Source organism: Thamnophis sirtalis, unplaced genomic scaffold, assembly GCF_051295495.1.
Source record: "Thamnophis sirtalis isolate CommonGarterSnake01/CBP01778 unplaced genomic scaffold, rThaSir2_p1.2 scaffold_13, whole genome shotgun sequence".
Classification (NCBI taxonomy): domain Eukaryota; kingdom Metazoa; phylum Chordata; class Lepidosauria; order Squamata; family Natricidae; genus Thamnophis; species Thamnophis sirtalis.
In genome coordinates this window covers 588,376-654,527 of record NW_028261393.1, presented here as the reverse complement: position 1 = coordinate 654,527, position 66,152 = coordinate 588,376, and the positions used below count along the sequence as shown (strand labels likewise).

The 66,152-nt window shown below is 58.7% G+C and overlaps 4 protein-coding genes across 6 annotated transcripts; 3 read left to right on the top strand and 1 right to left on the bottom strand.

The window, feature by feature from the left end:
- The first annotated feature begins 12,923 nt into the window (after positions 1-12,923).
- Positions 12,924-27,611, top strand: PPP1R13L (protein phosphatase 1 regulatory subunit 13 like). Of its 3 annotated transcripts, XM_087727583.1 has the most exons (14): positions 12,924-13,024; positions 16,411-16,453; positions 19,063-19,178; positions 19,979-20,109; positions 20,600-21,122; positions 22,025-22,123; positions 22,509-22,603; positions 22,705-23,104; positions 23,589-24,103; positions 24,630-24,767; positions 25,208-25,341; positions 25,456-25,622; positions 25,837-26,036; positions 26,163-26,306. In XM_087727583.1, exons 3-14 carry the CDS (start codon positions 19,121-19,123, stop codon positions 26,199-26,201), a joined length of 2,499 nt encoding a protein of 832 aa, XP_087583709.1. In that variant the 5' UTR covers positions 12,924-13,024; positions 16,411-16,453; positions 19,063-19,120; the 3' UTR covers positions 26,202-26,306. The 3 variants fall into 3 exon arrangements, with proteins under 3 accessions (XP_087583709.1, XP_087583710.1, XP_087583711.1); XM_087727584.1 differs by lacking the exon at positions 12,924-13,024 and having other exon boundaries at positions 15,564-16,453; XM_087727585.1 differs by lacking the exons at positions 12,924-13,024; positions 16,411-16,453; positions 26,163-26,306 and adding an exon at positions 26,659-27,611 and having other exon boundaries at positions 18,836-19,178.
- Positions 27,612-29,807: 2,196 nt separating this feature from the next.
- ERCC2 (ERCC excision repair 2, TFIIH core complex helicase subunit) lies at positions 29,808-40,148 on the top strand. The gene is made up of 23 exons (XM_087727591.1): positions 29,808-29,963; positions 30,068-30,167; positions 30,277-30,354; positions 30,509-30,571; positions 30,709-30,822; positions 31,138-31,254; positions 31,359-31,475; positions 32,647-32,770; positions 33,577-33,673; positions 34,671-34,804; positions 35,011-35,179; positions 35,379-35,497; positions 36,364-36,433; positions 36,633-36,702; positions 36,817-36,918; positions 37,042-37,105; positions 37,348-37,469; positions 38,432-38,524; positions 38,719-38,791; positions 38,988-39,058; positions 39,355-39,498; positions 39,589-39,732; positions 39,974-40,148. Exons 1-23 carry the CDS (start codon positions 29,959-29,961, stop codon positions 40,064-40,066), a joined length of 2,283 nt encoding a protein of 760 aa, XP_087583717.1. The 5' UTR covers positions 29,808-29,958; the 3' UTR covers positions 40,067-40,148.
- Positions 40,149-40,445: 297 nt separating this feature from the next.
- KLC3 (kinesin light chain 3) lies at positions 40,446-48,624 on the bottom strand. The gene is made up of 13 exons (XM_087727616.1): positions 48,350-48,624; positions 45,982-46,311; positions 45,071-45,298; positions 44,734-44,785; positions 44,256-44,481; positions 43,946-44,033; positions 43,698-43,799; positions 42,678-42,851; positions 42,105-42,204; positions 41,974-42,014; positions 41,593-41,717; positions 41,436-41,502; positions 40,446-40,804 (listed from the first exon to the last, which is right to left on the bottom strand). Exons 2-13 carry the CDS (start codon positions 46,246-46,248, stop codon positions 40,748-40,750), a joined length of 1,527 nt encoding a protein of 508 aa, XP_087583742.1. The 5' UTR covers positions 46,249-46,311; positions 48,350-48,624; the 3' UTR covers positions 40,446-40,747.
- A 10,508-nt stretch (positions 48,625-59,132) lies between these two features.
- On the top strand, positions 59,133-65,361 carry LOC148042863 (creatine kinase M-type-like). The gene is made up of 8 exons (XM_087727614.1): positions 59,133-59,278; positions 60,871-61,084; positions 62,589-62,743; positions 63,000-63,132; positions 63,558-63,729; positions 63,965-64,088; positions 64,314-64,503; positions 64,961-65,361. Exons 2-8 carry the CDS (start codon positions 60,892-60,894, stop codon positions 65,137-65,139), a joined length of 1,146 nt encoding a protein of 381 aa, XP_087583740.1. The 5' UTR covers positions 59,133-59,278; positions 60,871-60,891; the 3' UTR covers positions 65,140-65,361.
- Positions 65,362-66,152: the final 791 nt, after the last annotated feature.

The following is a 66,152-nucleotide window of genomic DNA, read 5'->3' as shown; positions in this document are numbered from 1 at the left end:
TGGTATTGGGTCTCCTGCTTGAGCAGGGGTTGGACTAGAAGACCTCCAAGGTCCCTTCCAGCCCTATTGCTCTATTCTAAATATTAGTGATGCCTTGTGGGCACTTTTGACTTACATTAGCCCAGTGTTTCTCAACCTTGGCAACTTGAAGATGTCCAGACTTCAACTCCTAGAATTCCCCAGCCAGCAAATGCTGGCTGGGGAATTCTGGGAGTTGAAGTCCGGACATCTTCAAGTTGCCTAGGTTGAGAAACACTGCATTAGCCTGACGACCTTTTAGGAATCTAAACAGGAGTTCCCATCCCGCCCCCCCAACCCGCTCACTGGTCAGACTGGTGCCTTCTCTCCCTCCCTCCTCTCTCGCGGCCTGTGCTTGGGCTGCACAGGACCTTCCCGTGCTGTGAGAGATGTGCAAGCATTCAGCCACTCCGTTTTTGGCTGCACATTGTGTCTCAGAATCCCCTTCCTTCCTTTCCAGCTGAAATAAAAACACACATGTTTCTCCGGCTTCTGCCTGTCACATGAGCTGGAAGGGGAACTTTGGCAGCAGGGAGCAACATGTGTGTACGTGTGAGTGTGTGGGGGGGTGGTAATGTGGTAGTGGGACAGGGCGGGATTGGCTCGGCCCTTGGAAACAACCCTCACATCAGCAATAACTGCCTCCCCCCCCCATTCCAGTTTAACCTGGCTGTGATGGGAGGGAGGGGGCTCTGGGATGGCTGGATGCAATAGGATGGTCTTTAGAGTAATAGATTAGGCCTCCTCCGAATTCCATCAGCCGGCCAGTGTAGACTGGCAACTACTTGGAGGAGAGCCTTCTCGGTGGCTGCTCCGACCCTCTGGAACGAACTCCCCGTGGAGATCCGGACCCTCACCACCCTCCAGACCTTCCGCGTAGCCCTTAAAAACTGGCTGTCCCGGCTGGCCTGGGGTTAAAGACTCTGACCCCTACTCGAATTGTGTGACTGTTGAGTTCTTAAATGATGTAGTGTCTTTATGTTGTAAATTGTTTGTCCTTCCCCCCCCCTTTTGAACTGTGAGCCGCCCTGAGTCCCCCCAGGGAAAAGGGCGGCATACAAATAAAGTGAACTGAACTGAACTGAAAGGGGGGGCTTCAGAGAAACCCACTGGGACCCCCATCCCTGCTGACACCATTGGAAAACGCCCACCATACATGGGTGGGGGTGGGGGTAGAAGTAAGCTTTCCGAATAATAAATTTTACTTGTACATCAGCCTCAGGTCCTCCATGGGCTGTTTTAAAAATTAGAGAGGGAGGGAGAGATCCTGGGGGTCCTCAGCCCACCCAGAGACTCCAGTGACGCTGGGGGGTCCTGGCCGGTGGGCTTGGCAGCCACGGAAGAGAGACCGAAGAGAGACGGGGTTGGGGGCGTCCCAGCCAGAGAGGCCGGGGCAGGTTACGGGGCGTCTGTGGGCGGACCGGGTGCCGCGCAGTGGGAGGGGGAGTCGCGCCTGGGCTCCAGTCTCCGCCGCCCGTGGATGCTCTCCCGAGATCCTCCTCCCGTCCTTAAACGAGGCTCGTCTTTCCTGCGACTCCGTCGTTCGGCAGCCCAGCCCTCCGGGAAGGAGCAGGGGAAAACGGCCACGGGGTCGCGGGAGGCCCGCCAGCCGGATCGAGCCTCTGCCGGGGGAGGGGGGGTGTGGAAATCCCAGGAGGGGCAGAGAGCGTGCCATGGGCTTTGTAGTCCAAGGCGTGGGGCGCACGAGGGGCCTCGTGGTCCGCGGAAGGGTCTCCGGCGCGTCTCCGCCGACCACGCGGCCGGCCGAAGAGAACAAACAACCCGCCGTTGCCCGGCAACAACGTTCCATTCTCGCTGACGTCACTCTCCGTTTGTTGACGTTTCCAGGCAACGGCGCCGCTGCCCCGACAACCGCCTGAAGGGGCCGGCCTCCTGAGGGGCGGAGCCAGCGGGCAGGCGGGGCTTGCGGCGGTTGCTCCATTTCACCCCGTTCCCGGTCGTGAGAACCGATGCGGGGGGGGGGGAGGGGCTCGCCGGTGCCACGAAGGGAGGACGGCGCCCACCCGCGTGGGAAAGGCCCCGCCGGCCCCCTCGGCCTGCCTTCCGCGGAGACGCGGGGAGCCTTCCAGGCACCGCTGCCGCTCCGGCTCTGCCCCGCCAAAGGGCTCTGGGTCGCCACGCGGAGCCCCCGCTGCGCTCGCTTTGGGGCAACTGGGAGGGGGGAGGTCCGGCATCGGCTGGCGCTGGCCGGACTCGCGGCCCCCGCGGTCCTGTCCGGGCTCCGGCTGCCGTGGCGACTACAAGGCCCATGGTGCCCTCCGTGGGGAAACGGCGTTTCTGCACCCCCACCTTTCGACCCTGGGACCGCACCGAAGGGCAGCCTTATGCGGGAGCCCCCTCGGGGGCTTCGGAGGGCGAGAAGCGGCTGCCTGCGGGAGGTCGCATCGCTGCGCGTTTCCTTCCGCGGTTGTGCCTTGCGCTGATCCGGCCCGTGAAACTGTGGTTGCCGAGGAGACTGTGAGCAGTTGGCTCCACGCCACGCAGCCCCGGACTCCAGCCCAGACGCCCCACCACCACCACCACCGCTGCTCTGGGGGCTCCGTGGCCTCTGCCAGCTGCTCTGGGCCCCTCCTGTGGAATCGGGGCTGCGGCTGAGCATCCTGGGAATTGTAGTCTGCACAGCTGGAAGACCGCAGCACCTGGGGACACAGAACAGAGCAATACTGGAGAAAGTAACTGGTCCACTTAGGAAATGTTCTATGCCCAAGGCTTCCCTTTTCTTCGCTCTGTCATCACTTTATTTAAGCAGAGATTAGGTCAGTGTTTCTCAACCTTGGTGACTTTAAGTCCTGTGGACTTCAACTCCCAGAATTCCCCAGCCAGCTATGCTTTGCTGGCCAGGGAATTCTGGGAGTTGAAGTCCACTCTTGAAGCTGCCAAAGTCGAGAGAAACACTGCCCTAGAGGTGAAGCAGACCTTCTGGCCAGTAGTTTCAGAGTAACTGTGCTGGACTAAGACCAAGGAGATGCTGCCAGCCCAGATTGTGCCTCCCCTGGTTTAGGGTTTGGCATTTGATCTGGCCGTGGGGATCTCTAAACTAAAAAGTTGCCCTTTTTTCAGCAAGACCAAAATTGCCCCATGAATTGAATTGGTTCTTCACACAACCTTCCCATCCCAGCACATGATGCTCGGCCCACCACACAAAGTCTTCCAGTTGTGTCATCCTTGGCACATGTATGACTGCACCGGTGTAAACAAATCTCATTGCAACAGCTGGTGCGTAAACAATGCGTGCAGGGTTTCTGGAAACACTCAGCATCCAGGAATGGGGCTCGGATTGGGGGGGGGGAAGCAAGCTGCATCTCCTGCGTGTGCGAGAGAGAAGAGGGGGGAGAGATTTGCAGCCTAGGGGCAGGAACCGGACTCCTTATCTGGGTAAGTGTGTCAGAGAGCTTTTTGTGTGTGAAAGGTGACTGCATGCGCTGCGCATTCCAACATTCCCCGCCTGCCTTGCGTGCCAGGAACTGCTGGCAGCAGCATCCCAGCTTTTCCCCACTGGGCTGTGGGCTCTGGCCCCCGTCCAGAAGAATTTGGCCTCTGGCCTCTGTAAACAACAACAGCCAGAATTGGAAGCCAAAATGTGTTGCTAAGAGATGTTTTGCTCTGGGCTGAGAATGGGGGGTGGGGGGACAGAGGGAGAAACAAAGGGGCAAGTAGGTCTCAGGAGGAGGGCAGAGTAAAATGGGGGGGGGCTGCTGGAATCCCTTCCCCAAAGAGACTCCTTTAGTGCCCAAATGGCATCATTTTGGCACCAGGGAAAATGTTTAAGTTGCATTCTAGTGCAGTGTTTCTCAACCTTGGCGACTTTAAGTCCTGTGGATTTCAACTCCCAGAATTCCCCAGCCAGCTATGCTGGCTGGGGGATTCTGGGAGTTGAAGTCCACAGGACTTAAAGTCGCCAAGGTTGAGAAACACTGTTCTAGTGGTATTGCCTTATTTATTTTTATTAGTTCATAATATAAAATACAAAAATACAAAAGAAAATAATAGGAAAAATGGGAGGGAGAATGGAAAAAAATAAAGAAAAGGCTTTCAACTCCGTTTGGTGCAGTAGAATAAGATAATAAACATCAAACCTCAAGTTTTTACTTTTACATAACAACAACAAACGTAACCCAAAAAGCAAAGTTTCATTTTTTCCCACCTCAAGCACAAAGTCCAGAAGTGCTTTCCAAGTAGAAGAAAAGTAGTTATGGTGTTTTTTTTTTAAATCAAAGCCCTCGGTTTTGCCATCTCTTCTAACTCCATCAACTTTTGCAGCCGTTCCTCCATTGTGGGAATCAAAGTGATCTTCCATTTTTGCGCATAAAGTGGTTTTGCTGCCATCAACATATATAACATCAAAGCTCAAATTTCCCCCCAAATCTTTTTCCATCTATTCTAGTGGTATTGCTTTAGATTGTGGTTATCCAACATTTTGACTTGCCTAAGCCGCACCGAGTGAAGAGGAATTGTGTTGGGCTGCAGATAAAAGGATGTAGACCAGTGTTTCTCAACCTTGGCCACTTGAAGATGTCCGGACTTCAACTCCCAGAGTTCCCCAGCCAGCATTCGCTGGCTGGGGAACTCTGGGAGTTGAAGTCCGGACATCTTCAAGTGGCCAAGGTTGAGAAACACTGATATAGAGTGTATAAAACTAACAAACTTTTATTTTCTAATATTTTTTTATTTTTATCTTGCGGGGCCACATTACTAATGGTCCAGGGGCCACGTGCCGGTTGCTGGACAGGCCTACTTTAGAGTTTGACATCTGTCTGGCCGTGGTCAATGTTGTACTTGATTTTGCCTTTTATTTGATGATGTTAGTATATTTCAGCTGAAGTTGTCTTGTTTCTTCTTCGGTGCGTTTAGAGTAAGCCACCCAGACAGCTTCTGCTATTGGGCAATTTAAAAATTGTGTTAAATAAAAAAATAAATAAATTAGAATAATAAATTGTTGCACAGCAGACAACCCCCCCCCCCTCTGTTCTGCCTTTCCTGCCTCAGTGTGCCTTACAGCTGTTTTTTCCTCCCTGACCCTGGTTCTTTTCCTGCCCAGGGTCAAAATGCTGCTTAGTACACACCCTCCCCCTTGGGGTAATCCTGCCACCCCCCCCCCCCATTTCCATGCCCGTCCTGCAGCTTCCTCTCCCTGCCTTTCTGCCTCCTGTACCCTCTGGGATTCCTGCATGGTGCCAAGGCCATTCATGTAACACCAGGCCTGCATCTTTCTTGGGGGGGGGGGTGTTTGTGTCATGCCTCAGTGGTTAAAGACTTGTCAGCTGGAGAGCTGACAGCCCAGGTTTGAGACGTGAGTGCCATGTGATGAGCTCCTATGCCTTGCTCCAGCTCCTGCCCACCTAGCAGTTCAAGTGGATCGTGGCACCACAAAACCGCGCTCGACTAAGCCGTGCCCGATTAAACCGCGTCGCTGACGTCATCAACAGGGCGACAACAGCCAGCGCGGAGAAAGAAGGGCGCTTTAAATAGCGCTTTGAAAGCAAGCCGATTCAACTTAAAGTAAGGGTTAGCTTTAGGGTTAGGTTAAGGTTTAGGGTTAGGTTAAGGGTTAGGATTAGGTTTAGCGGGGTTAGGTTTAGGTTTAGGGGTTAATTTTAGGTTTAGCGTTTACAGCGTGCTTCTGTCTCCACGCTGTTGTCGCCCTGTTGTTGACGTCAGCTACGCGGTTTCGTCGAGCGCGCTTTAGTCGAACGTGGTTTTGTGGTGGAACCCAAGTGGATAAGTTGGTGCCACGTGCCTCAGCATACAGCCATGCTGGCCACGTGACCATGGAAAGTGTCTTCGGACAATGCTGGCTCCCTCGGTCAGGAAGCCACGTCCCCCCAGTGTTAGGCATGGCTAGAAAGGAGAAACCTTTCCCTGCATGTTATGATTGCAAAGCTCCGGCCCAGGGAAGGACCCTCCGTGGAGAGCCACCTGGGCCCCCAGAAATAGATTCCTGGCCTCAACCTGGCACTGCCACGTTTGAGAATGCTGGGTGCACGATGAGGACTAGGATCTTGATCTGATGGAGAATGGTGGTGAGCAAAATGCCTGATTTGCACGAGGCGGGGGTGGGTGGGGAGTTTGAGGTTCCCAGAGCTAACCCCCAGCTTTCCCTAATTTCCCCCCCCCTCATAACATCTCATTTTAATTCATTTTCATTCCTCTCTCGTTTGGGGAATCGACGTGCTGTCCATCTCTCGACAGCTGCAAAATCATTAGGACCAGCGAGAGGAAGTGTGTCTCTGGCTGCAGGGATGGGGGGATTTTACAAGCAATTGCAAATCGGCATCCCTTTGTCTCAAAGTGTCCAGCTGTCCTGCGGTGTCTCTGTAAGGAAGGGGGGAGATACTGCGCAGCCAAAAAGTTGCAGAAAAAGAGCCAATAGGCAGCTGAAGCCCCTTTTCAGAAAAGGCAAAAAACAGGGGAAAGGAACAACAGAACCACCTTCTCTCCAGTCCAAGGTCACATGGTCAGGATTCCAGTCAACTGAGCTAAAGCTGTGAGGAAGCAAAATCCCAGCCACACCCCATACCCAGGTATTGTTTTGAAAAGAAGATTTCGGAGCCAGGCTGCCCCTGCCCCCGAAATGTAGCCTGGTCCTTGCAAGGAGGCCCCTCCAGACACCCCGGTTAGCAAGAGCTGAGCCTTCCGGACATTCAGAAGACCACCCAGTGCACCCACCCACCTGCTCTCTCTCCCTTTTCCCTTTCCAGGACCTGCAATGTGCAGCACGTGGGAGAATGGCTTTCATCCCTCCCCAACCAGGCATCGGTGGTTCCATTTTCTACAGCTGTGGCTGGATTTCTTCCTGAGTCCCCAAAGGAAGCACATCTGCTGGGAAAGAGGGAGCAAAAGAGGGAATTTATCTTCAGGCAGAGTGGGCCTTCTACTCCCAGGAGGAGGGGGGGGACTGGGCCCGAGGGTTGCAGTGCTGCTCAGAGGTGCAGGCAGGGTCAGGGAAGCAGCCAACACGTCCTGTGTGTGGTGTGTGTGTGTGTCTGTGTGTGTGAGCAGCTTTGTCCTGAGCCAGACCTGCAAAGGCATTGGTGGGGCCAGTAGGAGACCCAGGTCACCCAGGATAGTGATTGGAAGGCGGAAGAGGCTTGGCTGGAGGGATTAGCTGGCAGCAAACTGCAATTTGGGGGCAGGGGGTGTGCTGCCTGCAAAGGGGCCCCCTGGCTGTGTCTCTCTGGGTATCAGAACTTCCCTCAACACCCCTCCCCCCCAAACCCTTTCTATTCAGGTCCCAAAGGTGCTTTTTCCGGAGGCAACTGGACTTTGTTTTTCTTTGAAGATGTTTTGCTTCTCTTCCAAGAAGCTTCTTCAGCTCTGACAGGATGGTGGGGAATTGGAAGGATGGATGTTCCTTGTGGCTTCCTGTTGAGGCAGCTTCGAGCAGGCAGTGAGGTTTGGACCACACCGTGTGTCCTGTGTGTGCTTCAAAAGCTGCCATTCCTAAGTGTTGTGCTCTTCCCTCTGCAGGCCCCCTCCATCAGCCCACTTTTGCAACACTTCCTGGGGGGAGGGGGGTGTCCTGAGGCCGAGTCCTGTGGACTGTAGGGAGAGTCAGTCCTTGGTCTGGCCGCTCCTTCGGGATGGTCAGTAGGCAAAGCTCAACAGGCCGTGGGATGCCCGAAGGGGCCGAGCTAAGGGCAGGGAACGGGGAGGGGGCTGAGGGGCTCGGAGACCCCGCAGGAGCCTTCTCGGAGGAGCTGCTCAATAGTCCCACCGAGCAGTCAGCAGCGACATATGTGGCTGACCCTCGCCGCGCATTCCTTCGGGCGTTCAGCTGGGTCGGAGGAGCGCGGGCCTGGGGCGTCCTCTGGCGGAGACGTCGGCTCCGGTCGGAGCGGCTGCAGAAGGGCGACGGAGCCCTCGGACCAAGCGCGCAAGCCTCTCTTCCCTCCGGCCGCGCGGTTGCCGAGGGCTCGGCGGGGAAGGAGCGAGTCCTCCTCGCGGAAGGCGGCGGGGGAAGGACGCGGATCTTCGGGTCGAGGGTCCCGGGGCTCTGCTCCGGCTGTGGCGTCCTCGCTAACCCCGACCCGCGGGGGGCAGAGGCTGCCGGGCCATTCCGGGCCGCCTGAGCCCCGCCGGCCTCTGATTCAGCCGCTGCGCCGGCGCCCGCGTCATCCAGGCCGGGCCGCGGCTCCCGAGGATGCTATTTCTGGCGCGGCGGCTCTAAAAATAGGGCGCTGCTCCCTCTTGCGCGCCGCGCGTCAGCCGCGCTATTCATAGCCCTGCGCCTGGCGCGCGCGCTCGCCCGAGAAGCCCGCCGGATCGAGCCCGCCGCCGCCGCGGCTGACGGCATTGCGCCGCCCCTCCTGCCTTGCGCCGCCCGGCCGCGCTCCGGCTTCACGCGCATCTCAGCGTGGAGGCGCGCACGTCTCTCCGCCCGCCTCCCCCGCCCCGTCGGGTACATTCACAAGTGACGCGGAGAACACGCCTCCCGGTCTCGGATGAGTCACCGGTGAGGTAAAAGCCGACCTCGGCCGAGGAGGGGCTGGTGGCGTCGGTGCTCGTCGCCCAGCTGGTCCGGGGAGCTAAAAAAAGCAGCGCCAGGAACGTCAGCCGCGTCATGCCGCACAGAGCCTCCTTGGGTAGGGGCAGTCTACCCGGAGGCCGGCCGACGGGCAGGGCCCGGCCTCGCTTCGCACCCTTTCCCGTCAGGTGGCGGGAGAGCGAGGCAAACTCGGGTCTCCTCCCTCCAGTTCGCGTCGTGTGAATTACTGTCCGCCCGGCTCCCCGGAGGCCTGGCCTTCTGAGCCTGGGAATGCACGGCTGGCTGTGGGCGATGCGGTCCGAGCCTTTTGGAGAAATCGGGGGAGGGAAGGCGCTTCGCAAAGCGGCCCTTTGGAGGCCGGAATGGACAGCTGTGCCCTCGGGCAGCCCAGGCGCTCCAGCATGAAGGAAGCAATGGAGGGGAGCCGGAGGGTACGGGCCGCTTCCAAGACGGGAAGGGGGCTGTGGAGAAGCGGGCAGCGCTGGGGAAATCTGGATGCCCGCCAAGCAGAATGCCCAGGACAAGGACACTTCCTCTCATGTGTGTGTGTGTGTCTTTGTGTTTGTGTTTGTGTGTGTGTGAGAGAGAGAAACCATGGACCCTGAAAATCATCTTTATAGTATAGTACAGTATAGTCCTCAACTTACAACCACAACCCTATGGAACGAGCTCCCCATGGAGATCCGCACCCTCACCACTATCCAGACCTTCCGCGCAGCCCTCAAGATCTGGCTCTCCCAGCAGGCCTGGGGATAGGAATTTAATTACCCGCCCGAGTGTTTGATTGCTGAATGAAAGTTGTGTTTTACTATTTTTCTTTTGTTCACATATTGTTTTGTTTTGACCTTGCACCTCCCCTCCCCTGTGGTTGTAAGCCGCCCTGAGTCCCCTCAGGGAAAAGGGCGGCATATAAATCCCAATAAATTCAATTCAATTCAATTAGGCCAAAATTTGTTAAGTAAATCACTGCAGTTGTTAAATAACACGGTTGTTAAGTGAATCGGTCTTCCCCATTGACTTTGCTTGGCAGAAAGTTGCAACCTCTCCCTCCCTCCCTCTCCTGTCTACATCTATCTATCTTTCTCTATATCTATCCATCTCTAAAGCAAAACACAATTTTGTAGACAAAGACTTTGTGTTACGGCCATGTCGTAAAAAAAGAGGCAGACCAAGAATAAATAGATGTCAAAAAGTGATTTTTTTATTTAGTTTCATTTATATTTCATTAAACAAGGGTGTTTTTAATAAGTGTCTCCTTTTGTCACACAACCAAAGACCAAAACATTTTAATTCCCTCTCTCTCCCTCTCCCTCCCCCCCCTCTCCCCATAATGTTTGAAGAAGACCCCGTCATAAATGGGAGTCAGTTGCTAACCATCCAAATGCAAATCGCGTGACCACGGAGATGCTGCAATGGTCATAAGTGTGAAAATGACCATTGGTCACTTTTTGGATTTTTTAGAAAGAAGGTAGAAGGACCAGGGCTGGGAAATCAAGACCAGCAAATGGGGGACCCCCATCTCAAATGGGGGAGACACACATGTCCTCCCGCAGCCCTGGGAAACCCCAACAGCTGATGGAGCTTTGGGGGTTTCCCAGGGCTGGTGCAAAGGCCACCCTACTGCCCAGTCAGCGTGAGAAGCACCTGGCTGAGTCTGGTCTTCCATCTTCCCAGGCGTGGTCAGGTGGTCAGCTGCCTTTGCCACCTCTGCCCATCTCGCCCTCCCTCCCCTTCGACTTCTGCAGAGTTACATTTCATCTGTAGACTCTGGATGTCCAACCTGGGAACTTTTAAGACTTGTGGCCTTTGACTCCCAGAATTCCCCAGCCAGCTCCTGGGAGTTGAAGTCTAGAAGTCCTAGAGTAGCAAGGTTGGACACCCCTGGTCTAGGGTCTCCTGCTTGAGCAGAGGGTTGGACCAGAAGCCCCTCCAACTCTCTTACTCTGTTCCTCTTCCTGCACTTCATCACGCGGCCTCAGACTTCCCCTTCCTCGGCCCTGTGCAGAACGGCCTGTGAAGCCTCTTCTCTCCCATCATTTTCCCCAGCTCCAGCTGCTGTTTCCTGGGAAAGGCTGAGCCTACCCTCGTAAACAACCTTTGCACAGGCTTAAAGGACAGATGGAGGAGGGTGGGATACCTGGAGCTTCAGCCTTCCCATCCACATCAAGATCACTCATCCTCAAACGCTCTGGATGATGGGTTACCAAGTCAGAGCCGATGTTTAGTGACCACACAGATTTCTTCCAACCACACCGCCCCCCCCACAAAAAATCCCCCAGTCATCGCTTTTTTTTATTGAAAATTTTAAGAAAGAAAAAAACTTTTGCAAATATTTACCTCCCCGCTTCCCTCCCCACCCAAACCCCCCAACCTCCCCCCACCCCACTTCCCAGAACAAATACAGGGTATAAATCTTTAACAAAGATATTCTAAAACAAACTTAAAGAAAGTTAGTATCCTCTTTCATTTGAGCTTTAACTCCTCTTTGCTAGGCTAGCTCTAAATAGATTATATCATTTCTTGTTTCTTCAGTCATAAACTATCTGGAATTTCTTAGTCCCGTATTTATTTTGAGTATAGTCAATCCATCTTCTCCACTCCAGTTTATATCTCTCATTTGAGTGGTCCTTGAGATATGCTGATATTTTAGCCATCTCTGCAGGTTTGTTACTTTTAATGTCCATTCTTGAATAGTAGGCAAATCTTTCTTCTTCCAGTATTGCGCCACCAACAGTCTTTCTGCCGTTATTAAATACAAAATCAAGTTAGTCTCTATAATAGTACTTCTCCTGGCGCCCCATCAGGGGATCTGGGGGTGGGGGAACATTTAGTTTCTTTTAAAGAATGCAGAATTGTGTCTTTTAGCCCCGTCTGGATCTGCGTGATTTTTACAGAGCCTTGGAATAAACGGAGTAAAACGCATGCGGCTTCCTTGCTTTCCTCTCAATGTACAACAGGTGGCGCTGTTCTATAAGGATTGTTAAGCGTGTTCTTAACCTACAAGGCTTGAACCCAGAGCCCAGTTTATGTACTTAGGACAGAGTTTCTCAACCTTGGCCACTTGAAGATGTCCGGACTTCAACTCCCAGAATCCCCCAGCCAGCATTCGCTGGCTGGGGAATTCTGGGGAGTTGAGGTCCAGACATCTTCAAGTGGCCAAGGTTGAGAAACACTGGCTTAAGAGGGTTTCAAATGGCTCCACCGAGGGGCATTATGTGCTTCAAAGCTTTCACGTGAGAATGTGTGTGCACGTTTGAACATTGTACAGGTAGTGCTCGACTTCCGACTGCAATTGAGCCCAAATTTCTGTTAAGTGAGACAGTTGTTGAATGAGTCTGTCCCCATGTTATGACCTTTCTTGCAAGGGCTGTTCAGTGAATCACTGCAGTCGATAAGTTAGTAACACCGCTGTTAAATGAATCTCCCCGTTGACTTTGCTCATCAGGTGGTTGCAAAAGGGGGTCACGTGACCTTGGGACCCAGCAACCGTCGTAAGTGTGAGCCAGTTGCCAAGGCTCTGAATTTTGATCGTGTGATCAAGAGGCTGCTGCAAAGGCCGTAACTCTGAAAAGCCACTTTCTCCAATGCCGCTGTAACTATGAACGGTCTCCAAATGAACCGTTGTAAGTCGAGGACTCCCTGTACTCTTGCAGCCGGGCCGCCGCCCTTCAGAGGAACGGCTGGATGTCCTCGTGGGTAGCAAGCAGAGCCGCCCGAAATCCTCGGACTTGAAGGGCGGGAATTAGCGGATCGGACGTATCTCGGTTTACTTGGCATCCCAGCGACAAAGGCGAAACCCATTCATTCCCCCCCACCCCCACCCCCGCTCCACCATCCAGCGTTCCCCCCTCCCCCGGCGGATCCCCGAGTGCTGCCCCCTAGTGGCGCCTTCAGTCCCGTTCCCCCCCCTACAGACGCAGCCCAGCCTTCGGGGCCGGCTCGGAAAAAGGGCGGGGGGGTGGCACCCGGGGAGGGGGGGAAGGAGGCGTGGCGGAGTCGCTCGGTCACTGCACTCTGCAGCGGCTCAGAGGCCGCCACTCCGCTCTGGGGCAAGGCGAGGCAGGGGCGGCGGGCAAAGGAGGGGCGGGGCGGGGGGGCCATTCCAGAGAGGTGCGTCACGCGGGGAGCGCGGGGGCCGCCGGGAGTTGTAGTACGGCGCCATCCCCGCTCCAGGTGCGCGCCCCGCTTTCCCCCGCGCGCCCCTTCCGAGCCGGCTCCGCTTCGCGTCCCTTCCGAGGCCACGGCGGTCCCCGACCGATCGCCCAGGCGGAAGCCGCGACGGCCCTGGCGGAGCAGCTTTCCAGCGCCGCCCGCACCAGGCGCAGGCTCACCTGGCTGGGGGGCGGGCTCTGGCGCGGAGGCGGCGCGGACTGCAGCTCCCAGGGGGCAGCGCGGCTACCTGCGGGCGGGGCGGGGCTCGGCGGCGGCGGCAAGTCTAGCGGAGGCAGAGCAGCGGCGGAGCGGAGGGTCCCGGCAGGCGCGGCCGCAGCTCAGCTCCCCGCAGGTGGGTGCCGGGCAGGCGGGGCGGTCGGAGGAGGGGCGGGGAGGTCCTGGGTCCCGGCTGGGGGCACGAGGGGCTTCGTCGAGGAGCCCGCGGAGGCCGAGCGGCTGCCTGGGGAGCAGCCACGCTCCGGCGAGGGGAGCCGGGTGTGAGGGCGGCGTTCGAGGTCGGCGCCCGCCCGCCTGCCCTCCGCTGCGAGCGAAGAGCTGGGCTCGGCTCCGCTCCCTTCCCGGCGGCAGAAGCGGCGAGCGAAGCCCCTGAGCAGGTCCGCGTGGGCGCCCCTCCCCTCGCGCAGCTGGGTCTTCCCCGGGGGGGTCGCCAGAGGGGGGGTCGTGGCCTTTCCGGGGAAGCCAGGATTGCGGCCCCTCGAAGAGCCCCCCCCCTCCAGAGAAGCCCGAGGGCAGTGCCAGCCCCCCCATCTGGCGGAGCATTATGGGAGCTGCCCTCCTTCCCAGCGGAGGCCGGTGTGGGAGTCAGAGCAGGGGAGGGGTCTGGAGGCCTTGCGCTGCGGGCCAGAATGTCAGCCTCAGCCGGCAGCGCCCGCGGTGGCCCTTGTCTGCCTCCCCTTGCAGACCCCACGGGCATCTCCTCCTGGAAGGAGCGAGGCGGGAGGGCAGGGAGGGCCTCCCCCCCCCATCTCTAGGGCAGTGTTTCTCAACCTTGGCAACTTGAAGATGACTGGACTTTAACTCCCAGAATTCCCCAGCCAGCAAATGCTGGCTGGGGAATTCTGGGAGTTGAAGTCCAGACATCTTCAAGTTGCCAAGGTTGAGAAACACTGCTCTAGGGAGCGGGATCCCCCGCAGGCCCTTGCCTGGAGCAGCTGCCTCCAACTCTGCCGCTGATTCTAGCAGGACACCCACTCAAAGGCCTTCTTCCCCTTCTTCCTGATCCCCAGTATCCAGAGATACGCTGCTCCTGTTCAGGGAGGCTCCACTGCTCTCCTGGCCAGGGGCTGCTGCTGGATGGCCCCTCCACAGCTGGCTCAGCCTCTCCAGCTCTCTGGGAGCCTTTGGGGTGTGTGTGTCTGTGGGGGGGGGGAACAGCTTGAAAGGGGATGAGTGAGCCAGCGAGAGAGAATGCACTTCTGCTAAACCTGCCCTGCTTTATCAGGCGACCTTTTCAGCCCAACCATCAACACGTCAGCCTGCAGCTATTCCAGGCTCTTTGCCACGGCTGTTTGTCTGCCTGCCTGCCTGTCCCTGGGTGGGAAGACTTTGGGGTGGAGCAGGTTCCTCCCCTTAGGCTCACGGCCACACAAGGTCCCTGGCTGCTTCCTGCATCGGCTGAGACCATTGGCATTCTGGGCCAGCTGCTAGTTGGCCTCTGGAGCAGCCAGAGTGGGGAAAAGTCCCTGAGCCAGGCCCCGAGGGCCCCTGCTGAAGCCCTGGGCCAGTCCGCTCTTGGTCTCCCAAAATCTCTCAAGCGCCAGTGGTCGCCTTTTGCTCTTTCAGCCAGAACCGCCTGAGATCAGGTGTATGTGACCCGTAGCTCTCTGGATACTCCTGAACTGCGGATCCCAGGATCCCATTGGTCCCGGGTGTTGGGGCTGCAACCTCTGGAAGGCTGCACATCCTGGCACTGTTGGGCTCCTGCAACGATCTTCTGTGCCAGCCACTGAGCCAAAGAGCTGCCCAGAGAGAATGAAATGAAGCCTGTTAATCTTTTGGGTTTTGCTCTCTTCCCGTGCAATTATAATGTGGAGAAAACCAAGTGCAGAGATGTGGCTATTTATTTATGGCTTTTTACCTCCTAATAGACGTGTCATCAGTGGCTTACAGGGTGATTAATGCTGACCAGCTAAGAGAGGAATCCAGATTCTGCTTCAAACCATAAGGGGCAGCCCTGAAGGAGCAGAACTGTTTGCCCCTTGGGAATAAATAAAGTCTCCATCTGAGACTTTTAAGACGAACTTTGGAAATTGCCAAAGATCCATTTAACATTTGAAAAATGGGTTTAAGTCTAACCACTCTCTATGGCGGCTCCTAAGTGCAGGGGAGTTTGAACCGACGTCCTTGTGCTGTTTCTTGGTCCGGGAGCAAAAAGAAAAGAAGTTATTGTATTAATCATGTCAATAATGGATTAGGGAAAAATGTGGTTGGGTAGCTTAATAGGTGGCTTTCGGCTTCCTTGCAAAATAGGATGAGAAGTTGCCGTGACAATGTTACACAATGCTTCCCACTCGGAGTAAACTGGGTTGTTTTGTGAAACTGTTGCCTTCCAGATGTGCTGCCGTTTCCTCACAACTGGAGCCTGTTTGGCCTGGTGGGGGATTTTAAGCTAACTCCACCTCAGCCACTTTAAGATTCGGGGGGGGGGCCCTTCAACTCCCAGAATTCCTCATTCGGCAGGCCAGGGAATTCTGGGAGTTGAAGTCCATCTGTCTTAAAGTGACGGATGTTGAGAAACACCCAGTCTAACCAGTTGTGCTGGGCCTGGTTGGGAAAAACTGGGTTGGGCCCTGCAACCATCCCGTACAGATGCAGAGGCAACATGTGGCATGGGAGGAAAAGTCTTTTTTTTTCCTTGCTCAGTTTGAGAAGTTGGGATTGAGAGGAAATCATTTTAGCTTCCAGGCTGGAGCAACTTAAGATCATTTAAGATCGCTTGACAACTGGCATGTATTTACGACGGCTGCCGTGTCTGGGGATCCGTGATCCTCTTTTGTGACCTTCTGTCAATGGAAGAGCCAGAGTCACTTAGCCATGGGACTCACTTAATGGCAGTTATTCACTTACCAACTGTGGTAGGAAAGGTTATAAAGTGGGGCAAAGCCCATTTAACAACTGTCTTGCTTAGCAGCAGAAATTCTGGGCCGTAAGTTGAGGATTTCCTGCGTGGGGCTTCCTGCTCACAGCCTTTTCTGCACCCTTCTGAGGAAGACGAGGCAGAAGTGCGTAGACTGGCCTTCCCCAGCCTAGTGCCATCCAGATGTGCTGGACTCCAACTCCCATCATCAGCCCAATGGAAGTGGACTGGGAGGAGGGTCCCGTGGCCCCACCCTGCTGCGGGGCTCTGGCAGGGATCCACGGCGTTTGAATCGAAGGCTCAGAGGTTTTGGTTTTGATCTGCATCCTTCCTTTATGAGTTTTAAAAATAGTTCAAGGCAGCAAACATAGCCAGGGGACCTTCCTCCTCCTCCTCCTCCTCCTCCCTTCCCCACAACAACAACCCTGAAAGGTGGGTTAGGCTGAGAGAGAGTAACTGGCCCAAAGTCACCCGTCTGGCTTTCATGTCTAAGGCAGGACTTGAACTCATGGCCTTCCGCTTCCTGGCCTGGTGCCCTAACCGCTAGGCTGAAGTGGCTGCAGATGCTGAGAGAGGTGCTCCTTATTGGTTCCACAAACTCTGCTCATGCTCAGAAACTCCTTCTTGTTTACTCTTCCGCAGGGCAAGGACTCCAGACTTGCAAGATTCTTACAATAAAGGTAGAGTTAATCGCCACGGTTTTGGTTTCCTGCCTGGACTAGCTCAACATCTGACGTCAGCCTTTTTGCAAGCCTGGGAGCCTTCCCTCCTCCCCGCCTCTGCTTCCCAGAGAATATGGGGAGGGGGGGAGCTCCCTTCTGAATCCTCTCCCTCCTTTGGATCCCGATTTCTCTTCATCTTTCCTTGGCCGTCTTCTCCCCAAGACTATTCTCGCAGCCCATGACGGGGCTGGAAAAATGCCTGCTGAGCCACTGGCTGTTTAAAATGCATTGGTGTGTGTGTGTGTGATTTACATTGCAGCCCTTTATTTAAAACTTTGAGCAGGCCAACTTTAAGACCTGCGGACTTCCAGCTCCCAGAATTCCCAGGCAGGAAAGCTGGCTAAGGAATTGGGGGGGGAATGAAGTCCACAAGTCTTAAAAGTTGACCCAGACTCTCCTGGCTTAGAAATCCCTTGCTTTGTCTTCAGTTGTTGAGAGTAAAAAGTGGGAAAGAGACTTCTGGCTTACAGCTGAATATGGCACCTTAAGGTGATCTGAACTCAACGCTTTGGGGGGTCCCAGCCGCAGCCCCCCCCCCTTCAAAATGAGGGAGGAGTGCCTCTGAGCATGAGCAGAGAGCTTTTGCCTTCTTGCTTGGTGATGCCGAGGCAGAGGGCACACGGGGGGCCTCGTGCCCTGCATCCTTGCTGGGGACCCTTTGGAGGGAGTGTATTTTTGGCACGGGCAAAGGGTTGGCGCCCGCCCCGCAGGGCTGGGTTGAGGCTGGCATGTCTGGGTTGGCAGGGTGACAGCAGGGCACCCTCTGTGCCTCCCAAGGGCGGATTGCATCCTGCATGTAAATGAGGGTAAATATTTTTAGTCTTTGCTCTTGTTTCCAAGGGGGTAATTGGCAGCTTGACCAGTGAGTGGCCTGGCCTTGAATGCTCTTACCTGGTCATTTCGCTTGTGAAATGGGCAGGAATTCCGTGGGGTGAAGTCATGCCTGGTGACTTACAACCTGTGTTATTTCCTTAACAATGCAGGGTTGGTTTGCTTCCCTGTGTCTGGTTTCGCTTCCCAGCCTTGCCGGGAGACTTGGGATCCTGGGTGGCCTCCCATCCAATGCCTAAACCAGTGTTTTTCAACCTTGGCAACTTGAAGATGTCCAGACTTCAACTCCCAGAATCCCCCAGCCAGCATTCGCTGGCTGGGGAATTCTGGGAGTTGAAGTCCAGACATCTTCAAGTTGCCAAGGTTGAAAAACACTGGCCTAAACAACTGATCTCAGCCCAGGCCACTCCAAGCAGCTCAAGGGAGCTTCCGGGGGCACTTTACCGTGGTTTATTGGCAGCCCAACCCAGGATATTTCTGGCTAGAAGGAAGCGGCTTCCTTCCTTCCGGCATTTCCTGAAAAGGGGCTCTCTCTACGGAGGTTCACAGGGGTCTTTGGGGCAGAGTTAAGGAGACCGAAGCCCCTCGTGAGCCCGGAGAGGGGGGGAAGGGGAGGGGAGGATGCCGTCCTGCTGCGCTCTTTCCCTGAGCTGGAAGGAAACTGGAGCTGGGAAAGAAAGTCGTGGGAAGCTGGCTTAAGGCTGGCAGGAGGTGAACTCCCTTGCAAGAGTTCGGCAGTTCGGCGGTTCTAATCTCACCGGCTCAAGGTTGACTCAGCCTTCCATCCTTCCGAGGTGGGTAAAATGAGGACCCAGACTGTGGGGGCAATATGCTGACTCTGTAAACTTCTTACAGAGGGCTGAAAGCCCTAGGAAGCGGTATATAAGTCTAACTGCTATTGCTATTGCTATAATAGGGACTCAGTCTTCTTGGGAATGCAGAGGCATTGAGGAAGGATGGAAACCACCTTTTCGAGGAACAGGACGTCCTTGCAGGCTCGGGGCTGGGAGGAGGCAGGGCTGAGGATAAATACCCCCCCCCCCCGGAAGTCTCCAGCTGTGGGTCAAGCAGGCCTAGAGGGCAGTGGGTGGCGAAAGGGCCTCTGCTGGGCTCCCTGGATGGAGGAAGGGAAGTCAGACGCATTTTTCTCCTTGCTTAATTGGATTCCTGGTGTCGTTTTTTTCAAAGTTGGCTCTAAAAAGGCTGCTTTGACCACTGAGCGAAGGAGCAAGGGAGTCCATCCGATCTCCTGCCTCTTTGCTTGACATGACTTTGGCCCCTTCATGAGGACTAGAACCCTGTGCAAGCCTGAAGCTAAGGCCCCAGAACGATCCTGCAAGCCAGCAAGAGGCTTGTTTTGGGGAGCTGTTTACTTCCCAGCTGGCCTGGCCCCTGGCCCGGAAGAGGCCACATTGTGGGGGAATCCTGGGGCTTCTCCGCTTTCGGCCCCACCTGCCCTCTGACGCTGGGCTCTGTGATGGCGCAGCCTTCCAGGTCCTGCCAGCCTTGCCCGAGAGCCTGGATCAAGAGCTCTGCTTGGTTCTTGGCCCCTCCCTGGAAAAACTGCTCCGGTGCCAACTTGCTAGCAGGAGACGGGGAGGGCTGATTCCTTGGCATCTGCAGAGCTGTCCTGGGCAGGGCACGGGTGCCAGCAGTAGGCATGGAAGTGCCACCCTGGGGCAGGGCAGCAGGGGGAGTTGCTGGGTGCCATTTACAGAGATGCTTCCTCTTCCCAGGTCGCCGAGACCCTCAGAGCGCTGGTAGCTGCCGGTGGAGAAACCCAGGTTGCTCGCCATGGCCAGCCAAGACCTCACCAGCAGCGCCCAGGAGCTCCTGGATCTCACCTTCCAATGTGAGTTGAGGGGAGGCAGGAGGGGGGCAGCCATGGGCTCAGCGAGAGAGAGACCTTTGGAAGGGGCCACACTGGGCAGCTCTGCTTGGACCCCTCCCTCCCCCCTCCCCCTTTGTTCTTCCAAGAAAGCCGAGTTTGAGCTCCGTGTTGGAGGCCTCCCCAAGCCCAGTTTTGACAGCAGCAGGTTCCCTAAACCATCCGTGATCAGCCTTTGTCAACCTCCTTTCCCTTCCTTCTTCCCTTACCTCTCCCCTCCTCCTCTCTTCCTCTTCCCCTTCCTACCTTCTCTCCTTCTCCCTTCCATCTTCCTCTCCTCCTCTCTATCTTCCTTCCCTTCCTCTCCTCTCTTCCTTTCTCCCACTCCCTCCCTTCTCTACTTTCTTCTTTCCTCGAGGAGACTCCCCTTCTTGAGAAAGGCCAAGGGGAGCCGTTTCACCCCCTCCCCATCACCCGCCCTCCCATTTCCTTGGCTCCTGCCATCCTGCTAGCTGGGGAATTCTGGGAGTTGAACTCCACAGGGCCTAAAGGGTCTTCAGCTTGGAGACCCCTGAGCTGCAGGAATCCTTTCCAGGGCCAGTTTTGGCTACAAGGCAGGAAGGAGCCAGAGAAAGCCGGGCTCTCCGTCTTCATTCCCAGAGGCAGAAAAGGGGCCCCTTGTGGGAGCTCCCGTTCCTTGCCTTGGACTTTGATTCCCATCATCCTATCCTGGCCAAGGATAATGGGTGTCGAGGTTGCTCCTAAAGGTCTCCGGGTGGGAGGGGGGAGCCCTGCCCCTCCTCACCTGCTCTTCTTCCCCACAGCCCTGGCGTGCAAGCACATGGACCTCAAGCAGCTGGAGCTGGACACAGCCGCGGCCAAAGTGGACGAGCTCTCCAAGCAGCTGGAGTCGCTCTGGACGGACCATCCCGGGCCGCCTGTCCTGCCATCCCTGGTGAGGCAGAGGAGTGGGGGGCAGGGCCATCCTGGGCTTGGGTGGGGCAGGGCGGGGCCTGCCGGGCTGTTCAAGGGGGCTCCATTAAGCACTTCCAGGTTAGCTGGGCTTTGCTCGGAGGTCCTGGGAGCCGAACGGGGGGTGTTATTCATGGGAAACTCTGGCCCTTCCACTCAGCCTCCTCCGGTGCCAAGCAATTTTGGGGAAGGGGCTGAGCCTTCCTCTGGAGGGTGGCCAGGCTGCTCCCTGGATCTTCTCCACAGGCAGAGAAGTCGGAAGCCCTCTGGAGGTCTCCCAATCCCCCCTTCCCTCCTTGAATAAACAGACGTGTCCTTTCATGTCGGAAGACGGGGACTGGGAGATGGGGCCCTCCCTGCCGCCAGGGAGACGGCTGCAGTCCTTGGCAAAGCCCCCCCCCCCCGGAAGGCTGCCTTTCCTCTGCCTGGAAGGGGGGATGGAGGGCTGATTCTCCCCCCACTTTGCTTGGCAGGTGGCCGACAGGTACAGCTCCCTCTCCTCCCCGGACCTGCTGACGATGGACGCCCGGGCTGCCTCCCCCCTGCACCTGCGGAAGAGCCCCACCTGGGACCTCACGGAGCCCAGCTTGTCCCCCTACAGCTCCTCGCCCAGCCAGCTTCTGGCCCCCAAGCCCACCCTGGGGCGCCCCTCCTCCCCCCGGCCTTCCTTCTTCCTGCAGTCGGAGGTGGACTGGAGCCCCTCCAGGCCCAAAGTCATGGCCGTCCCTTATGAGGGCCTGCCTGGCCCCGGGACCCACGGCGGCTCCCCTCGCTCCCTCCGACCTGCCGGCCTTCCGGAGCGCCAATTTGACTACCGTCCGTTTGCTGCCACCGGCGGGTGGGGGGGCCGGGCCGGCTCTCCGCGGCTGCCCGGAGAAAGCGCCATGTCCCAGGCCTTCTTCCCAGAGCGAGGACCCTCTCCGCGCCCCCCTCTCCCGCCCCCCTACGAGAGCCACAGCCTGTATCCTTCGGCGCCAGGCTCCTTCTGGGCCCAAGGTAAGTGCCTGCCAGACCCTTAGGCTGCCCTGCAGCTGCACAGCACCTGGATCTCTCCCAGGTGTTGCTCAAGAGGCTTATTATGGGCTGCATTCAGGGCGCAGGGAGTGGGGTGTGTCAGCCGAGGGGGGCTGGAATGTCCTCGCCCAAGGAACCCGAGCTCCGGATATCAAGTTTCCAGCTCCTAGGAGGCTGCCGAGGCCTGTTTGGGCAGGACTGGAGGGGTGCTGGGGGCCACCTTGGCTTGGCCAGGTTTCTGGGGGGGGGAGGGGAGCCAGGGTTGCTCCTATCTTCCCTTCCCCTCTTTGTGCGGCTGAAAGAGGAATGGAAGAGCGGAAGGGAAACGAGGGGAGACGTCCGAAGGCCGTGAAAATCTGCAGAATTTCCACCGTAGAGTGCAGAACCTTCCTGGGTTTTCATAGCAAACAACCCCCGTCTCCCTTATCCTCGTTTTAACTGCCCCCCTCCCCCTCCCCCTCCCCCACTTTTCTGTTCTTAATTTGGGAGTTTCACAAGATAAAAGTTTGGCTTTTAAATGGCAGAATTTAAGTCGAGCGTTTGTGCAAAAGGGCCCTTCCCACCTGGGGATCTCTAGCTGGACTGGGTGCATCCCCCCCCCTTCTAAGCAGCAAGGACCCCCTGGCAGGTGCTGGTGGTTGTAGTCCTGCATCACCTGGAGGGCTGGGGGGGCTGAAGCTGCCCTAGAAGGAAAGGAGGCGAGCAGAGCAAAGGAAGCCACCTTTTTCTCCAAGAAGCTGTTCAGACGTCCCCCAAAATCCGGGCTCTGCTGCAGTCTGGCCATGAGGCTGGCGTGGCTCTTCCCACAGGTGTTTCCCCTCGTCCGGGACGGAGGTACCTGGAGAAGCCCTTCTGACGCCACCCTGGCTCTTTCTCTTCTGCAGACGACCTGGCCATGCGCAGGAGGGCCCCGAAAAGCTGGAACGAAACGGATCTGGACATGGCGTACGAAAAGAAGGCGCCGCACCCTGTGGGCTACGAGCGTGAGTCTGCGCGGGGGGTGGGTGGGGGGTGCTGGGATTCCCTGAGCAGACCTGGCACTCATGGGGGGGGGGGCACATGCTGGAGGGCGGCTGCCCCAACAGAAGGCTCTCCAATGCCCCTCTGGCCACGGGCGGATTTTCCCAGAGGATCCTGGAGCAAGAACCTGGATTCCTCCTGGTAGATCCCGCAAGGGTTGGTGCCTTGTGTGCCGGAGGGATCCCGCTGGCAGGCGACGGCTGTGAGCTTCTGCTGACTGAGGGTCCCTCGGAAGCCCCTCCCCATGTTGGTGCCTGTCGGAGAATCGCTGGGCACAGGAGAGACCCCCGGCAGAGGGAGGGGCCAGACAGGGACTCGGTCCCCCTGACGATGGTCTTCCCCCCCCAGGTGTGGATGCGCACACAAGCCTTCGCCAGAGCGCGGCTGGGCTGCCCCTGGCTCCCTGGAAGGAGTCCAGCCTGGACGGGGGCTGGGCAGGCAAGGTGAGTGTCCCTGCCCGGGGGCCCTTGGGCTGAGAGGGGGAGGAGGAGGAGGGACGGAGGGTGGCAAGTGACCCTCTCTCTCGGCTTCCCTCCCCCTTCAGGAGGAGCATTACGGGATGAACAGCAGTGCCACCTTGCCCAGGAACTACAAGGTCTCGGCCCTGGCTGGCGAGAGGCGCCCGGACAGCTCCTTCCGCCGCTCCCTGGCTGCCAACCAGGCCGGCACCTTGCCCCGCAACTGGCAGCCCATCTCCCGCATTCCCATGCCCCCACCTGGCCCACAGGGCGGCATCCTCCCCAGGCGCCACAAGCCGCTGCCCCTCTCCATGATCTTCCGGCTGCAGAATGCCTTCTGGGAGTCCGGCGCGGCAGGCGGCAAACTCGGGCTGCCCCCGGGGCCAGTGGGGTCTCCGTTGGCCCTGCGCTCCCTACAGAAGCTGCTGCAACAGCCGTTCGCCCCGGCACAGGGGCCCTTCCGGCCGGTGCAGCCCAGCAGCGAAGGTGAGCGGCACTGGAGGAGGGAGCGGGCAACGGGAAGGGCTCCCTGGCGCCACAGCCGGAGGCCCCCCGTGGGGGAATGCAAGGCAGCTGTTAACCCCGTGGTAAATAGAAGCTGTTCTCGACCTACAACAGTTCATTTACTGACCATTCAAAGTTACAGTGTTTTTTCACACTTATGACCATTGCATAATCCATGGTGACATGAACAAAATTCAAATGCTTGGCAACTGGCATGTACTTGCGCCAGTTGCAGTGTCCCGGGGTTACGTGATCCCCTTTTGCAGCCTTCTGTCAAGCAAAGTCAACGGGGAAGCCAGATTCGCTTAACAACTGTGGCAAGAAAGGTTGTAAAATGAGGGGTGACTCACTTAACAACCGTCTTGGTTAGCAACACAAATTTTCTGGTCATAAGTCGAGGACTAGACACACACGAATGCTTTTGCTGAAGGCGCCACCTTCCCACTTCTGGCTTCCCTCCCTCCAGGCAGTGCCAGCCCAAGAGCCACGGCGATGCCAGCTGAGCGCATCGTGCCCATCCTCCTGACGCCGAGCGAAGCGGAGCCCGAGCTGGAGAGCCTCTTGCCGGGCAGTGAGCCGGCCGAGATGGAGGACCTGGCCCGGCCCCTCAGCCCCACCCGGCTGCAGCCGGTCCTGCCCCCCGAGGCCCAGACGGTGCCCGAGTTCGAGGAGGTGGCCCGGGTGCTGGCGGAGATGCCTCGGCCCCTGAAGCGCCGGGGGTCCATGGAGCAGAACCCCAGCCCGGCCCTGCTGCCCCCCCACAAGAAACAGTACCAGCAGATCATCAGCCGCCTCTTCCACCAGCAGCCCCGCAAGGAGGTGGCTGTGCCCGCGGGGAACCCCCCCTCCCTGCCGGACCTCTCGCCCATCACTGAGGCCACGGAGCAGAAGGGGGCCCCGGTCACCCCAACCGCCAGCCCTGCCATGACCCCCCCGCCGGCACCAGAGAGCCCGGCCACTCTCTCTCCAATGCCCAGCCCGGTAAGTGCAGCGTTTGGTGGCCGTTTTGCCCACTTCCCTGAGGATGGGAGCCCCCCACCCCCCCTCCAGCAGAAAGGGGCCTTTGCCGCCCCGAAGGCTCCTCCTGATTGCTTGGGACTCCGGGGCTCCGTAGAGAGGAGGCCGAGGGGGGAATTGCTCCGCCTTCTGCTTGTCAACCCCCCCCGCCCCCAAACCATCTGGGTGGACTGGGGGGCCTCGACCTGCCCTGGCCGGGCTCTTCTGGGGGTCCTCAGGGGCTCAGCAAAATTCTCCCTCTTGGGTTGCCCTTTGGCCATTCTGTGCAACTCTGAGGGACCCCCCCCCCTACCTCAAAGGACCCAGGAGCCCCTGGAAGGAGGGCAACTCCTGTAGTTGAGGAGGAGGGGGCCTACGGTGCCCACTTGAGCCCCCTGATGGCTCCTTCCTCCTCCGGGCTTTGGAAGGGGCCCCCAGGGGCCGATAGCGGGGAAGGGGAGCTTGTGTGTGCAGGAGGGTTGCCCTAATCGCTCCTTGGGCTGCTCTGCAGGAGAAGCGTTCGGCGCTGCGCAAGGTCTCTTCCCCCCGGAAACGGACGACCAAGAAAGCGCGGCTCAACCCCCTGGTGCTGCTGCTGGACACGGCCCTGACGGGGGAGCTGGAGGTGGTCAAGGAGGCGGTGAAGGAGGTGAGCTGGCGCCTGGCAGCCCTCGGACAGGGCACCGACCCCTGGCTGAAGGTGCACGGCTGCGGTGGTGGGTATGGTGTGTGGTTCGTGTTTCTCTCCTTAAGCAAACGGCAGCTGTGCGAGGCGGGCCGGACTCAGAAACGGCGACTCTCCCAGCGTGAGAATCGGAGCGATGAGCTGGAATAGGAGGGGATTCGTGGAACTGAAGCTCCACAGCTGGACTAATCTGGGGGGTCCTTGGTGCTCTCTGAGCTTGGCGGTGGCGTTGCAGACATTTCTTTACCAGAGTGGGTCTCATCCGCACTGCAAGCAACCCGCCAAGCTCAGAGCACCAAGAGCTCTGCAGGGGATGACTTGGGGTGGGTGGGAGTTACAGCCAGACGGGGTTTCTGGGTAAATCTGCCCCATGAGTTTGTGCAGCCTCTGCCTTGTCCTGCCAGCTGAACGACCCGAGCCAGCCGAACGACGAGGGCATCACCGCCCTGCACAATGCCATCTGTGGGGCCAACTACAGCATTGTGGACTTCCTGATCAACATCGGGGCCAACGTCAATTCCCCAGACAGCCACGGCTGGTGAGTCCTGGGGACAGGAAGGGGCTTCCTGCCTGTGGGGAGGGGAGCGCCCTGGGTGCCCGTTGCCCGGACACGATGTGGGCTTCCCCTGAGCCAGCCGCCTCCTTCCTTCAGGACCCCCCTGCACTGCGCGGCTTCTTGCAACGACACGGCCATCTGCGTGGCTCTGGTGAAGCACGGGGCCGCCATCTTTGCCACCACGTTCAGCGACGGGAGCCTGGCCATCGAGAAGTGCGACCCATATCGAGAAGGCTACAACGAGTGCTTCAGCTACCTGGCAGGTGAGGGAGGCCAGACGGCCGGGCACCCAGGGATGCAGGAAACTCCCGGCAGCCCTTTAAGTCTGCTCAGTGGCGCCCAGCGGGTCCCTCTTGGCCAGCTCCCTCAGTCCTCAGGTGGCACCCGCTGGCGGCATGGATGTTTCTGGGCCACAGAAGCCCGGGGGCCGGCTGCTTTCTCACTCTTTGCCCTGGGGGGGGGTCTCTCTTGCCACAGAGGTGGAGCAGAACATGGGGCTGATGAATAACGGGGTGGTCTACGCCCTGTGGGACTACAGTGCTGAATTCGGTGACGAGCTCTCCTTCCACGAGGGCGAGATGGTCACTGTGCTGCGCCGGGATGGCCAGGAGGAGCAGGACTGGTGGTGGGCCTCTCTCTACGGCCAGGAGGGCTACGTGCCCAAGAATTACTTTGGGGTGAGTCTCGGGGACCCGAGGGCAGAGCAGCCAGGTGTGGGGGGCGGGGAGTGTCCTGCTTTCCAGCCATGTGGGGCTGCTCAGCCGCGGCCTTTCTGGCTCCTCACGGCCCCCTTCCTTCCCCAGCTGTTCCCCAGAGTGAGGCCCCAGCAACAGAAGACGTAACGGCCCAGCAAGGCTGCCGGAGGGGGAGAGCAGGAGTCGGTGCACGCGGAGAGACCCAGGGGAGGGTCCCTTTCTCTGCTTCTGCTGGCCACCCGCTGCTTTCAGAAGAGGGGGAGGGGTGGCACTCAACCCTTCCATATTATCCCCCTCCTCCCATCGCCTTTCTTGCTTCTCTATGTGAATCCCCCACCCCACCCTGGATGCAGCGATGCGCCCCTTCCCCAAAGGCTTGGAAACTGGCCCAGTGCGTCGGGAGTTCGGCTGCACTGGGGGGGCTCCAGTTCTCCTCTGCCCCAGTTTTGCTGACTTTCCTCTGGAGCCCCCAGCAGAGTTTGCCTAGGGTGGAAACTGCTGCCTCCCGGACTTCATCCTGGGGGTCCCAGCGGTGCTGCTGCCCCCAACTCAGTCAGTGGGGCTTTAAACATCTTTTCTTTTTACCCTCACCAAGACAGTGCAGGAAGACGAAAGACGGGGCACCCCCTGGCTCTTTCTGCGTCTTCTTTTGGGGCACCTGGAGAAAGAGTGAGCTGCCTCTGTGCAAGGACAGAGTGCAGAAGAGGGGGGGGGCTCTGGTGGGGGCAGGCCGCAGCCCCCAGGAGCTGAACTCAAAGTCTTGGGCTCCATAAGTCTACACTATTCTCAGCTCCAGTTCCTTCTCAGAAATTCTCGCCGCACTCAAGGCATGAAGGGCTGACAAGCACCCCATCATTTTGAAACGAGTTAAGGGATCCCAAGTTGTCACCTCTCTGCGTAACTCTCAAGCGACGCCAAGGCTGGGATCTGCTCCCCGCGGCATCTTGATTCAACGTTAAGAATGCGGTGCGGAGTCCCCTGAATCCAGAGCAGCCGACTCTTCGCCCCCAGAGAAGCAGAGCCCCCCATTTTTACAAATCATGTCTAAAGTTGAACCCTGTTGTGGACTTGATTCCCTGAGGTTGCAGCTGATGTTCTGCCAGGGCGGAAGGGAAGGCCCTCGGCTGCTTAACCTGTGGGGGAGGGAGGGAGGGAGGATGCTGCCCCCTGTTCAGTGCCTTCTTTTTGCCCGCCTGGGCAGAAGCTGCAACTTGCGTGCCAAAGCTTGGTTTCTGTGCCTGCCTCTGCCAAGCCAGCGTGGGGACTCTGGGAGCTTCGTCTGGCCCTTCCTTTCATGCTGTGCCTTAATCTGGGCCGGGATACCAGGGCGTGTCCCAGGGCTTTTGTGCCTTTTAAGTGGGTGGGGCCTTTCAGGAATAGCTCCATGCAGGTTGGGGGTCCGTGGCCTGCAGGTTCCTCATCTGAAGGCTGCTTCAGTTGGGGCTTCAGATCCAGGGAGGGGGGTCGCTGGGGATCCAGGTGGGGCCCTCCTGGTATTGTTGGTAGCCCTAGTTGGAAAATGTAGCATTCCGTAATAAAATGGTCTAACTGGACAAATCTGGTGGCTGTGTTCAATGCGGAGGGGAGGGTATGAACGCCTCTGCACGAGGAGGAAACATCTGGCTGTGGGGTGGAATGCCATCCACCCACTGGATGATCCGAGTAAAGACTTCAGAGTGATGAAAGAAACGTCCTTCTGGGTTCGGCTCCAAGTGGGGGAAAAGACACTGGAGACATGGAGGCTGCTTGGAAAGATGGTTTATTGGTGGACAGGACCACATGGCTTGAGCCCTGAACAGAAAAGGTGTTCAGATGCTTCAATGTTGGTGGAGAAGAGAAGAGAAGGGAAGGCAAGGAAGGAAGAGAAGCTGAATCCCTGGTTCTATGCCCTCTCTGGCCTTTGATCTTGAGCTTGTATTCTGATTGGTTGTCAGACTCCCATGGGGCCATGCAGGGGCAACTCTCTAGGCTGCGTTTTGAATCCAGGTTTGGTTGAGTTCTCAGATGCCATGTGGGGAGTTGGGTAAAGTGCCAATATTACCATGCCTTAATCCCATCACTCTGGAGCTGAAGGGGAGAACTCTTTATTATGTAAAGTGGACTAGCTTGGCCTTCTTAATGGCCCATTGACAAAGTGGGGATGGGCAGGAAGCTGCAGGGAGCTATTCTGTCTTTTAAAACATGTTTGTTTCTTTTCACATCCAGAGAAACATTCTGCCTTTTCAATATTTCCTAGGATATTTCATTTTTCTGGGAGAGGGCTGGGTGATAACTTCCCACGGCCTTCCTTCGACAGCAAAGGTGCCCAACAAGGAAGCACTGGAGCGCATAACACCAGACACGTCACTAGAAGACAAAATCGTGTCCCGTTTCTTTGGCCAGTGACCACCTCTTGCAGAGGAATTGAATGGCGAAAACGTTTATGTCAGAAAGAGCTGGGCAGCCAAAGAGCGAAGTGGCTGGACACTGTCAAAGCTGGCCCCAATCAGAGGGCAACAGTTTGTGCCTGGGTTCCCACAAAACTGCAGTAAAAAACATCTTGGAGAAGTTGACATGTGGCTCTCAGTCACAAAACAAAATCTCCCTTTGGTTTAGTGCATCCAACACAAGAAGTTACCCAAAACATGCAACTCCACATCTGATTCTTTCCTGTTTGAAAAAGCCAGTCTGACATGAGGCAAATTCAGTTAGGATTTGCGGCTTTGGATTCGAAACGGCCCTGCAGCAACCACGCTGGGCTTGTTTGAGGGGACAGGATGCCGAAAGTTCCGCCTGGAGCAGCCTCTCCCCCTGTTGTAATATAGTTCCTTGTGTAAGTGTGTGTCCCCCATGGCCCAGTTCATCCAGGGCATGCAGAGCCACGCTGAACCACACAGGAGAAAACAAACTCCTAGAACGCCATAACATCTTGATAGGGCATAACATAACATTCTGAGATGTGCCCTACCATTGACGTCCAGGATTTGACCATATATAGACTGAGCAGTAGATTAGAAATTGTATTTTTACAGGCTGTTTTTAACCACACGCTATTGCTCCTCCTGCCTTTGTCCTATCTCAATAAAAGGGGCTACCAGACCCCAATCTGGGTCGTCGTCGCTCCATCCCGAGAAAGGTTGTGTCCTGTCTTTTCTCAACATTGGCCTCATGGGCGAACCACGGGAACGTTACATCCCCCCCACCCATTACAGCAGCCCCGCCCCTTGCATCTCCCCGCCTTCCCTTGCAAAGAGCAAAATGCCCCCATCGTGGGTGAACTGGGGCTGCTGGACCATAAAGAGGGGTCTCGCGGGTGTGTGTGTCACTTTTTGAGCTGGCTGGGCAGTTTGGGACTCAAGTTCCACGCGTGGCTTCGGCCAAAGCAGCTTTCCTCCTGGGATTCTTTCTATAGGGAACCTCCGGTTGGGTTGCTGGCTAAGGAACTGGGGAGGGGGGGAGCGTTGGGGGTAGTGATTGCAACGCAGCGCATCTAAATGGCACATAACGAAGGAAGGCAGGTGAGGAAGGCGGCGTGAATTGCGGCCACCTTCCCGCAGTCCGGAGCCTGCGCGCGTGCATCCAGGCGCGCAAAAACCACTGCAAGGCTCCAGCCTAGGAGGGAGAGCGAAATCCGTGCTCTCTGGATTCGACTTCTTCAGCCTGTCGCAGGGACGCCGTACGATCGTATTTTGAGCGGCTTGTGATGCCTGCGCGCCGCGCAGCCGAACGCTGGGCAGAAAGCCTGATGGCGGGCGGAGGCGGGCTCTTTTCCCACCAGCCACTCAGGCCTTCGCCGGGGAACGTGGGGAGCCAATGGGGTCGGGAGCCATAGAAGAAGCGGAGAGGCGGCCGAAGGAGCAGGTTTCCTTGTAGAGGACCGGAGTGAGAACTTCGCAGAAGCGCGGCTCCGGCCGCGGACGAGACCATGAAGTGAGTGGCGGCGGGGGGGGCGCCCTCTGGGAGATACCACCTGGGGGGCGCAGGGGCGGCGTGCCCGGGGAACTCTCCGCCACTCCCTCCCTCCCTCCGCGCAGGCTGAACATCGACGGGCTGCTGGTGCTCTTCCCCCATGACTTCATCTACCCCGAGCAGTACTCCTACATGCTGGAGCTCAAGCGGACGCTGGACGCCAAGGTGGGCCGGGCGGGGGTCTCCTGTGTGTGTGTGTGGGGTGGGGAGCAGGACTGGAACTCAGAGCCTGACGCCGCTCCTGCCCCTCCCCGCTCTCTGCCTCCCCCCGCAGGGCCACGGGGTGCTGGAGATGCCCTCGGGCACCGGGAAGACCGTCTCCCTCCTGGCGCTCATCCTGGCCTACCAGCGCGTGAGTATCGGCGGGGGGCATCGGCGGGGGCTGCAGGGACCCCGCAGGCGGGCGAGGGGGGGGCTGGGCGACCCCCCTCCGACTCTGCCTGCTTTTCTTCCAGGAGCCCCCTCCCCTCCCACGCCCAGCCCTCTAAGCCCGCCCTCTCCCCCAGGCTCACCCGCTGGAGGTCACCAAGCTCATCTACTGCTCCAGGACCGTCCCGGAGATCGAGAAGGTAGCTGGGGAGGGGAGGCGAAATGGGGGAGGCACCTGGCACCAGGGGGGGAGGGCCAGGAAGCAGGGCTGGGGAGGGAGGGGCTTTCCCGGGGGCCTCCCCCTGCCAGCCACTGGGCTTCTCCCCTCCCCCACCAGGTGGTCGAGGAGCTGCGGAGGCTGGTGGACTTCCACGAGAAGCAGACGGGGCAGAAGCTGCCCTTCCTGGGCTTGGCCCTCAGCTCCAGGAAGAACCTCTGCATCCACCCTGAGGTGCCTCTGCCGGCCGGAGGGCGGGGTGGGGCGCTCGGCCTCTGGGGCGGGCGGAGGGAGGACACTCAGGGAGCCCCTCTCGGCCACCACCACTCGTCCTTCAGCCAAATGCACTGCGGGCGGTGGGGGGGGGGAGTGGGGCTCCCTTTCCCAATAACCCTGGGTGGCAGGAGCGAGGAGGATGGCCGGGAGGTCTCTTCCTCCAAGCCCCCTCTCTCTCTGCGGAGCGTTTGCCCCTGGCAGCGGGGAAAGCAGGGAGATGTGGGCGCCCTGCCCCTTCTGCTCAGACCTTGCACCCCCCCTTCCTTGTCGTAGGTGAGCAGCCTCCGTTTCGGGAAAGAGGTGGACAGCAAGTGCTTCAGCCTGACCGCCTCGTACATCCGGGCTCAGCACCAGCAGGATGGCAGCCTTCCCTCTTGCCGCTTCTTTGAGGTGAGGGTGAGGCGCGCAAGGGGGTGGGCAGCCGGAAACCATTCTGGCTGGTTCATAAGGCCGGGTCAAGGAGATCCGTTCAGCCCTGCTCTGATCCCCTGCAGGAATTCGATGCCCACGGTCGCCAGGTGCCTCTTCCTTACGGCGTCTATAACCTGGATGATCTGAAGGCCTACGGTCAGCAGAAGGGCTGGTGCCCCTACTTCCTTGCCCGCTACTCGGTAAGACAGCTGGCTGGCCTGTTTGCAGACACAAGCCCCCTCCCCTCTTTCTAGGGCAAAAGGGGTCTCCTTGAAGGATCCTTGGTGCTCTCTGAGGTTTTCTGGCAGACCGTTCATTACCCAAACTCCAGGTAGCATCATCCACGCTAGGAAGGAGAGAGGGGGGGTTGGCTCTCCGTTTATCCTCCTTCACGGGATCTCTCTGGTTAGATTAGCTGTTGTGGGGGGAAGACCCTGAGCAAAAGGAGAAAGTTGCTGCTCCCTGTTGTTGCAAAAATAGCCGTAGGGGTTGAAGTAGCCGGTGCATGCTGAGCCTCGGAAGCTGCACAGCGGCCGAGTAAGGTGGGTCTTTCGGGGGCTTTGTGCCTCCCACAGTGAGCTAAATCCAGCAGTTCTATCAGCAGGAGACTCTGCACCATCCATGCCTGTTTCTCAGAACGTTTTTCTCTGTGCTGTTGAGCGCCGAATTCAAGTTGCCTGTGACTCTCCCAATGGGACTGTGTCCTGAGAGAGTCTGCCTGGGGAGCTTTGCAGTTGAGGAAAACGTACATTTCAGTCCATTCTGTGCATAAGCATGCGGATAGTCCCTGTGACTTGCAACAATTTGTTTAGTGGGCACTCAAGTGACAATGAAGTTACTGAAAAGTGACTCATGACCCGTTTTCACACTTAACGACCGTAGCAGCATCCCCTATGGCCATCTGATCAGAATTGGTAACTGGCTCATATTTATGACGCTTGCAGTGTCCCAGGGTCATGTGACCCACTTTTGTGACCTTCTCGCAGGAAAGGTGAATGGGGAAGCCAGGTTCACTTCACAACTGTTTTAACTAACTTAGCAACTGCACTGATTCAAGAAAGGTGGTAAAAATGGCGCAAAACTCACGACTGTGTCGCTTAGCAAAAGAAATTTTGGGCTGAATTCTGGTCAAGGACTCCCTGCATATTATTAGCACCTGGATAGAACTGGGGTTAGTCCTTTCATCCTTTCCTGGAGAGTAGAAACGTCTCCGTACAGAAACAGATCCCAGCCCAGAGGTCTTGGGGGGGGGTTTCCTGCATGACTGAGGAGCCCAGCCCCCCAATTCCCATTTGTGGGTTTCGAAGTTACAATCCTTGCCAAGGTGAGTGGACAAACTCTGCTCTTGCTTTCTCTCCCCACGTGGAACAGATCCTCCATGCCAACATCGTGGTCTACAGTTACCACTATCTCCTCGATCCCAAAATTGCGGACGTGGTTTCCAAGGAGCTGGCCAAGAAGTCGGTGGTGGTTTTTGATGAAGCTCATAACATCGGTAGGTGTGAGAAGGGCCGGGGAGCCGCCTGGTCCAGGAGGTGAATTGGGCTGTCTGAAAAGTACGTTGGGGGTCCAGTTTCTTCCCTTAGAGGAGGAGAGTTTCTCAAATTTTCCAACTTTAAAATGTGTGGACTTCAAGTCCCGGAATCTCCCAGCCGGAAAGACGGCTTTAGAGATTAACTCGGCTCTCCCTCGGTTTAATTTGGGTGGATGAGAACTCGGCCAAACTCCCTGTGAGGAAACTAGGTTCAGATTTTTTTTATCCTTGGTTTATAATAAGTTTCTTTTTTTCTCTCCTCCTAATTACAGATAGTCCTCGACTTATGACCCTAAATTTCTGTTGCTAGATGAGACAGTTGTTAAGTGAATGTTGCCCCACTTTGATGTTTTTTGCCACAATCATTAAGTGAATCGCTGCACTTGTTAAGTTAGTGACCTGGTTGTTAAGTGAATCCGGCTTCCCCATCCACTTTTCAAAAGGTCGCAAAGGGGATCACGTGACCCCCGCGGCATGGTAACCGTCGTAAATATGAGTCAGTTGCCAAACTCTGAATTTTGATCACGTAACTTTGAGGATGCTACCACGGTCGTAAAATGGTCATAAGTCACATTTCTCAGTGATGATGTAACTTTAAAACAGCCACTAAATGAACTGCTGTAAGTTGAGGACTATCGAAACCGTCAGTGCTAAGAGTTTCTCGGATTAAAAACATAAAATTACAACTCTGTCTGGTCCAGGCAGGGGGTTGACCTCTGCTGCCGTGGGCTTCTTTGGAGACCCCCCTCCTTTTCCTTCGCCCACAGACAACGTCTGCATTGACTCCATGGGGGTCAACATCACAAGGAAGATCCTGGATCGCTGCCAGGGGAATGTGGCCACCCTCCAAGCCGCCATTCAGCAGTGAGCAAGGCTTCGCTCCTTCCTTCCTTCGTCCCTTCCTGGCCTTTTGCTCTCCCCAAAGGACGACCTTCTGGGCCGCTTACACAGAATTGGAAGGGGCCTCGGGGGGGTCTTCTAGTCCAACCCCCCCTGCTCAAGCAGGAAATCCTCATTCTACCCTTTCGAACAAGCCGCCACTGACGGAGCACCCAGAACCTCTGGAGGGAAGCTGTCGCACTGCTCCCTTGTCCTCACTGTCAGGAAATTCCTCCTTAGTTCTAAGTTGCTTCTCTCCTTGATTAGTTTCCATCCATCCTCAAGAAGTCTCTTTCCTGGCACAGCCTCCTCTCCTGAGTCTTAGCAGGCATGGCCTATCATTGCACGCATAACTTCATGCGGGCTAGAAACTTGCTTTGAGTTCTGAAAGCGGAGAGGTTCAGGGAACTGAATCTGGGCTCCTGAGCAGGGAGTTGGACTAGAAGACCTCCGAGGTCCCTTCCCACTCTGTTATTCTGCCTCTAAGGAACTGCCTGGACCCCCGAATTATGCCAGGCTGCGTTATATTATGGGGCGGGCGCATTCAAGGGGCAGTCCGTGGGCTCAGCTCTGTCATGGCTGCCTCTCTGACATTAGCAAGGGGCGGGAGGGGGGGAATTAGAATGTAGGGAGGAAGAAGAGGGGGATGGAAGCCAAGCTAACCCGGCCAAAATGTGAGAGGACCACAGAGCTGGGAACCGATCCTCTGTTTCCTAAGCAATATGCAAGCACAGGATTGGGCCTTGAGAGACAACGGGGAGATGGCCGGGGAGGAGGAGGAGAATTTGTGTTCCTTGTGTGGGAAAACCTCAGATTCAGCTTTGCTGCTTCTGTAGCCACAAACCTCAGAACAGGACAAGTGGCCAGGGATCTCCCTTTGTTAAGGCGGCTGAGTGGGGGCGGCTGGCAGGCTCCGAGTTCCAGTCCCGAAGCCTGCATCCCTCTCTCCTTCCCTCCCCCCCCCCCCCCGCTCCCTTTCCAGGATCAAAGAAACGGACGCGCAGAAGCTGAAGGAGGAATATCAGCAGCTGGTCCAGGGGCTGCGGGATGCCAACGTCGCACGGGAAACAGATGTCTATTTGGCCAACCCGGTGCTGCCGGACGAGATCCTGCAGGGTCCGTGGGCCCTTTGTGGGCAGGGGAGGGGGGGCTGGTGCTTGGTTCCTGGTGGCAACGGGAGGGATGCCTGCTGTGCCCTCCCTGCTCTTCTGCCGTTGGACATCAGTTGCTCCTGCTTAGGGGGGAGGGTCTCGGGTGGCCTCATTGAACCAGGGGGGACCTGCCTTTGAGCCCCTGCCCCGCCTGGCTCTCCCCTTGTGCAGAGGCCGTGCCAGGCAACATCCGGACGGCGGAACACTTCGTGGCTTTCCTAAAACGCCTCCTGGAGTACCTGAAGTCCCGTCTGCGCGTCCACCACGTGGTCCAGGAGAGCCCCCCGTCCTTCCTGAAGGACATCTTCGAGAAGGTCTGCATCGAGCGGAAGCCCCTCCGGTGAGTGCGGGCGGGGGGGACCCTCTCCCTCCTCATCCCTTCCTTTCCCCCCCGCTGCCAGGCCCGTGTGGCTGAGCGTTGATGCGTTGCTTGGAAAGGACGGGAGCCAGGGGGAGGGCCCTGGAGGAAGAGCCTGGCCGGGTCCACTGGGCTGTCCGGGGGCCTCCTCAGACCAGCCTCAGCTCCTGGGTCCCGGCAGGTTCTGTGCCGAGCGGCTGCGCTGCCTCCTTCGCACGCTGGAGATCGCGGACATCGCGGACTTCTCGCCCATCACCCTCATCTCCAACTTCGCCACCTTGGTCAGCACTTACTCCAAGGGTAAGGAGGCCTCCGGTCTCCCGCCAGCCGGCCTCTCGGGGCCTCCCGGGTGTCGTCACTCCTTCCCAGCCGCCTCACCCCCTGGGGATGGGCAGGGCGGAACCTGGGAGGGACCCGGAAGGCCCTCGGGGGAGTCCCAGGTCTGCTTCCGGGAATCGGCAGGGAGGCCAGCTGAGGACGAGGGAAATCAGCAGGCAGCAGCCCTCTTGGCCGGAGGAGAACCGTCGTGGCTTAGATCAGTGTTTCCCAACCTTGGCAACTTGAAGATGTCCGGACTTCAACTCCCAGAATTCCCCAGCCAGCATTCGCTTCTGGGAGTTGAAGTCCGGACATCTTCAAGTGGCCAAGGTTGGGAAACACTGTCCTAACCACTGCTGGGGAATTCTGGGAGTTGAAGTCTGGACATCTTCAAGTGGCCAAGGTTGAGAAACACTGGCTTAGATGGACACTGGAGTCTTTGGGTGTCAACACAGATACGTCCCAAGGGAGCTTTTGCAAAAGGCAACTGGACTTTCTTGATTTTGTTCCAAAAGTTTTGCTTCAAGAAGCTTCAGGAGGAAGAAATGGGAATCGAGGAAGCTTCCTGGATGAGGAGGGAAACGTTTTCAAAGGAAGAAAACGAGGAAGTCCGGTTGCCTTTTGCAAGAGAGCTTTTGGGGCAGCCATGACTGGACTGAGACCCTCCAGAGACAGCTCAAGTGTGGGGAGAGGGTTGGTACCCCATGCTTGGATCTTCAGAAAACTCCTCACTCGTGAGCTCCCCAGTGGGGGCTCCACTGCTGGCTGAGGGCAGATGCTGTGGCCCTTCTCGGAGTGGGGGAGCCTTGTGCCCCCCGTCAGCACCTCTTCTCTTTTTTGTGCCCCAGGGTTCACCATCCTCATCGAGCCCTTTGACGACCGGACGCCCACCATCCTCAACCCCATCCTGCACTTCAGGTGAGGGAGGGGCTCCGGGGCCTGGCTGGCCAGGAATCCCGGCTGTGGCTCTGCTCTTCAGAGGACGGAGGCTCTCTGGCTGCCTCGGCCCTCCTTCTAAAGTGGGGGGGGGGTCTGGGCTGGGAGGAGGCGCCCCTCCCTCTGTGTCGCCTCCGCTTCCAGTTGCCTCCGGCAGAGAACTCGGTGCTGTCTCTTCCAGCTGCATGGACGCCTCCATCGCCATCAAGCCTGTCTTTGAGCGCTTCCAGACGGTCATCATCACCTCAGGAGTGAGTGGGGGGGGCAGTGGGGGGTGCTCGGCCATCGGCAGGACCCCCTCTCTGTGGGGCTGGAGGGGTGGGGAGCTGCCAGCCTGACCTGCTCTTTTCCTCCCTGGCATTCAGACCCTTTCCCCGCTTGACATGTACCCCCAAATCCTGGACTTCCGGCCGGTCACCATGGCCACCTTCACCATGACCCTTGCGCGGACCTGTCTCTGCCCGATGGTGAGTGCCAGAGGCCGGGAAGAGACTCCCCTTCCCTCCCCTTCCCTTCCCAGGGGACCAGGCTCATTTCGGCCTCTCCTCAACCGTCTCCCTGGCCCTTCCTCTCCTCGGCTTCCCTTCCAGATTGTGGGCCGCGGGAACGACCAAGTGGCCATCAGCTCCAAGTTCGAAACCCGCGAGGACATTGGTGAGGGTCTGTGATGGGGTGGGGGCAGCAGAGCCTGGAGCCTCCTCCCTTCCCAGGGGCCGGGGGCATCCGTGCCCTGGTCCGTTCAGGCTGCCTAGCGGAGGGGAGGGGAGTGCTGAGGCCGCTTGCAGTTGAAGGGGGGGGATTTTGTGGGGGCGACCCCTGCCTTGCCCTCCCCTCCCGGCCCTGTGGGGAGGGGCAGGGAAGCCTGGCAGCCTGAAGGGAATGTGCTTCTCCGGCAGCGGTGATCCGCAACTATGGAAACCTCCTGCTGGAGATGTCGGCCGTGGTCCCTGATGGCATCGTGGCCTTCTTCACCAGCTACCAGTACATGGAGAACATCGTGGCCTCCTGGTATGAGCAGGTAGGCCAGGCCGGCTCTGCTGGGGGCTGCTTTCGGCGGGGCCTTTTGGGGGCTCTGGCCAAAGCGGCAAAAAGGAGGCGGTTCCTGGTGGGCCTGAAACCCCTCAGGATTTCAAGGGGGGAAAACTCTCAAAGGCTTCTAAACGGGACGTCCAAGGCCAGAGTGGCCCACTTGGTCTCGGTCAAGCGCTCCGTCCCACCTGCGGAAGGGCAGCCTGACTGCTGTGTTATTTTGGGGAGGGGGTTTCCCTCCCTCCCTGTCCTCATGAGCTGCAGCCTCCACAGCTCCTCTTGCACTGCTCCTCCTCCTCCTCTCCTTCTCCAGATGCAGGAACTGAGCTGAAAGCAGCCAGGAATCTGCTCTGCTCACAAGGCACATTGACCCTAGATAAAAGTCATTTCGGGGGGTGGGGGCGCAGAAGTTTAGTTTAGTTTAATGAAATTTGTATGCCGGCCCACTCCCATTGGGACTCTGGGCGGCTCACAGGCAAGATAAAAACATTTTAAAAAATTTAAAAATAAGAAATACAATATTAAAATTAACACAAAATCCATTCTGTCCAAGAGGGGCTGGATATTAATCAACAGCCCCCAGGCTTTACGGAAGGCCAGGAGAGTGGTGAGGGTCCGGATCTCTACGGGTAGTTCGTTCCACAGGGGGGATAGAAGGGGGGATTAGACTTAGGTTGCTTGTGGCCGCATAAGGATTCCAAACCGACAATGCATTTGACCCCACCTTCATCTCTCAATAGCTGATCCCAAAGGTTCCCTCTCTGGTCATTAAGCAGGACACATCTCAAGGACCTCGGGGGGGGAGTGGAAATACCAAGGAGGCCAGGAAACCCTCCAGCTGCCCTCCATGCTCTGAGAAGGCCGGGGGGGGGGGAGACGGAGGAGCAGAGCTGCGCAAGGGGGGGCTTTGCACAGCTGGGGCTCCACCGCTTTCCTTTCCGGCTCCTCCAGGGGATCCTGGAGAACATCCAGCGGAACAAGCTCATCTTCATCGAGACGCAGGACGGAGCCGAGACCAGTGTGGCCCTGGAGAAGTACCAGGAGGTGAGGGGGCGGGGGGGGGGGTCTGGCTGCAGGAGGGAGGGGCTCAGTTGAGCAGGTTTCTCCCCCCCCCAATGTACCTTCCTCCCTCAAAGCCGAGTCCTGAGGTGGGGGATCAGGGCGTGGACTTTTCCCCCCTGAATTTGGGGTAGAAAGCCGTTGCAGGCGATAAAAGGACGGGTTGGTGTCCTCCCCAGGCCTGCGAGAACGGCCGGGGAGCCATCCTGCTGTCGGTGGCCAGGGGGAAGGTCTCCGAAGGGATCGACTTTGGTGAGTGCCCCCCCTCCCTCCCTCCCTTCAGAAGCTTTGAGGAGGATCTGGGCCCAGGGAATCTCTTCTGGGCAGAAACTGGCCGGGGGGGGGGGGGGCAGAGTTGGTGCCTGGCCTTTAATTCTTGAAATTGCTGGGAAAAAGACCTGTTTACATGCAGTGTTGACCTCTCCCCCTCTGCCTCTCCCTTCCCCAGTTCACCACTACGGGAGGGCCGTGATCATGTTTGGCGTCCCCTATGTTTACACCCAAAGCCGAATCCTGAAGGTGAGCCCCCACCCCCGATTGCTGCTCCTCCTCCTCCTCACCCTATTCCTGTCCGCTTCACTCAGGCAGCAGAGACTTCATTTCCTTGGGGGGGGGGATCTGGGGACCCTCCCCTCGCCTCAGTTGGGGGGGGGGGCTCCTGTGAGACAGAAATAGCCCATTCTCCCACCCACCGTTGGCCCGGCTGTTTCTCACCCACTTCTGGTGCACCTGGCATAGCGTTGCCACACCTGTGCTGATTTCTTGGGGAGGGGCTGGGGGGGGGCAGACCCTCAGCGTCCCTTCCCCCACCCCAGGCCCGGCTGGAGTACCTGAGGAACCAGTTCCAGATCCGTGAAAACGACTTCCTGACCTTCGACGCCATGCGGCACGCGGCCCAGTGCGTGGGACGGGCCATTCGCGGCAAGACCGACTACGGCCTCCTGATCTTTGCCGACAAGGTGTGTCCAGTGGGGGGGAGAGGGGGGGGTCCTCTTGGCTGCAGCCTGGACGGCCGGGCAGCACACTGACCTCGCCTCTCTCCCCTGCAGCGCTTCGCCCGGGCGGACAAGCGGGGGAAGCTTCCTCGCTGGATCCAGGAACACATCACCGACGCCAACCTGAACCTGACGCTGGACGAGGCCGTGCAGGTGGCCAAGCACTTCCTGCGCCAGATGGCCCAGCCCTTCCGCAAGGTGTGGGCAGGGGGAGCGCGGTGGTGGGAAGAGGCGGATCCAGCCACGGGCGTCTTGTGCCCAGAAGGCTGCCAAGTTGGCAGCTTTAAGAGTTCCCCAGGCGGCCATGCTAACCTTTTATTTTTGGTTAAATTTATTTGCCACCCGTGCCAAAGGGCTCCTGCCAGCGACTCTGTAATGGGCAGAGGTGGGTCTGGTCGTCCTGCCGGGGGGCCTCCTGACCCTCCCGCTCTCTCCCCAGGAAGACCAGCTGGGCCTCTCCCTGCTCACCCTGCAGCAGCTGCAGTCGGAGGAGACCCTGCGGAGAGTGCGGGACATCGCCCACCAGGTGTGACTGCCGCCCCAGGATGCCAGCCAGCCAGCCAGTCAGTGCTCTCTGCAGGGCAGGGACCCTGGCCGGCCATCCATCCATCCATCCATCCTCACTGCGGAGCTCGGGGGGGGGGCAGAGAAGAGAAGCTGCCCAAGGCCCCCCCTCGGATTCCCCCCCTGCCCCACTAATCCTAGATTTCTGGGCTGGGTTTTTAATAAAAGGGGATTACTGGGCTGCTACCCAAATGATTTTCTCTGTGTGTGAGAGAGAGAGAGAGAGAGAACCAGGGGAAGCTTGTAATCCTTTTCATCCAAAGCCATATTTTTTTTTGGGGGGGGGGGAGTATGAAGCTTGCAGAGACCCCTCCCCTGCTCCGAAATAAAGAGTCGTCCTCCATTTCCAGCAGACTTTATTTAAGGAAAAATAAGATGCATAAATAGAGGATTGGCTTCAGAAGAGCCGGGGTGGGGATGGGGGCTCCTGCCCCAAGGGGTTTAAGGCAATAGCGGGGGGGGTGCCCTGCCCCCCCCCCCGATGCTTTGGGACGGCAGCAGCTGCTCCATTCCTGAGAAAGACTCCTTTTGTGAACTGGCAGGGGCGGCCCCCCACCCCCCAGGAGGACTTTCCTGGTCAGTCCAGGGAGGGTCAGTCAAAGTGCTCAAAGCAAAAGGCGACCCAGGGAGAGTGAAGGCCTGGGGGGGGCTAGTGGGCGGGGCGATGCGTGAGGTCCTGGATGCTGGTGCTCAGGTTCCGGGTGGGCTGCAGGAGGGAAAGAGGAGGGGTCCCTCAGGGCTGGCCTCAGCCGCCTCCCTCTTCAGGCTGTGCTGGAGGAAGGGCTGATTTATGCCCCCCCACACATTCTCTGCACCGGTTCCTCCTCCTTCCCTTGGGCTCTGCCCGGTCTGAGCCACAGGCGGAGCCAAGCAGATGATGGAGCGAGAGCTGCCTTGGCAGACGCTGCCCTCAGCCTCCTGCCCACCAGCCGTCCTGGCTTCCGCAAAGGTTTTTTTTTGGGGGGGGGGTCCACAAGCGGTTGGCCATTGCCTCCTCCCCAGGGCTAAGGAAGTGACTGGCCCAGGGTCAGTGCCTAGAACGGGGCTAGTCCATCTGCTTCCAGCCCCTGGACCGGACTGGCTCTCGGCTGAGTGGAAGCCAGACACGGCCCTACTCGAAGGTGCCTGGTGGCTCCGGTTGTGTGAACTCGGCCTCTCCTTCCCCTCTCCCGCATTGCTTGGGCCGGAGCCTCTGCAGGCCCCCTCCGGTCTGGCCAGGCCACCCATTAGCTGCCGGGGGCCACCCGTGGGGCTGGCAGGGCCCCCCCTCCGTTGCCCCTGTGCGCAGCCTGGGCTCTGCTGCTGAGCGTGGTGGTCCTTCTGGGCCCCCAACTCACCTTTGGGGCTGAGACGGCTGCAGCCTCGTCCAAAGGCAGCGTGTTGAGGGAGGTGGCCCTGGTCATCCTGGGGAAGAGAGGCCCGGTGACGCTCGGCCTGGCTGAGCCTCCCCAAGCCCAGAGTTGGCCCAGAAACTTCCGGGGAGTCCTGGCTCACCTGGGGGCTGCGGTGTCCTTGGGCTGCCCCACTGCTGGGCCCCGGAGCTTGGAGACCAGCTTCTCACTGCTGCGTCTGAGCGACTCCCGGAAGCGGGAAAAGGAGCTACTGCGCCTCATCCCCTCCTGGAGAGAAAGGGGGGGGTGCACACACTCAAAACCTGGGGGGCTTCCCCCCCCCCCCAACCACCTGCGCTCCAAGATGGGGGTAGCCTCTTCACCTGCCTCTCTGTTGGCTCAGCTGAGAAGGCCTGGGGGAGGCAGTGGGGCCAGGGTGAAGCGGCTTAAAAGATTTTCTCCTCGGTGCCCCCCCCCCCCCCCGCTCATCATCCCTCCCCAGCTCTCTCCAAAGCTGCTTGCGGGAGAAGCGTCCAAGACTCACCTGCCCTTCCCAGGTGTTGCCAGCTCCTGTCCAGCCATAATCTGAAGGAGAGGGGAGGGGGTCCCAAGGGGTGAGTCCAGATGCTGAGGACCCTGGCGCCTCCCCCCCCCACGGGAAAGGGCTGCTCTTACCGCCCCTGGGGAGGCTCGGCTCCTGGTCCTGCAGGGACAGGATCTCCTTGTACAGCTGCTCAGCCTCCTGGAACTTGCCCTGTTTCACGAAACACGAGGCCTGGCCGGAGAGAGGGAGGGAGGGGGCACACGGGGCGGTGAGCCCCTCCCCTCCTCCAATACGCAACCCCCTGGGGGGCAGCAGCCAGTCCCCCCAAGGACCAACCCCCCCCAAAGGGAAAACTAGGTATCCACCCCAGGAAAAGAGCCACCGCTTTGGGGAGGATGCTTGTAATTCTGTCGGGGGGGGGGGGAGAGAGATCCGTCCACTGGTACCCCAGGGTTGAAAGAGCTGCTCAGCCTCCTGGAACTTGCCCTGTTTCACGAAACACGAGGCCTGGCCGGAGAGAGGGAGCGGGGCACGGGACTTATGGGTCCGTGGAAGCCTCGTCATTGGCATCGGTTGCCCTCCCTGAAAGACGCTTCAGCCCAAGAGATTCACCCCGGCTGAACCGCTGAGCCAGCAGCCGCCCTCAAAGCCCCGGAAGAAGCTCCCAGCCCCCCCCCCCTCTGACACCCCCCCCCCAAGGCTACCAGGTTGTTCTTGGTCTTGGCCACGTTGCAGTCGCCGGGGCCCGGCTGGGCCTGGTAGATGCGGAGAGCCCGCTGGTAATACCGCTCCACCTCTTCGAACTTGCCCTGGTTTTGGCACAGGAGGGCCAGGTTGTTGAGCTGCTTGGCCACATCTGGGTGGTTGGGGCCCAGCACCTGCGGGGAGAAGGGCAGCAGCGGTGCTCAGCTGGGGTGCCGCTTGGGAAGCCGGGCAGCGCTCGGTGGGGCCACCCGTGCCCCTCTCCTCTCTCCGCTTGCAGGCCTGAAAACCGGGCGTCTCCCCAGGAGGCACCAGCTGGTTTAAAGCACCAGCCTCCACCCTCGGCCCCTGGGAGGCTTCTGGACTTCAACTCCCAGAGTTCCTCAGCATAGCAAGGCGCCAAGTGGCCCAGGATGGAGGCGCCTGGTTTACAGCAACCGTCTCTGTCTTCAGGCAGCCTTTGGCTGTCAGGCCCAGCTCAGAGCCCCCCCCCCGCCCCTTTCTGGCCTTCGGGACTCCCCCCCCCTCCTGCCTGGGCCAAGGTTGCTTGTGGGGGGGGGGGTAAGAGAGAAGAGTTTGGTTGGGGGTTCTTCCTCCCACTCCGGGTCTAAACCTTTCAGCACCACCCACAGGGACCAGGGTGGGAGAAGCTGGAAAGGGACCCACTGGCTCTCCCCAGGGATCTGAAGGGGGATTAGCCAGGATTTCCTGCGGGGGGTGGAGGGGAGGGTGGGCTTGGGTGCCCTCCCTGCTCAGCTGGGGGCGAGTTTCAGCACTGTCCCTCCCCATCTTCCACTCTGAAGTGGCCTTTGGTTTGTATTAACTTCCTTCTGTTTTTAGTGCAGATATTTTTTTTAACTTTTATTGAAAGATGCCCGGAGTTACTCTAAGATGGGCAGCCAATAAATCTCCTTTCTTCATAAGCGAGGGAGCGAGGGAGCAAATGAATAAACAGCCCACTTCAAGAGGCGAAGGAGGAGCCGGCCTTTCGGGATGGGGGTCCCTGTGGGTTCGCGTCTTACCTTCTCTCGGATCTCCAGGGCTCTCTGGCACAGAGGCTCGGCGTCCTGGTACTTCCCGCGCTTGCCGTACAGCACAGAGAGGTTGTTCAGGGTGGCAGCCACCTGGCAGGGACAACGGAGGGGCTTAACGAGATTGGAGACCCTCAGAAGCAGGATGAAACGGGACCAAACCGGGTGCCCCTCCCTCCTCCTCAGAGCCTCCACACAGGCCCTACCAGCCCCTCCCCCCGCACAGCCCGGGCACTCACGGAAGGGTGTTCCATGCCCAGCGCCTGCTCACGAATGTCCAGGGCATCATTGAGCAGCTCCGTGGCCGCCTCGTACTTGTTCTGGTCCCTGCAGGAGGAGAAGCAGGGAGCTTGGGGGGGGGCGGCAGGGGGCAGCCTGCAGGCCATGCCAGGGCAACCCCAGGACGCAGCTGCAGCCCCGAGGCCTCCAGGGGAGGGGTGGGAGCAGAGAACAAAAGGGTCCCCTGGAACCGCACCCCCGCCCTGCTCTTTCCGTCTGTTCCCCGGAAGCAGCGCCTGCCGGAGGGGGGGGGGGGCTCGGGCACCTTACCGGTAGACCAGGGCCAGGATATTGAGCATGGTGGCCACATCTGGGTGGTTGTGCCCGGAGCTCTTCTCCAGGTCCTCCAGGGCCTGCTTGCAAAGTGGCACAGCCACCTCGTAGCGCCCTTGAGAGGCGTACTGGATCACCAGGTTGTGCAGCGTCCGCAGGCGCGCAGGGATTTCGTACCCGCCGTGCTGGGCTGCCAGGGCGGCTGCACCCACACTCTGCCCCTCTGCAGGGCACAAGAACGGCCGGCTGGTGAAAAGGGAGCCTGGGGGGGCAGGCTGGGAAGAAGCAGCGGCTCCCCCTGAAGCCCCCCACCCACGTCCCCGGCCGGGGGCTTCTCCTGCTGCCCTCGGAGGCGATGGGGGCTCCTTGCCACCCACGGCTGGGCCCTGGCTTCGGCCTCACTGAGGCAGACAGGCAGCAGTTGGCCAGGCCGAGCTCCGCTTGGGAGCTGGCTGAGAGAGCCAAGGAAACACACCTGTCCTTCGTGCGTCTTCCGTGCTGAGAAAGGATTCCTCCTCCGTGTCCACCTGCAAGGAGAAGCTGGGAAAGTCAGGGAGGGGCAGGGAGCCCCCCCCCTTCTCTCTGTTTCCCTTTAGAAAGCTCTCCGCTAAGCACAGGCTTTGGAGAGAGGGATGCAGGGTCCATGTTGCCCTCCCCGCCTCCTCCTACACTTCCAATCATCCTGAGCCAGAGTGCCCTGGAAGATTGGGGTCAATAGGTTCATAGGAACCTTCGAAATTGTGGATTCTTTCACCCCAAATAGCCCCCCCAACCTGAGGAAAGCCCCCCCCTTCCCCCTGCTCCGGCCGCACCTGCTCCTCCCGGGGCTCGTACTGCTTGAGCTGGTTCAGGAAGCGCAGGTGCTTGTTCTCCTCCTCCAGCTGAGCCACGGCCTCCGCGCTGTGCTGCAGCCGTAGCTGGGTGCCGGCCAGCTCGTCCCGCAGCCAGAGGTTCTCCTGGCCCAGGCGCCGCACCTGGGCACGCAGCTTCTGCTTCTCGGCCTCCAGCGCCCCGATGTGCGAGGAGAGGGCGATCAGCATCTGCGGAGAGAGGAAGGGGGGCAGCTCCAGCCATCGCAGCCTTTGCCCCCGAGGAGACCCCGAGAGAGCTCTGCAGGGCCCCAACACGCGACTCCCAGAAATAGGAAGGGAACAGAGAGGAAGGGGGAAAAGGGGCATTGACTTCCAGTAGAGTAAGATAACGTTTCTATATTTTGAGAAACTAAGATATATATATATAATTTCTTGATAAATGTAATATGTTCTACTGCTTGTGTTTGCATCATATTCAATTCCAATATATTGGAATTGGATCGACCTCTTCTCCAAGGCCCCCAAAGGCAGGAGAAGCCACAGATGGAAACCCGATTAGGGAGAGAAGCAACTGGGACCAAGGAGGAAGAACAATTTGCCTCCAGAGGTTCTGGGTTTTCCCTCATTGGAGGCTTTAAATGGGGGGGGGGGTTTCCCTGCTTCAGCAGGCCTTGGGAGTAGACGTCCCAGCCCCATCCTTAGCCAATAAAACATTGAAAACCAACCCATCACTTGAAGGCAGTCGAGGCAACACAAGTGGAGCCCCTGAACCTTTCCGGTTGGAGCTGGCGGCCAGGGTGGCCCCCCCTGCTAGCCCCGCCTCCCAGGATCCCCACGGAATCCCCAAAAGCTCCATGACATCACAGCCAGCCGAGCAGCTCCCGGCCCCCCCCCCCGAGCCCTCGGAGTACCTGGCCTTCGGCAATGCCCAGCTCTATGCCTTCCAGGCTCCGGCAGATGAGGTCCTGCTTCTCCTCCAGGAGCTCCAGGGCCTGGGCCTCGGTGGCCGCCAAGGGCTCCTCCCGCTCGTCCATCAGCTGCCGCTCCTTCAGCAGAGCCTCCTGCAGCTGGCGGCGGATGCTCCGGTTCTCGCTGCGCAGGGCTTCCAGGCCCTGCATCACCTGGCGCGTCTGGAGGATGATGTCATCGCCTGCCATCCTCTCCACCATGATGGACATGGCAGGCCACGCTGGCCCCAAGGAAGGAGGGCTCCAAGCCCCTGGCGTCCCCTGGGGGGTCTCCTAGAAAGCAGAGGAGGAGGAGCCGCTCTGGGAGTTGTATCTCAAGGAAGGGGGCGTGTCCTCTAGTCCAGGCTCTCCAACCTTGGCCACTTTAAGACTTGTGGACTTCAACTCCCAGAATTCCTCAGCCAGTGCTGGCTAGGGAATTCTGGGAGTTGAAGTTCAAAAGTCTTAAACTTCCCAAGGTTGGAGTTCTCCGCTTTAATCCTAGGCACAAAGGTTATCCAAGCCCTCTGCACGCGCTCAGGGGCATTTCAGGTCTTCAAACCCTTTTTCCACCCAGGATCTCTTAATCAGAAGGAGCATCAGGGAGAGGAGTTGATGGGGAAAACCCTGACATTTCTGGCCCCGGGTAAAATGGCTCCCTCCATGTTGCAGGAGTCCTTCGACTGCAGCCAGGTGGGGCCGGGAGTCCGCCCCAGCTGGCCCAGGCCCTTTGGGAAGGCTTCCTGCTGGATCCACGGCTGAATCCCAAACCAGTCTCTCCAGCTGGATGCCACCACCAGAAAGCAGGCAGCAACATGCTCCTCGGCCGAGCCTCTCTGCAGTCACCCGTGCCTCCCCAGGAAGCCTCCTCGCCCGCCTGGCTTTGCCTCCTTTGAAGCTGGGCCGGGTCTCCTTCGGCCGGGATCCAGGCTCCCTCGCCTTCCCCACGGGAGGGGGGCCATCAGGCCGCCGGGCAGCAGGGCTTTCTGGGGCTGCCCTGGGCCCAGGCTGAGACCCACAAGGAAGATCCCTCCTTGATGCTCCCTTCCCTCTGCCGAAAGTGGGTGTGGCTGGTGCACCCTCTGGCCCTGGGGCTTCTCTCTGGGCCTGACCCCCTTTCAGCGCTCTTCTCCCTTGGGCCAACCTGCACCAGGATTTCCTGAGCAAGAGGCCCCCGCTTTGCTCTCATTCCCCCCTCCCACAGAGCGGCTGCCCTGGGAAGGCCTGGTTCTCGTAGCTCTTACACTTATACCTTGCTTCCCAGCCCTCTCTAAGCGCTTTACAAATAACACAGCAACAAGCAAGCAAAATTCACCCTTGCATCAGTTCCGACCCTGCCTTCACGTTCTTTCCAGCTTCCTTCCTTTTGCTTTCTTGCAACATTTTTAGAAATAAAAACATACATATTTTGGAGGTCTGGTAATCAGAGCTCCTCGTGGTCTGGCAGAAGGGCATTTCTCTACTGCCACATCTGTCAAGTTGCACATCTGTCACATCAAACTGAGGTGCTATTCCCACGTCTGCAGCCATCAGGGCAAGGATGTTGGTTTGTGGATGCTTTCCAGAAGGGCCTCCCCCCCCCTCTGGAAACAGCTGCAGTGCTGCCCCCCCTCCCCCTCAAGCCTGTCTCTGAGAACAAGGCCTGGTATAAAAACCCCTTCAACTTTTGGGGCGCTCTGAGCCTGGCTGTTTTCTTGTAGACATTTCATGACCCAACTAGGGAACATCTTCAGTGCTAGGGGGATAATGAAACTTGTTCAAGGAAGCAGCCAAGCTCAGAGAGCCCCCAGGACACCCCCCCCCGACTAGTTCAAGAGGGAACTGCACATATTCTCTCCTTTAGCTGCTGCCACAATCCCTGGATTTCCCGTCAGAAGCCTGGAAGCATCTAATATAACATATAACATCCTAAGAGGGGCCCTGTTTAGCCGGTGAAGAAATCAACTTCATTGCAATCCCCTTCGGTGGGGAGGAAATATTCTGCACAAAACTAGATATTCAGGGTAAAGCCCCCACCCCCACCCCCCACCCCGTAAGTCCATCACACCCAAGCGCCTCCCGGCTCTTCACTGCGGCTGCCTTCTCCTCGGCGGAGACCCCGATCAGCGAGCCGGTTCAGTGCCGACTGGAGGTCGGGCCGGCTCTCCTCGCGCCCCTCCGCAGCTGAAAGAAGCAACTCCGGGAGAAGCAGGCCGGCCCGATCCCCGCTGCGCCGGAGCATCAGCTCGGCCAAGAGACGGGATGGAGTCTGTGCGGCTCCCGAGGGGCCCCCGAAGCCTCCTGCGGACCCCTCCTCTGCCCCCTCTCCAAAGCAGCCCCTCCCGGACATCACCTTCGCCGAGGCAGCTCCGGCAGCCAGGAAGACGCGGCCCGATTCTCCCGGGCAGGGCCTGGCCCGCCGCTGCCTTACCTGCCTCCCTGCCGGCCTGGCCCGGAGGAGGGAATCCGCGCCGAGCGCCCCAATCCGCCAGCCGCGCCCCGGCAGCCTCCGCAACAGCGCCTGGCTGGGAGGGAGGGGCGCTCCTGCCCCGCCCAGCGGAGCCGCGGCTTACCTGGGCCGCGACTGGAAGGCGCTCTGCACGTGCCCAGAGGCGCCCCGCCCCTCCCCCTGCGCCGCCCCGAAACCAAAAAGCAGTTCGCCCCCGTTTCTGTCGGGGTCCCCCGCCTTTCCCCTAAAGCCCCCGCAGCCTCCTTTCCACGCAGGAGCCCAGCGCCCCGCTCAGCCCCGTCTCTGCGCCGCCCGCCTCTCACCTGCGCCCGATCTCTGGGGAGGAGGCTCCTTTAAAGACCCTCCTGCGCCAGCTTAACCCCCGGGCTCTTTGGCAGGAAAGGGGTTGGAAAGGGGCCCCTCCCCGCCTGGCCTTCAGACTACTGCAGGGCTCCGCGCCGTCGGGAAAGCGGTGCCATGCAGACCCTCCCCACGAGCCCTGCCTCTCCCCCGCCGGTCCTTAGCTGGAGTGAGGGGGCGAGATTGGAAGGATGGAGAAGCCGGGCGCACCAGGCGACCTCGGCCTGCCCTATGGTCCCCCCCCCCCCCAATCCCGCCCCCGGAGTTGCGCTCTGTAACCTTCGCAGCCTCCGGCCAAGATTGGATCTCTGCGCTCAGGAAAGCAGCTTGCAGGGCGTCCCCAAGAGACGGGAGCAAGCAAGCCAAGAATCTCAGGACCTGAGAAGGCCGGGCCTCCGCTCCGCTCCGCTCCCGTGAACGCGGGAAGAAGGAATCACGTGTCTAACGGCAAAGGTTGCGGGTCTGCACGCGTTTAATCAGCTTCTGCCAACTTCAGTTGGTTGTGGGTGGCTCGGCCTGACCTCTGAAGCGGCCTTGGGTCGCTTTACGGGTCACTGTATTCTGTTGATCCATGAAATGGCTGGGTTCAGTGCGGTGGTTGTGTGAACGCAGTCCCGTGTCTTCGGCTGCTTCTATCACTTCAGGTTCGAATTGCAGAAATTAAATCCCGGGAACTCTCTTTGACCGCGGAGTGAAACCGGAGCGCCTCTGAGCATCGGTCAGGTTTCTTCCCCTACCCGTTGTGCCTCGGGGACTCAAGGGGGAGATTCCCTCCACCCACCCCCACCCAAAAATAAAGGGTCCCCGCCCGGCCTCTGCCCTTTGCTTTCAAGGCTAAGCTAAAGCGACGCTGTTGGTTGCGGGGGGGGGGGGCGAGGGGCTTTGCAGCAGAGGAAGGGGGAAGGAGGGGCAGGCAAGTGCTGTCAGGCCGCTCGAGATCGGGAGAGGCAGAAAGGAAGGCGGCCGGGGGGGGGGGGGAGCCTCTTCCAGTCCCTTTAATATTGTATAAGAAGAGCGCTCGGAATGCGCTTCGCTTCCCTGCTTAGCTCAGGAAAAGCTGCGCTGGCCCAAAGCCAGGCCAGTTGCTGTCTTCCCGGGAGGGGGGGGGGGCGGCGGCGGCAATGCCAGTCTCGAGAGTGGCCGGCAGTAGAGATGGTGGAGGGGGAAAGGCGAAGGGGGAGCTGGGCCCTGTGCAGGCCCAAGCCAGCGCATCCTCTCGGCCACGGGCGAGCAGCGAGTCGGGCCTTCCCAGCCGGGTCCCATCGGAGAGTCCCTCCAGCACGGGGGCTTTCTAAGGGGGTCGCCAGGAGGAGGCAGAAACCAAGGTGCCAGGACCCAACAAAGGCCCGCAGAGCCACGAGGAGGCGGGGATCTCTTGGGAGCGTCCCTGGCCTCTGGTTAAAGCCGGGGCCTCCCTGGTGGTCCCCCATCCCCATTCAACCTCAGCCCGGGAAAGGCGGGCCTGGTCCGTCTTCCTGCCGAGCGAGGCTTCCGTCCTTCGAAGCAAGGCAGGAGAACCTGGCCGGCCGGACAGCTCGCCACGGGGCTCCCTTCGCGTAAAGGCCCCCGGCCTCCCCCGCTGCCTTCCCTCCCCTCCTGCCGCTCGCGGGCCGAACAAGGACGGTTCCCTGGACGATCCTGGGGGGCGAAGAAAGCAGAGCGCCAGAGCCGCCCAGTCAGCGCTTTTAATAAATGCATTTATTCCGGGGGGGGGGGCACAGATTAAGAGATGGCAGGGCGAGGAGGCTCCTCTGCCAAGCGCTGAAAGCTGCAGAGGCGCTGCCAAGCCCCCCGCCCTCCCGGCTGCAAATTCTGAGCAAATCCTCTCGGCTGCTCTGCACCGCATCTGGCCTCTTGGCGGGCCAGCTGTCTCGCTCAGGAACCCTCGGCCGGCTTCAGAAATCGGCCCGGGCATTGCCTGGTGGGCTTTCATCCCGGGGCGAAGGCTGGCACCCGGATCCGCTGTGCCCAAGCCCTACGGCTCTGCAAGCAGCCACCAGAGGGCGCTGCGCTTCCACGCCGGACCCGCCAGCGGCCGAAATGGGCAGTTCCTCCAAGCGGCGTGCCCACCCAGCCCCTCCCTGTCTGGGGCCCGGAAAACCTCCCTGCACGGGGGGTCCTGGCGCTGCTTCAGGGGGAGGTTGGAGGGATGCCGGCTCGGAAGGGCGGAGACCGGTCGAAAGTGCGACCCCCGTCGATGGGAGGACCCCCGATGAAGACACCCAAGGAGGCGCATCACGTGTGGCTGGGGGTGGGTGTGGACATCGCTTGGTTTGTCAGCCCACGGCCGCTTCGGTAGAACGGCCAGCTGGTTCTGCAGGCTGGGAGATGCTGGGGGTGGGGGCTGCAACCCTTTTGCCTCCAGGGATGCTCTGATTTCCCAACTTCGTGGAGGTCCCGTTCCCATCATTCCCCTGCCAACCAGTCTACATCCTGCTCTGCTCTGGAGTTTTGGGAGTTGACGTCCACATCTCTTCCTGTTATCAAGGTTGAGACAAGTTGATCTCGTGCAGTGCTCGGGACCCCCTTGGGGGTCGAACGACCCTTTCACAGGGGTCGCCTAAGACCACCGGAAAACACATATTTTCAATGGTCTTAGGAACCGAGACACCAATTTTATGGTTGGGGGCAACCACAACATGAGGAACTGCATTAAAGGGTTGAGAACCATTGATCTAGTGCAGTGTTTCTCAACCTTGGCAACTTGAAGATGTCTGGACTTCAACTCCCAGAATTCCCCAGCCAGCGAATTCCCCAGCCAGCGAGTTGAAGTCCAGACATCTTCAAGTTGCCAAGGTTGAGAAACACTGATCTAGTGGATGATGGGAGTTGGAATCTGGCACAGTGGGCCTCGGTATCTGTTTCTGCCAGGACAAGCAGGTGCCCCTTGTGTGCCCCCAGCAGCATCCGATAGAGCCTGCTGTGCCCAGGGCCAGCCCCCCCTCTTTCTGAGGAAGGGGCTACTCACATCCAAAACAACAAGGTTTCCTTAATGACTCGGATCGCAATATGTCAACCAGGTTGGTTCCTGCCTTAACCCGCCAATGGCCAAAGTGGGCTGCCTGCATCAACCCCAGTTCTGGAGGTGATCTGTGGATCCCACCAGGGCCAGGATTCCTGAATCCATCCGATGGTGGGAAGAATGAGCAAGCGAGACCCTCCCCAGGATCTGGAGAAGACAGGACGAAGCAGGGCAAGCTCTCCCCTGCACAACCAGGGACTTGAACTCTTTGGGGCCTGGGAGATGGCACAGGCTATGGGCATAGGTGGCCGGGGGGGGGGGGGGGCGTCTTCCTTCACCTGCTCCCAGGGAGCCAGACTTGCCCAGAGCCCGTTCCAGAGCCTGCAGCTGCTCGGAGATATTTTGACCTCTTGATAACCTCCTATATTTTTAGACCTTGAAGCTTCTGCCCCATAAGCAGGTAGAGAGACCTTTTCTGGGATACAGAGAGGAGCTGTGGGGTGGAGAGAGACAGGGGGGGGACACTCAATGCGGCTTCTCTTTGCCTTCTTGATACGGGACCCGTACCCTGCAGGCAGAGGTCACTGGGGAAAGCATCTGGGGGGCTCCCCAAATGGGGGAACTGCCCAGGGGCTGCCCTCCTTTTGAACTCCTGAATAACAGAATGAGAGAGTTGGAAGGGAGCTTAGAGGTCTTCTAGTCTAACCCCCCGCTCGACAGGAGAGCCTGTATCAGGGCCCTCCCATTTTGGAACTTTAAGACTTGTGCACTTCAACTCCCAGAATCCTGAGAGTTTTAGTCCACAAGTTTTATTGCCAAGGTTGGAGAGCCGTAGCTTACTCCACAGTCCTTGACGTTCTTCCACTGAGTAATTCCTCTCCCTGTCACGAGCTTCCTCCGTAGTTCTAGGAGGCTTTTTTCTCCTTGATTAGTTTCCATCCGTGGCCGTTGATTCTGCCTCTTGCGCCAAGGAGGGCTTTGCCCTCAATAGCACCTTTACCTGCAGCCTGCCCAGGAGTTGTAAATAAGGAGCAGAGACAGCCGCCCTCCGCCGGTCCTTCCCTGGGGAGGGAGTGTGTGGGGCAGAGGGCTGATTCAACAGCCAAAAGGCCCAGAAGTTGCCTTTTCGAACAGGATCCAGTGACAGATTCTGTTTAAAGGAGGCGTCGCTGAGTTTGGAGGAGGGGAGGGAGCCTCCAGCCAAAGGAGCGAAGTGCGGGGGATCGGCAGCACCCTGCCCCTCTTTTCAGAAAGCCTCCTGAAAGGGGGGCAGAGCCCTGCTGGCACAGAGGACTCTCCTGGGGGCCTGTGGTTAAACCAGAGGATGGCATTAATTACTGAACCATCCCTTGGGGGGCTGGTCACTTTCCTCCTTCTCCTGCCTGGCCCAAGGAGGGCACCTCCGGACTCCAAGGGATGAACAGCAAATACAACATGGTGTTGGTGCTTCCAGTGTGTCTGCTTGTCATTTCTACAAAAGCGAGTTTTGGCGTTGCTGTTATTTGGCAGAGGGGAAGAGTCTGTCAAGAGTGCTCAGAGCATGTGAAGAGTGCTTTTTGGTCCTTGGAAGCTGGCAATTTCACTGCAGGGATGATACCAACAGCCCAGGCTCCTCTGCAGATGCCACACAGCTCTGCTCTAGAGCCCACTTTCCACATCTGCACTCAGCACCTAAAGCTTGAGGCCGGGCCTCTGAGCATGGGCAAAGTGCCTTGACAATGTCCCTTGCGTAATCTCTGCCCATCTTCCACAACCGAGTCTGAGCTTTGGGGAAAATCACCCTTGGAAAAACACTTCACTGCCCAGCTGTTGCTCAGCTCCAGCTGCTGCTGGCAGAGGGTCAAGCTTCCCACACACACACACATCCCGGCCAGCTCTAATCTGTCCCTCATGACCCTTCAACAGGTGGGACTGCCAAGTGTTGCTGGGGGGGGGCAGCCTGTGCGTGCCCTGGCAGGAGCAGAGTAGTGGCCTGAGAAATGGGGGGGGGGGTAAGGCAGCTGCTGCTGATACAGCATGGGTTGCACAGGTAAACCCACCAGTGGCTGGCCAGGTTAGGTGGTCTTAATAGAATGGACCTTATAGATTCATTTTAGTTTGGCCTTTTACTCCAGTGCCCTGGACTCCCAAAGTTGACTTTTAACTTCCTCATATTACAAATAGGGCTGAACAGTGTGGCAAGACTCTGTAAAGGAAGGGCACAGGAAACCAGACGTGGGGGGAGAGATAGAACAGAGAAGTTGCAGAAAACTGTTGTTATGAAATCAGCTTTCCTGTTCTTGATACTTTTGTATGAATATCTGCTTTTGTATTTTTCCAAAGATGTACTTCCCTGTTCTGAACAGGGGTTTTTACGTTTTGTATGAATACGCCTCTTTAAACGCCCTCTGATTGACGAAGTTTGATTAAAGGTATAAAATCACTGCCCTGGGCGTAGCTCAGGTCAGTTCAGATGTTGCTGTGTGAACACGCTGAACTCGTTGCATCCAATAAACCTGTTTCTCTTCCTTCGTGGTCTCAAGTCCTGATCTTTCGTAAGTAGATTACAAACCTCAATCTGCTGCAACATTTTTGGCGAGCCAGGCAGGAGTTGAGGGGTCTTTGGGACCCTCTGGAACGTCCACCCCGGTGTCAGAGGTCATCTTGTCAGGGGGAACCTCCCTGGCGCCAACGGACCCGTTTGATCCGAGGGACTTCCCAGCGACAGAGGGCTCTGGCAGCAGCGTTTGGCGATTCCAAGAACCACCAGAGAAGGACCAGAGACCAGGCATCTAAAGGCATCAAAAGGCTGGCCAGCATCGCAGGAGGGAAGCCAAGTACATGAACCCTATTTAGGCCCGGACTCCTTGTTGAGCCGGAGGTGAGGCCTGATCTCCCTCACTAGGTGAAAGGTTTTGGGGAGGATTGTCTAGTGCAGTGTTTTTCAACCTTGGCAACTTGAAGATGTCCGGACTTCAACTCCCAGAATTCCCCAGCCAGCGAATGCTGGCTGGGGAATTCTGGGAGTTGAAGTCCGGACATCTTCAAGTTGCCAAGGTTGAAAAACACTGGTCTAGTGTATGTGTATGTATGTGTGTGTGATTGAGGGGGGGGCTACTGCATTTCCCTACGATAGCCGTGTCCATCCGGTATCCTGGGTCAGAAGCCTGTGTGGGGTGATTGCTAAATTTTTGTTGTTTGGTGCCCTGGGAGGACATGGGTGGGGGGAAGCAGTGTTCCCTGGATCCCCTTACAATGTATGTTAAATCATTTTAAAGAAGGATATGTGACTCAGGACTATGGCATTGAGTGAAGCAGGCATGAGCTTAAAAAGTTTTGTGAATCTGAATGGCCCACTTTTGGTTTTGGGAGGCCTAACAAAGGCAATTTTTGATCCCAACATAGCTTTGAATGTCCAGAGGTTAGTGTTTGATCCTGATCAAACAGGATCCGTATATTGACGTGTAGTACAATTTGTTGAGGAGACAGCTTGGCTAAAAAACAAATGCAAAAGACCAACAGTGTATTCTTATGGCTGTTCGGGTTGCAAACCCCAGATGTCCCAAGCAGAGACCACCAATCCTAGCTAATGCCCCAGAAGAGTTGCCAGAACAGGAAGAGGATCACCATGACCCTCACCACGACCATGCCAAAGGGAGGCTACACCTAGTAGCTCAAGAGACTTGAGGGCATCAACAAGCCGAGCATCTGTGGAGTGGATAGAGTGAGGGCTGGACGGTGTGACCTCTATGATGTCAGAAGAAAGTCCTGTCAGAGGGACAGGGGATGGGGACCCTCTGAGCTCACCAGAATTTTGGGAGAAGAAGGAAGAGGAGATAGAGCAGTCTGAAGAGAGGGAGAAGATTAGAATTGCAGTGTCTAACATTCTAAAACCTGATGTTCCTGCTCACACCAATCTGGCTGACTTTATTGAGCAACACTTCCCTTCAAGGGACCCGAGATGGAGCCCCTATGACCCCCACCAGTTGACTCTGCTACGTAATCATCAACAGTTAATTGTAAGGGCTGGCCGGCTGGGAGGAAAGCCAGCCACTAAAATGTCTAAACTCTGCCGAAAGCTCCGAGGTTTTTATTTATGGTAACCACTAACCTTCCTGGTCTGGTCTGATCTGGAAGAGTCAACCTTCCTCCCAATTCATGGGATCAGGACCATCCTTGGCACTGCCCTGCTCCAAAACCTGTCCGTCCGGGGTCTGTCGTGCCCAGCCAAGGGGTAACCCTGATGGGAGGGACTGGCCTGGTATGACCTCTTCCCTTTCTGGAGGTATCAAGGCCTCTCACTTGCAGGGGGCTTGCAATGCCCAGCCTTGAGCCCCAAATCAGCCCCAGCTGCCCCCCTCCTCCTACCCTCTGCCCTCCCTTCACACCCAAGCAGCAGACAGCTGTGGGGAGCTGGCTGCAAAAATTGGGGCTCTCCAAGAGCCTCCGGGCAGAGAGGGTGGTGGGCAGCCCTGCTTTTTCCTTCCTCTCTTTGGTGTGAAACCAGAGACAGCTGCGGTTGGAGAGGAGGGCTCTAAAAATAAGCTCCCCTCGCCTCCCCCCACCACAGTCGCCTGCGATAGAATTCCTCCGGGGGAGCTGATCCAGCGGTTGCTGACGTCAGACAGGGTGCCCGGTTCCCAGCAAGGAAGTGCCAGCCAAGCCCCTGGATAGGGAGTGGGTGGAAGGTGGCCCTCCAAGCTACGGGATGAGGAGCCCCGTTGAGATCTGATCAGGATGGGAGTCGGCATTTGGCATCTGGGGCTGGTTCCCATCCCTCTTGGAAAGCCTGGGGCCGTTTTTCTCAGGCGTGGCCACTTTAAGCCACGGGGACTTCAACTCCCAGCAAGCTGGCTGGGGGAATTCTGGGAGTTGAAGTCCACATCGCTTAAAGTGGCCAAGCTTGAGACACAGGGGGGGGGGAGGGGAGGCTTGTGCCAGAGAGGAATTGCATCACATGGTCTTGTTGGGGGGGGGGCTCCCTCTTCACCTGCAGGTCAATTGCTCAACTGGCTGACATGTTTCCTTCTAATGTGTCTCCCCCCCCCCCCAAAGAAAGGGCTAGATTTCCACCTCCTCAGCAGTCCAATTTGGTCGTGCAGACAAGGCGCCTCCTCTGCCAGGAAGGCGTTCCTGAGGCCGGAATCCAGATTGAGCCAGTCCAAAGCCTGAAGGGAGGACGGGGCGGACACAAGGCTGCCTCTGAGCATGGGCTGAGCGTCTACCTGGTTTGGAGTTTAAACACGGGCATTTCTCTGCCAGGCCGAGCACAGCAAAGCAGGCTAGGGGAGAGGGGGGTGGCCGTCCTTGGTGGCATCCGCATGAGCTGGGGACGATGGGCTTTGCTGGGCTCCAGGGGTGGAATTGTGCAGCTCTCTGCCCTCTGAACTGGGTGGATGCACCCTTCATTCCTGAAAACCCGAAGACCAGCAGGCCTTCGCTCAGGTGCCACCTGGGACACCTGGGAAAGACCAGATTATTCCTCCATGTTGAGTCACTCATCCCCCCCCCCCCCGCCTCCAGATCTTGTGGGAAGAAGAAATGCTTGGGATCGGTTAAGGGCAGAAACGGGTAGAAGCATGCAGGGAAGGAGACACTGAGGCAGGAGGTGCCCAGGCTCTTTGGCTGAATCATAACTCTCCATAAATGGAGCTAAATAGGAGTAAATTTATGGGAGAGGAAAACTTTGGAAAGAAAGAAAGAAAGAAAGAAAGAAAGAAAGAAAGAAAGAAAGAGAAAGAGAGAGAGAGAGAGAGAGAAGGGAGGGAGGGAGGGACATTTTGAAACTTCTCCCCCCCGCATTTCTGGGGTCCTTCCTGGGACAGGAGCAGAACTATTTCTAAGAGGCTCTGCAGGATTTCCTAAAATTGTCTCTCCTTTGTGAAAGGGGGGGGGCTAGATGCTGTGCCCCCCAGGAGCAACTTCCCAGCTTCTGACTGGAAACAGATGTGCTTGGGAGCCTCCTCACCCCCCCCCAGAACCCAGGACCTCCCTGCAGAGTCGGCTCTCTCAGTGCCCTCGGGGGGGGGGGGGCATGCCTGCCAAGATACTTTGGTGCCCCAGACGGAAAGTCAAGCGGCCCTTCCAGACTCCCCCTAAGTGGACTCGGCTTCCTCTTCCACCAGAAAGGCCCCTGTGACCCCAGGCCAGATCGGTCTTTGTGGGGCCTTGCTGGCTGGGGGAGGGAAGGGGGGTCAGAGCCAGAGCCAGGGGGGGGATGGGAGCCATGCTGAGAAGAAGCAGGAGGGTCTCCTGTGCCTGGGAATCCGCGAGGGAAGATCCCTGCAGCCTTTCTCCCTCCCCCATTTCAGGGCTGGTAAATGCGCTGCTGGTCCTGCCTCCCCCAGTCTGGACAAAGGGGCAGCTCTATGCACCTGGTCAGGCTGTAGGACGGGAGGCAGGCATGGAGGGGGGGGGCTGTGAGATCAAATTCCCATAAATCCTTCCAAAGAGGCAGCTGCAGGAGGACAGAGGCTTCTCCCTAGAGAAAGGGGGCTGGGAATGAGGAACCTGATTCCACTCTGGCTGGGAGGTGGGGGGGCTGAGGCAGGCCCAGTTTGCAGGAGACCCTCTTGGATGGAGCGTGTTTCTAACTGTGGCCCCAGAGAATTTCCCCAGGGAGATTAATCCAGGTCCCCCCCACTTTTCCAGGAGGTGCAGAAGAAAAAGAGTCCTCTGAGCTTGCGCAGAAGGCTGCGAAACCAGTCCGGGTCTCTGCCTGCGGCTGGCAGTGACTGGGTGTCCCATATGTTGGACTACAAAGCCCTTTACCAGAGCGAGGGAACTGCATGATGGGCTCTGCTCTGCCCCTTGTCCTTCTTACCTAACCTGAATGCCTGGCGGAGGGGGGAACATTTCCTCCCAGGAGCGCCAGGGTTCCAGTTACCGCACTGAGATGAGGAGGGGGCCCGGTTTGGGCAGCTGCTGGAGGCCCAGCACCTGTTCAGCTTTCAGCTGGGAGTCATTGGGGGGGGGTGCATGGAGCAAGACGTATCTGGAGCAGCTGAAGGGGGGCTCCTCTCCCACAGACGATGCCCCCCCTTTCTCTAGGGTGCTTCTAGCATGGTTCAGGGCCCTGATAGCAGCCCCCCCCTTGCTCTCGGCACCCCATTTGTCTCTTTCAAGGCACCTTGACGGCCTCTTCCAGCCGAGCACGCAGATTTTGCAAAGTTTCCTCTCTTTCTGCTTGGATGCTCCTTCAGGAACTGTGTGGCACCAGCTCTCTGGCAGAGCCCTTGTCACCCAATCAAACCTTTCCTGGCCAGGTCCTCGCAGGGGGCAAGGGAGGGCGCTGCGGCTGCCCCATCCAGAAAGTGCCCAGTGCCCGGAGCGGAGACTCCCACCCAATTTCAAGTTGAGCTGAGGGTGCTGCATCCAATCACAGCTGGGCAGCTGGCCCAGGCTCAGCCAATGGGGACGAGGGCCAGGGTTTATATGCCGAAGCCCCCAGCCCGGGCTCTTGGGTCACCTATTGTGCCGGAGTGAGACAAGGCAGCCCCTGGGACTCTGCAGGCTTCGCTTCTCTTGATCAGGTAACACCCCACCCCCCTCTGATCTGGATTTGCAGCCGGGGTGGGGGCAGAATTGACAGGAACAGGTGGGGGACTTTTGCTAGCAACTTAGGGGGGAAATTAAATGGCCCTTTTTGGAAAATGCTGCCTTTCGTGCAAAGCCCCCTCCGTGAAACCAGGGCTGGGGTTTGCCTGCAGGGGCAGCTCTTCAAGTGGGTATTTGGGGGTGGGGGTGAATGGGGAGGGTGGCCACAGATCTGGCCGTGACCTTGTGGTCTCCCTGCCGTGTGTGTGTGGGGGGTCAAGGGTGGGTAAAGGGAGGCTGGAGACGGGGGGGGGGGCCTGACAGAGCCCCGTCTTCTGCAGAGTCTCTGCTCAACCTCTCCACCCCCTGCAACCGCCCCCCCTTCCCGGGCTCCCCCCACCCCAGAGGCCGGGGGCCTGGCTTCTCTCGTGGCTGCAGAGAGTGCTGACAGTGGTCGAAAGCCGCCCCTGGAATGCCGCTGGCCAAGGTGCCGCCCTGCGCAGAAGCCGCGAGAGGCGCTGACCGGGGCCCTTTTGTGGACAAAAAGAACCCGCTATAAATAAACTTCCTTCTGAGAGGCTAAAATTATCCCGGCCTTCTGTGGGCGGGTCTGAAGGGGAGGGGCAGCGGCTGTGCCCTCCCCACTCTCCCACCCACTTGGCACCCACACCCAAGACGCTCTGCACAGCTGCGGCCCCCCTGGGTCAGCTGACATCGCTAGTGCTCGACCTTGACAGCGACCCTCAAGAAGGGGCCCCCATTTCGGTTTGAGGGCCACTGGGGATTAAGACTCTCCCGCCTGGGAAGCCTTTTGGGGTGCGAGCGAGGGGGAAGGCGGACGGCTTGTCTTGAGGAGGGTCTCCAAGCCCTGCCTTGCCAAGGGCTTCCTCCTGCAGAGCTGGGCCCCCAGCCATTGCTTCCTGGAGGGGCTCAGGCCTGGGTACCCTCTGGTATTGAGGGCCCCCAAGCAGGTGGAGCGAGTGGGGTGACTTCTCGGATGGTGGCCGAGCCAGACCCCCCCCCTCCTAAAAGGGGGTACGGGTTTGTTTTGAAGAACGGCAAGAAGGAGGACTCTTCAGATCTCCAGAGATTGAGGGGGTCCCATCTGCTGCCCCACATTGGGGAGATGGCCAGTTCTGGCTTTAGAATCTTAAGATAGGGGTCTTACTGCCCCCCAATGTTTCTGTTACTCAATATCTGACACCCCAAATGTGAGGAAGTGGCCCCAAACCAGGCCTCTCCTGCAGTGAGAGGGTGGAGTTTGGCACAGTGTGAAGTCCTGGTTCGTTTTCTTTTCGAAATCTGACCGAACTGATCACCTCTGACTCCCCCTCCCCACCCCCCCTGTCCGATCCTCTTCTCCCTCCGGTGGAGGAAAGCTTCCCAGGCTCTCAGTGACCCTAAGACCCCTCCCCGTCTTTCTAAGCCCAGCAGCCTCTTCTGGGGGGGGGTGACACCGAGTCCCATAAGGCTCCGTCTCTGGGTTCATTTTCACAAGCCCCTTTCAAGTCTGCCCAGAAATTCCCGCCTGGCTCTGGGTCTGCTGCAGCGCCAAGCGCTTCAGCCTCTGCCCGTCTTCCCCTGGCAGGACCCGCCGTCAGCCGCCACCATGCCTTTTGGAAACACCCACAACAAGTGCAAGTTGAACTTCCCCGCGGAGGAAGAGTACCCCGACCTCTCCGTGCACAACAACCACATGGCCAAGGCCATCACCCTCGACATGTACAAGAGGCTGAGGGACAAGGAGACGGCCAGCGGCTGCACCCTGGACGACGTCATCCAGACCGGCGTGGACAACCCAGGTGGGCCCTGCGGCGGTGCCCCCTGCCCGTTTCCTCTCATCCCAGCTACAGCAGTCGGAGGAGGTCACCCTTTGATTGGCAGCAGCCCCGGAGGGGGCTGCCACTGGCCTCGCCCTCTGTAGCTGTGCCAGGCGGTGCCCCCTCCTTCCCTGTGGCTCACTCCCCCTTCTGGCGGGGGCTTGGCATCACATTGAGCAAGTTGGCAGCTGGTTGCCTTTGGGTGAAGAAGGCAGAGCAGAGCCCAGCTTGGCTTTCTTTTCTTTTTCCATTTTTCTTCTCCTCTTCTCCCTCTCTCCTTCCCTCCCTCCCTCCCTCCCTCCCTCCCTCCCTCCCTCCATCCATCCATCCATCCATCCATCCATCCATCCATCCATCTATCTATCTATCTATCTATCTATCTATCTATCGCTATGTCAACTCTGGAGCTGGCCTGACTGAGGCCGTTCTTAGGCTCCAGGGTTGCCACAATGGAGAGTCCGTTTAATGTTGGGGTTCCAAGTAATGCGCCCACAGGAAACAAAAACTCCCTTAGAGAAGAGTTTTATTGTCTATATCAAGGCAACCGACTGCAAAGGACGTGATTTTCACCTAATGAAAAGTAAAAGTTCTTCCCCCTTTCCCAAACAACCAACCAATCCTCCTTTCTTCAGCCACCTGTGGGCACCCGGACAATCTACCTGCCTACCTGTCTTCTTCCTCTCTCTCTCTCATCTATATCACCTCTCTGTCTCGCTATCTAGCTATTTGTCTAATCCACCCAATCCATCTATAATCGATTTGACCTGTGTGCTGCCCACCATGCGCACAGTGGACTTCTGGGCATGGGGGAGGAGAGGGCTAAAGCAGGTGAAAGAATCAAATCCTTTCTCTCAGTCTTATGATTGACATGGACCAAAACAAAGTTGGTTCCGTCTAGACTCTAGATCAGTGCTTCTCAACCTTGGCAACTTGAAGATGTCCGGACTTCAACTCCCAGAATTCCCCAGCCAGCATTCGCTGGCTGGGGAATTCTGGGAGTTGAAGTCCGGACATCTTCAAGTTGCCAAGGTTGAGAAACAGTGCTCTAGATGTTCACTATGAATCGCTCTGCCTGCAGGGGGATTCTGGGAGATTTCGTTTTGGTTTTAATTTACTCCTTGGAATTTGTAAACATTTTGGAGTGGAACAAACGGGGAGGCGAAGGCCTGCCTGGAAAGAAGCGTTGCTAAACGAGGCTTGCCAGATGTCACCAGGGTCCAAGGGGGCTAAATGCATCGGCCTGGGCAGCCTCTGGGGGTGGAATCTGGCTGGCCTTCAACTGACCCCTGCCAGACATTCTGCTGGGGGTTCGTGGGCAAGCCCCCCCCCTCTACCCCCCCATCTGCCCCAGCCTGGTCCCAAATGTGTTTGGGGCAGCCGAGAGAACCAGGCAGGGGTGAGCGGAGGCCTCCAGGTGTGCCGGCCCCTCGTCTTTCGGAGGGGGGGGCCTGGGTCTCCTCCCCGCTGAATCCCCCTGTCCTTGCAGGTCACCCCTTCATCATGACGGTGGGCTGCGTGGCTGGTGACGAAGAATGCTATCACACCTTCAAAGAGCTTTTCGACGTGGTCATCCATGACCGCCACGGAGGCTACAAGCCCACCGACAAGCACAAGACCGACCTGAACCACGAAAACCTGAAGGTGCAGGAGGGGGCGGGGCTTCCTTTGCTGGGGAGGGGGAGGAACTTAGGGGAAGCCCTTGCCGTTGAAGGGTGCAAAGACCAAAGTGTGTGTGTGTGTGTGTGTGTGTGTGTGTGAGACTCCGTGTAGCCCAGGCAGGTGCCCCCCAGGCGTTCCTGCGGGGGTGTCTGGGAGATTGCAGGGTTCCCTCAAGGGGCTGGGCGTAGGGCTGGTCAGCCAGGGCAGAGAGAGGACCCCCGGCTCTCCTTCCCCGCAGGGCGGTGATGATCTGGACCCCAACTACGTGCTCAGCAGCCGCGTGAGGACCGGCCGTAGCATCAAGGGCTACACCCTGCCCCCCCACTGCAGCCGGGCCGAGCGCCGGGCCATAGAGAAGCTGTCCATCAAAGGTAAGAGGGGAAGAGGGGGGGGGAGCCGCTTTGCCCAGAATTGGGGGTCTCCACCCAAACTTTGGAGGAGCTCAGCTGCCCTGTTTGCCCGAAAGCCCCGCCGCCCCCCCATTGGCCGGCTGAAGGCAGCGCCGCCCGGGGTCCCGCCAGGAGGCTCCCCCGCTGATCCACCAGGTGGCGCTAGCCCCGCCGCTCCTCCGGGGGGGGGATTGGGGCTACTGCCCCCAACATTCCCGGCGCCCATCGGGAAGGCGCCCCAGTGGGAGAGCCCGGGGGGGGGGGGGTTGGGGGTGGAAGCTGAGGAGGTGCGGAGGGTAAACCTCTCTCCTTCCCGCTCGGAGGGGGGGGGGCTGTAGAGAAGCCTTGGGGGGGAGGGGAGGGGGCGCAGCCTTTGCTGAGGGTCTCCCGCTCTCCCCCCCCCCCAGCCCTGAACAGCCTGACCGGGGAGTTCAAGGGCAAATACTACCCGCTGAAGAGCATGAGCGACGCGGAGCAGCAGCAGCTGATCGACGACCACTTCCTCTTCGACAAGCCCGTCTCCCCGCTGCTCCTGGCCTCCGGCATGGGCCGCGACTGGCCCGACGCCCGCGGCATCTGGTGAGCGGCTCCTGCCCGGCCCCCTCGGAGCCTCCCCGGCCCAAAGGCTGCTCCGGCTGCCCCGCTTTCCTCACCCGGGTCCTGCATCTCCCCCCTCCCCCCCGCAGCAGAAGAGCTGCCGAAAGCCGCTTGGCAAGTGGGGAGGGGGCAGCCGAGGGGCCGGCTCGATGCCCTTAGGGGCCCCCCGCCCAGCGCCGACGGAGCCTGAGGCCTCTGCTCTCCCTCCCCCAACCAGGCACAACGACAACAAGACCTTCCTGGTGTGGGTGAACGAGGAGGACCACCTGAGGGTCATCTCCATGCAGAAGGGGGGCAACATGAAGGAAGTCTTCCGGCGCTTCTGCGTGGGGCTGCAGAAGGTGAGGAGGGGGCCAGGGGGGGCAGCAGGCCACCACGGCTGCTCCTGCTCTCTCTCTGCCACGACCTCAAAGGGCTGGGGAGGGGGACGGAGCTCCCCACCCATGTCAGTGGCATAAAGACCCCCCTGGGAGAAACAGCCCTTTTGTGGGGAGGGCAGAAAAAGAGAGGTGGGTGCCACCTGCTTTGCCACGAACCCCTGCCGACCTCTGCTCCCCCCCCCAAAGATCGAGGAGATCTTCAAGCAGGACGGCCACCCCTTCAGCTGGAACGAGCACCTGGGCTACATCCTGACCTGCCCCTCCAACCTGGGCACCGGCCTGCGTGGCGGCGTCCACGTCAAGCTGGCCCACCTCAGCAAGCACCCCAAGTTCGAGGAGATCCTGAAGCGTCTCCGCCTGCAGAAACGCGGCACAGGTGGGTGGGGGGGCAGGGAGGGGACCCGGGGTTCGGCTTGGGCAAAGGGTCATCTCGCCAGTCCTGGCCCCTCGACTGTCTTCAGACAGGCAGGAAAGATGCCACCAGAGGGGACGGGGGGGGGGGGCTTTCTGCAGCACCCCCTGCGTTTCCTCCTGGGGTGGGCGGGCGGTGGGAGCTCTAGGGAATTTGCTTCTCGCCCCCCTTCTTTCCAGGGGGCTCGTTTCTGTCTTCAAAGCAGCCCCTTTCCCCAGTCAAGAATGAGGGCCGCTGGCATTTGCCCACCATCTGTGCTGGGCGCTCATGTGCCCCTTGTCCTGGGCAGGAATCCGGCCGGGTGCGGCCACTCGGCCTCCAGCCGCTGGAGTTGTCGGGCAGCGTGCTTAGGGGTCCGGAGGGCCTGGCCCTCTGCTGGCGGTCAGCGGACTGAGCGCGTGCTGTGCTCCCCTCCCCCCAGGTGGCGTGGACACCGAGGCCGTGGGTGCCGTGTTCGACATCTCCAACGCGGACCGGCTGGGCTCCTCCGAGGTGGAGCAGGTGCAGCTGGTGGTGGACGGTGTGAAGCTGATGGTGGAGATGGAGAAGAAGCTGGAGAAGGGCCAGGCCATCGACGACATGATCCCCGCCCAGAAGTGAGGGGTCCCACTGACCCCCCCGGGCAGCCTGGGGCCTGGACTCCGGGGTGACCCCAACCCTGCCACTCGGAGCGGCAGCTCCTGGCGCTCGGCTCTGCCCCGCGAGGGGCTCCGAGGGCCGGGGGCGGCTGCCCTTTGCCAGCTGGGACGCTCTCCTCCTCCGGGGAGCCCCTGTGGACGGAGTTAATAAAGCAAACGCTCGGCCCCAGGGCCTTGTCTGCCCCCCCGGCCCCCCGTGCCTTTCTTCTCTCTGCGCGTGCTTGGGGACAGGGGGGTCCTCCATCAGTTCCTACAGTTCCTGTAGGGCCCCCCAAGTCCCCTGTGTTTTCCAGGAGTGGCCCCTCTGCACCCTCCACCCCCTGCCCAGACCCCCGTCATCTCCAAATGAAGGCCAGGCACAGCCTCTGGGAGGGCAGAGGGGAAGACTGGCTCCTAAGTGGGGAAGGGGCTTTTCTCAGAAGGGATCCGAGCCCACCACCAGCTCTGCCGTGAAGACTGAGCATCCACCCACAGGGACAGTCTACCTTTATCAGCAGAGGGCTACTTTTGCCTCCCTTTGGGGGTCTCCCAAGAGCAGGGGGCTGCTCTGGCTGGCTGGCTCTCAATGCAGGGCTGCCCTTGGAGGGGGTCCTCTCCCCAATGCCCACCCAGAGGTTTTGGCAGCCCCAGGAGCCCCCAAGGCTGGCAGGACTCTCACCCAGGGCCTTGCCAGCACCCCCACACACACACACGGGGGACGCAGGGAGCAAACGCAGCCAGGAGTTTCTACGTTTATTGAGGGTTGGACACTACCATCGTTTGGGGCCGGAATAACTTACATCGTCCAGAGGTGAAAAGGTGGCGCTTAATATCTCTACCCAGTGATACGGGGCTAAGGGACTAGTATTTACAGGGGGTCTGTACAGAGTGGGGGGCACCCAAGGGGCCAGGGGGGAGGGGAGGGGGGAAGTCACAGCAGGGGCACCCAGAAAACAAAGGGAAGCCGGGAGGGGGGGAGGGGGGCAGTGCAGCTTT

Excerpts from the sequence above, each read along its gene's own strand:
- KLC3 (XM_087727616.1), bottom strand. The coding sequence starts at position 46,248 with ATGTCCATCATGGTGGAGAGGATGGCAGGCGATGACATCATCCTCCAG. Across the intron at positions 42,852-43,697 it reads CCCTGGAGATCCGAGAGAAG|GTGCTGGGCCCCAACCACCC; the intron begins GTAAGACGCGAA and ends TTCTCCCCGCAG. Across the intron at positions 41,718-41,973 it reads GCAACACCTGGGAAGGGCAG|GAGGGGATGAGGCGCAGTAG; the intron begins GTGAGTCTTGGA and ends CTTTCTCTCCAG.
- ERCC2 (XM_087727591.1), top strand. Across the intron at positions 35,180-35,378 it reads ATCGAGCGGAAGCCCCTCCG|GTTCTGTGCCGAGCGGCTGC; the intron begins GTGAGTGCGGGC and ends GGGTCCCGGCAG. Across the intron at positions 39,059-39,354 it reads CCCAAAGCCGAATCCTGAAG|GCCCGGCTGGAGTACCTGAG; the intron begins GTGAGCCCCCAC and ends CCCCCACCCCAG.
- PPP1R13L (XM_087727585.1), top strand. The coding sequence starts at position 19,121 with ATGGCCAGCCAAGACCTCACCAGCAGCGCCCAGGAGCTCCTGGATCTC. Across the intron at positions 21,123-22,024 it reads AGGCTCCTTCTGGGCCCAAG|ACGACCTGGCCATGCGCAGG; the intron begins GTAAGTGCCTGC and ends TCTCTTCTGCAG. Across the intron at positions 25,342-25,455 it reads TCCCCAGACAGCCACGGCTG|GACCCCCCTGCACTGCGCGG; the intron begins GTGAGTCCTGGG and ends TCCTTCCTTCAG.
- LOC148042863 (XM_087727614.1), top strand. The coding sequence starts at position 60,892 with ATGCCTTTTGGAAACACCCACAACAAGTGCAAGTTGAACTTCCCCGCG. Across the intron at positions 63,133-63,557 it reads AGAGAAGCTGTCCATCAAAG|CCCTGAACAGCCTGACCGGG; the intron begins GTAAGAGGGGAA and ends CCCCCCCCCCAG. Across the intron at positions 64,504-64,960 it reads CCTGCAGAAACGCGGCACAG|GTGGCGTGGACACCGAGGCC; the intron begins GTGGGTGGGGGG and ends CCCTCCCCCCAG.